General features: G+C 35.4%; 2 protein-coding genes across 2 annotated transcripts in view; both read right to left on the bottom strand.

Annotated features, from left to right (window-relative positions):
• The window catches only part of LOC123528316 (gamma-aminobutyric acid receptor-associated protein), a 13,011-nt gene extending 6,449 nt beyond the window's left edge, over nt 1–6,562 (bottom strand). Inside the window, exon 1 of the mRNA XM_045308051.2 lies at nt 6,364–6,562. Within this exon, the coding sequence (XP_045163986.1) occupies nt 6,364–6,453 (90 nt within the window). The 5' untranslated portion in view covers nt 6,454–6,562. The remainder of the gene's footprint in view (nt 1–6,363) is intronic.
• Nucleotides 6,563–29,019: 22,457 nt separating this feature from the next.
• Nucleotides 29,020–54,440, bottom strand: LOC123528319 (sialin-like). Its single transcript, XM_045308054.2, has 10 exons — nt 54,218–54,440; nt 39,785–40,001; nt 39,297–39,542; nt 36,526–36,613; nt 35,903–35,998; nt 34,855–34,991; nt 31,116–31,265; nt 30,837–30,969; nt 29,884–30,125; nt 29,020–29,679 (listed from the first exon to the last, which is right to left on the bottom strand). The coding sequence occupies exons 2-10, from the start codon at nt 39,917–39,919 to the stop codon at nt 29,479–29,481; spliced, it is 1,428 nt and encodes a 475-aa protein (XP_045163989.2). The 5' UTR covers nt 39,920–40,001; nt 54,218–54,440; the 3' UTR covers nt 29,020–29,478.
• Between the last annotated feature and the right edge of the window lie 17,649 nt (nt 54,441–72,089).

Here is a 72,089-nt window from a genome sequence, read left to right as displayed (position 1 = left end):
TTGTGCGTTTTAGCACACTGATTTTCAAAATCACCCTCAAAATAATTTTGGACGCGTCATTGGTGGCGCAACTCAACTACCGCTCCAAATTATGACGACGCAAATTTTCGTACCCAATATTGTAAGTAAGTATCGATTCGCGCGTAGGTACGAAGTAGTAAAGGTAGACTGTGTTCTAGGTTTAATTATCAGCTCCATATCAACGTCTCTTTATAGGGTAAACCATTCAACAACAAGAGTGCCAGAATGTAACAATATACGCCCGTCACAGCAAATTTCTTTACTGTAGCACCTGTATTTGCAAATGGAATTTTAATTTTGTGGTTGTTTAGTAATCATTGTAATTCTTTTGTTTTTCTAAGTCCACAAAAAAACTCCTTACCAGGTAGAGATACCTTAAAATACACCTAAAAAAAAAAAAAATTTTAAGTCCACACAAAAATCCTAACCAGGTAGAGACTGGTCAAAATACACCTCAAAATTAGATGTAACATGCATGTTGTACTACAGAAAAGTGGTCTCCATTTTTCCCTACGTCTAGTAATGAAAAAGTTACAATATAAGCTATTTATAGTAACAACAAAGGGAAGTAATTCAAAAGAAGGGACCAGTGCATGACACTCCGTCTCATGGTGGTGTACAATTGTGCCAAGTTACATCAAAATCCCTCCATGCATGAAGAAGAAATGCTCCGGACAAAGTCATTCTTGTATCTGACCTTTGGCCTCTAAGTGTGACCTTGACCTTAGACCTAGGGACCTGGTTCTTGCGCATGACACTCCGTCTCATGCTTGTGAACATTTGTGCCAAGTTATATCAAAATCCCTCTATGCATGAAGAAGAAATGCTCCGGACAAAGTTTTCATTCTTGTATCCTTTGACCTCTAAGTGTGACCTTGACCTTAGACATAGGGACCTGGCTCTTGCGCATGACACTCCGTCTTGTGGTGGTAAACACTTGTGCCAAGTTATATCAAAATCCCTCTATGCATGAAGAAGAAATGCTCCGGACAAAGTTTTCATTCTTGTATCCTTTGACCTCTAAGTGTGACCTTGACCTTAGACATAGGGACCTGGTTCTTGCGCATGACACTCCGTCTTGTGGTGGTGAACACTTGTGCCAAGTTATATCAAAATCCCTCTATGCATGAAGAAGAAATGCTCCGGACAAAGTTTTCATTCTTGTATCCTTTGACCTCTAAGTGTGACCTTGACCTTAGACCTAGGGACCTGGTTCTTGCGCATGACACTCCGTCTCATGATGATGAACAATTGTGCCAACTTTCATCAAGATCCCTCCATGCATGAAGAAGATATGCTCCGGACAAAGTCATTCTTGAATTTGACCTTTGACCTCTAAGTGTGACCTTGACCTTAGACCTAGGGACCTGGTTCTTGCGCATGACACTCCGTCTCATGATGGTGAACAGCTGTGCCAAGTTTCATCAAAATCCCTCTATGCATGTAGAAGATATGCTCCGGGCAAGGTCTGTGGACGCCGCCCGCCCGCCCATCCGCCGCCAGGGGCGTTCCCATAATACGTCCCGTTTTTCAAACGGGCGTATAAAAATGGTGCATCAACAAAAGATGATGTTTTTCTTGTCATCTGCAAGCGTGGAAATCCCTGTTGAAAAACTGTCTCGACCGAAAATACAAACATTAATATAACAGTCTGCACACCGAGAAGGCTCTGTAAAAAATAACTGGCTATTTGTTAAAAAATGGCAAAATAAAATGCTGGCTGCGTATACAAACAGTCCTTTTGTTTTGTATCGAACTGCGAAAATTCTTCACTTATCGTCAATTCCCTCAGTTACGCAGATGCATTCAAAAGGTTGATGTTTACCTTCAAGGGGCCTCAATTTCAGCGCATGCGCACTGTAACTCCCCTGCAGTTGACAATCTCTTGTGTCGAGGTAAGTAAAAACAACCGGGATATTCAAATAATTAAAATAAGTTCGTTAATGCTAGGTTTTCACTGCTATGTTCCGCCCTGTTGCCCCGCCAGGCACCCTGCCCGTTTTACAACCATTCACTTCTTTTTTTTAGCCAAACTTCCCTTTTTTGCCTCAGTGATTATAATACACTGCTTTATTGCCCCCTTTTTATTGAGTGATACACGCCGGGGGGCATTGATATAATTAGCAAACAATTACCTGCTGTAATTGTGCCCGAGGCAGACCATGATATTTTAGACTGCTCCACTAGCATTAAATCACTGAACCTTAGTGTTAAAATAGTTTGCAAACCAGTCTGAAATCATTATCATTTTCGCGCCACCTGCCAAAGTGTACTTTCGTTTTCAGTAAAATAGTCGTAATTATCCCTTTATACACAACTGAAACTAAAGTCCAGACAACAGACATTTAAATCTAATTAATAACAAGAGCTGTCTGATGACAGCGCGCTCGACTATTCGAAGAATGGGGTCAAAATATTAACATAGATATTCAGACAAAAGAAAAAAACAGATTAGACAATGTTCCAGTATTTGTGAATTTCGATAAGTCTTGCACTAAACGGCAATGTGTGAACCAATTTCAAAGTCCAAAAAGGGCCATAATTCAACCAAAATAGTTGTCAGAGTTATGTACTCTTGCCTACAGATGGAAATCATAATGATAAACAAGTGTTCAAAGTTTAAAAGATATATGTCAAATAGTTTTGACAAAACATGGACTTGTATGAAAACAGAACAGATTTCCAAGTCCAAAAAGGGCCTTATTTCAGCAAAAATAGATGATAGAGTTATGTACTCTTTCCTACAGATATAGACTATTATACTGAATAAGAGATAAAAGTTTCAAAGCCATATGTCAAACACTTTACACAAAATATGAACTGGTACGAAAAACTTAACCAAGATTTCTAAGTAGAAAGGGGCCATAATTCAGCCAAAATCCTTGATGGAGTTATGTACATTTGCCTATAACTAGTCATGGTGATGGTAAACAAGTGTTGAAAGTTTTAAAGCTTTATCTCAAAAGACTTTGCAAAAATATGAACTGGTACGAAAAACTTAACCAAGATTTCTAAGTCAAAAAGGGCCATAATTCAGCCAAAATCCTTGACGGAGTTTTGTGCTCTTGCCTATAACTGGACATGGTGATGGTAAACAAGTGTTGAAAGTTTCAAAGCTTTATCTCAAAAGATTTTGTCAAAATATGAACTGGTACGAAAAACTTAACCAAGATTTCAAAGTCAAAAGGGGCCATAATTCAGCCAAAATCCTTGATGGAGTTATGTACTCTTGCCTATAACTAGACACGGTGATGCTAAACAAGTGTTGAAAGTTTCAAAGCTTTATCTCAAAAGACTTTGCCAAAATATGAACTGGTACGAAAAACTTAACCATGATTTCTAAGTCAAAAGGGGCCATAATTCAGCCAAAATCCTTGATAGAGTTATGTGCTCTTGCCTATAACTGGCCATGGTGATGGTAAACAAGTGTTGAAAGTTTCGAAGCTTTATCTCAAAAGACTTTGTCAAAAAGTGGACTGGTACGAAAAACTTAACCAAAGTGTGACGCCGACACCGACGCCGTGGTGAGTAGGATAGCTCTACTTATTCTTCGAATAGTCGAGCTAAAAATCGACCACAATCAAATTTAAATAGGAAAATATTTTGATTTTATCGTTTTACAAGTTTTTGAAATCGAAAGTAGGTTGTCGTCTGCTTTGTGAAATTGCCGATTTTTCATGAAGATTTCTTTGAAATTAGTTTACTAAGATGTAATGACAGGGTACACTTTAATGTCAGATACTGTAAAATGCTGTTAAACTGTCTTTGCATCATAATTTTTTTTTTCAAAAATATTGTTTAAACTGGACATTAGACCACTTTTTAGAAAAAAGTGTAACCATACCCGGATATAAAATTTTGGATACCCGGAATACGTTCTATTACAAGTTGTAAGTTAAAAACTTTGCCTGATTTCATTTATTTAAGTGGAAGTTTAAACTTTATTTTCTGTATATATGTTGCACGTATAAATTTATAAATATCAAGTACATGGAGAAGATGTGTACTGAAATTGTAACAAGTAAAATAGGCCTAAACACATAGATTTGATTGTGGTCGATTTTTATTAATTAGATTTAAATGCCTGTTGTCTGGACTTTAGTTTCAGTTGTGTATAAAGGGATAATTACGACTATTTTACCGAAAACGAAAGTACACTTTGGCAGGTGGCGCGAAAATGATAATTGTTATACAGTATGCAATTACAAAGAAATGATACAAGTTGATAATCAATGCCAAGTAAAATACAAAGTGCAGAATTTTTAGTTAATAAATAGGTGTATTAGAGATGACAGACATAGCATATTAAAAGACAAAGTATGCCTTATAACACGCATAAAGTGAGCCAAAAAACATGCCTAAATTATGCCAAATTCCATTCCTAAAGTATGTTAAAATGCACTGAATGCATGGACCAGTTATATTTTTTTTTCCCAGGGGAGCACGGTCCCAGACTGACCCCCACCCCAGAAGTGCCCTTTTCAGTGCCAGCACCCTGCCCTTTTTTAATCCTAGCTGGAGCACTGTATGTAAAGGCAACAAAGATGATATAATATTGTTACCCAGATGCTTCATGACGGCGTAAAGTCTATAAAGCACAAAATTTAAAAGGTCGGGAAAACTACTGTTCTGTGATGTGCAGGCTAGTTATCATCATGACAGCAAATTGTCGAATTAAGTCAAGTTCAGTACTTGGACAGATGGAGTCCAGCACAACGTTTATCAAAATATTTAATGAGCATGTAATAAAGGTAACAATCTGCTTTTGAGGTTTATCATCTAATTTACCATGATTCATCATTCATATCTGATGCTTAGAATGTAGTGCTCAGTGTGCATATAATGTATATAAATATTATCGCATAGTGCGGCAATTTTCCTTTGATCTTTGCAGCATGTTATACATAGTAACACATATTATTACTACAAAACTGTGCTGATATCTTACAAAACTGTTGCGATATATATCAACACGGAAATCTCTATGGAGTTTCATAAGAAAAAAAGTGTTCCGATATATATCAGCACAGTAAAACTGTTCCGATATATAACGGAACACTTTTTCTCTATTGAGGTTCTATCAAGGGAGTATAATTTTTTCCTTTCAAAGAAAAGATGATTTTAGCTCCAATTTACAGTTCACAGAGAAAGAATTGTCACAAACACCTACATTTATAAAGTAAAATAATAAATAAACTAGAATATTTCAAAAACTTGATAGTTACTGCCAAATTCAGAAATACGTGAAATATATGAAATTCTGAGATTTCTCAAATGTTTCTTTTTCTTTGATTTTTTTTACAAACAAAACAACAAGTTTTACAATATGTCTGGCCAATGAAATGCAAAGATTTAAAACCAATGAAGAAATTTGTTGGGTACTTTTATCTGGGGAACACATTTTCTAAAACAGAAGTTTTAGTGTTTCAGTCAGCGAGGCGCAGAAAGGGAATCAAAATAGTAAAAATAATAATAAACAAATTTAAATGAAAATAATATATAAATTTTAATGATAAACTATGCGATAAAACAGTTATAATATGTAATGCTCGTGTGTTACCAGGATATATCAGAGCTAGGGGTACATCTCGTTATTTTTCTCTTCACATATCTGTCTCGGCCTACCGGCCTCGACGATATGTGCAGAGAAAAATACCCTCGATGTACCCCTAGCTCTGATATATCCTGGTAACACACTCTCACACATACTATAACTATTACTTATAATTAGTCTACGATATTGATAGTCCGATTAGCTCAGTTGGTAGAGCATCTGACTTGCAGGTCGCAGGTTTGAGACCTGTATCGGGCTGCACATAATAATTTTTTCCGCTCCTACTACAGAAGTCCAACTAATTGTATGTGAGCCATGATACTGTGATAATTTTTGTATAGGTCAATATCTTTCCTCCCTTCCAGAAAGGGATTATGACCTATCACAAAATCACACTTTTGACGTCAAATTTATTTGGACGACTACTACAGATGTTAAATTCCTGCACATCTATTCCTGAACTATGAATCATAATAAAGCAGGTGACAAACCGTTATATGTCCTGATTATTTGTTAATTACATAACATTGCAAGCATCAGGCCTTGTCCTTCGCTCTTTCTGTTTCGTATTTTTTTATCTCTTCCTAGTCCTAGATTATTTAGATTGGAACGCGTTTTCGTTAATTATCCATTATAACCTAAATCACTGTAGTCGCTAATGTTTCTCTTTTTTGTACGAAACTGTCATTAAAATCTAAGTTTTAAGAATAAAACATATAATTTCCTAAAATTGAAAACGAAAATATGGCTGCGCAAAAAAAAGCTGAAAATAAATTAACGATATTTACAGGCACTCTGTCTGGATACTTCTTACGGATCTTCTCACCCTCTGCCCTCCTCTTCTCAAAGGGATGTTCTTCTTTGTATTCCCACTTCATTTTGGAAGAAAACCCTTAATAAACTGTCAATTTTCTTTGTAATAAAGTACGATATCAAGATCTGTTGCAACTTTTGTTTACACCTTTACCTAATTATGCATTCGGATATTCGAACTATTTTATTGCGATAATAAATTTAGTCCCTCGAACTCGGACATTTAAAGTTGTTGTTGAAAAATAATAAAACAAATATTGATAATTGTTATTTCAAAGAATTTTGTCATTGCAATCGTCGAATCCATTACTCAAATACATTCCTTTTTCAAAAAGTTTAAAGATATAGCGGAGTAATTCTTTTGTCATGTGACGTGAAGTAATTCTAAAAATAGACAACAACAAACACACACGTGATAAATCCTGTCCCGTCACGGTCGTTAGGGCCGCAGAAAAGGCACTATATATATCCACAGATCTGACCTAAAGTCTCATTCCCACATAAAAGCCCTGAAAGCGTCCATTCAGAAAAAAATTCGCAACTCGTACTGGACATACTTAGAATCGGTCATCTTTGAAGTGGACTCTGAACCAGGCAAGAACAAAAAGTTTTATAGTTTTATTAAACATAATACATCAGAAAGTTGTGGAGTATCACCACTAAAGAGTAAGGGTATCATACATACTGACCCTGTAAAAAAGGCCAACATTTTAAATAAGCGGCTTGAATCGGTCTTCTCACGTCCCCAACCCCTAAGCCCCAAACAGATCTGTAGAAGTTTAGTGAATCCTCCAAGTGCCTCCATGCCTCCAGTCAGCATAACAGTTGAGGGTATAGACAAACTCTAGTAGTGGTCTCAGCCCAAACAAAGATTCTGAGGCCCAGATCAGATATCACCTCGTGTCCTCAAAGAACTTCACACTGAGGTAGCCCCAATACTGTTCGAAATCTTTACCCTCTCACTTCGCACAGGCATTGTCCCCCTAGATTGGAAAAGGGCAACTATTGCCCCTGTCTATAAGAAATTAAAGGCCCAAAGGCTAATCCTAGCAATTACCAACCAATATCTCTGACCTGCATTTCATCAAAGCTAATGGAGCACATTATAGTCTCAAACCTGATGACTTTCTTTGATAGAAATGAGGTACTTACCCTGTAAACATGAAGTCATCGGGCCAACGACGGAAAACCGTCAAAGGATAATCGTTGTTGGGCCACTGTTGGCCCAACAATGATTAATAAGTATTGTAATACAGCGGTTGGGCCAACGTTGAACCAACTTTAAATTTCAGTCAAAGATATCTCTGCATTGGCCCAATACTGATTTTCAGGGAAAGACTTACACAGAGAAAACACCGTTGGCCCAACGTTGGCCCATTAGAAGTAATAATATAATAATTATATATTTTACAGGTCACTGTTTTATCACAAGCACCTACAGGTAAACACATTGTGTAGGTGTAACATGCAGTATTTAATTAATAATCAAATATACTTTTCTGCACCAATTCGTAATCTGATAGTTTGGACTAATTAAACTTAATACTTATCTGCAGCCGTAATGATATTTTGAACTATTTCAAATCTTCTACCTGAAGAATCTAATTTGTGAAAAAAATATTGAAGAAAAAAACTTCTATAACAAATATCTAATTTGTACAATCATAAAATGTTTACAATAAATCTGTTGAATATTCCAGAACATGAACTCTCGTTAACCCGAGTTATGTAAGAAATCCCAGAAAATGTGGTTAATTTTACTCTCTAGGCGAGATTTCTAGCTGCATAGACATGTGAAGTAAAGGAAACTATTATACATGTTAACAAAAACCCGGTCTACTAGCTATAAACTGTAAGTAGAAGTTTTTGAATATTTTTTGATAAAGTTGTTGAATCTTATAGAGAATTTCTTTTTATAGCCTGTATGCATGTAGTATCTATGTGACTTGAACATATGTTGAATACTTTTATCTAAAACTGGCGGATGGCACTAGTGTTGATTATTTAATTCTGTAAATAAAATAACTCATATTCTCGTTAATTTTAACATATTTTTCTCGGTTAAATACAGACAAAAATAAATTTCAAGCAGTTTATGTCCAGAGGTTTATGTGCATCTGTACAGTTATTGTTATCAATATGACGTAGATGGTTTAATCAACATTATGATTTTCGTTTTTTACAGGATGCTGTTCAAGAGAGTAATAATTGAGCGCCTAGCACTGTGGGGCACAGGAAAAAAGAAAAGATAGAAAGCTGCAACTTCAGTGAGAAAAGAAAACAATCAGACAGAACTTGGATATATAATGAGTTAAAATACAGACAGTAATTCATTTTAATAGGATTTGATCAGTGACTGAAAAAAAGAAAATTAGATTTATAAATGGCTGGAATAAATATTTGACATGTTGTAGTGATGAAATATTCGGTTATATTTCTTCAGGAAACTTGCAAACAAACTTTAAATAAATGTTAGATTTCTTCTTGTTAAATGTTAAACAAAATCACAATTATTTGAAAATAAAATGTGTACTAAATAATTTTAGTTTCAGTCTATTTTTTCAAATTCGTTATCGTTGGGATAGCGTTGCTATCCTTCTTTTGGCCAACAAAGAGATAGAGTTGACCCAACGTAGGACCAACCATAATAGACGAAAAAATGTTGTTGGCCCAATGGAGGGCCAACGATAAGTGTAGGATACCAGTAGTTGGCCCAATGGAGGGCCAACGATAAGTGTATGATACCAGTCGTTGGGCCAACGGTGTACCAACCGTTGGGCCAACGTTGCGCCAATTAGCAAAATGGCGTTGGGCCAACGTTGGAAATCTTCGTTGGGCCAACGAAGAGTCTGCAGTTGGGCCAACGTTGGGCCAACGCATGTCTGCTATCTGGGTACCCCCTTTCAACATGGATTCAGGTCAAAACACAGCTGATTCGCTTCACGCAAGAGGTTTTTGACAATTTAGAAAAAGGGCAGCAGACAGACATGATAGTCATGGACTTCTTGAAAGCTTTTGATAAAGTTGATCATCATAAGCTTATATACAAACTTAGAAGTTTAGGTGTAGATCCGGACATTGCGACATGGATTAGGTCATTCTTACAGTACCGCACTCAAAGAGTAGCGGTCGATGGTCATCTTTCAGAGGAGCTCCCTGTTTAACCAGGCGTTCCACTGGGCTCTGTACTCGGGCCCTGTTTATTCCTCACTTACATAAACGATCTCCCCGATACTGTAAAAGGTTAAGCCCGCCTATTTGCCGATGACACAGTTGTCTACCTTACCACTGACTCACAGACAGACGCAGAACAGCTACAAAATGATCTCTCCTCTCTGGAATCTTGGGAAAAAGACTGGGCCGTGGAATTCAACCCAGATAAATGTGAGGTGCTGAGGATCACCAGAAAGAAAAATCTATTTATCCACCCTTACCCAGATAGCAGACATACGTTGGCCCAACGTTGGCCCAACGGCAGACTCTTCGTTGGCCCAACGAAGATTTCCAACGTTGGCCCAACGCCATTTTGCTAATTGGCGCAACGTTGGCCCAACGGTTGGTACACCGTTGGCCCAACGACTGGAATCCTACACTTATCGTTGGCCCTCCATTGGGCCAACAACTGGTATCCTGCACTTAACGTTGGCCCTCCATTGGGCCAACAGCATTTTTTCGTCAATCATGGTTGGTCCAGCGTTGGGCCAACGCTATCCCAACGATTTCGAAACTAAAACAAAGACTAAAACTAGCATTATTTAGTACGTATTTTATTTTAAAACAGTTGTGATTTTGTTAAAGTTTAACAAAAAGAAATCTAACATTTATTTAAAGTTTGTTTGCAATTTTCCTGAAGAAATATAACAGAACATTTCATCACTACAACATGTCAAATATTGATTCCAGCATTTTACAAATCTAGATATTTTTCTTTTTCAGTCACTGATTAAATTCTACTAAAGGGAATTACTGTCTGTATTATTATTAACTCATTATATATCCAAGTTCTGTTTGATTGTTTTCTTTTCTCACTGAAGTTGCTGCTTTTTTATTCTTGTTTTTTCTTGTGCACCACATGTGCTAGGCACTCCATTATTACTCTCTTGAACAGCACCCTGTAAAAAAACAAAAATCATAATGTTGATTAAACCATCTACGTCAAATTGATAACAATAACTAAAGAAATGCACATAAACCTCTGGACATAAACTTGCGTAAAATGTATGAAATTAAAGTTATTTTTGTCTGTATTTAACCGAGAAAAATATTTTAGAATTAACGAGAATATGAGGTATTCTATTTAAAGAATTTAATACTCAACACAAGTGCCATCCGCCAGCTTTAGATAAAAGTATTTAACATATGTTCAAGTCACATGGATATTACTTGCATACAGGATAAAATTAAGAAATTCTCTGTAAAATTCCACAACTTTATCAAAAAATATTCAAAACTTCTACTTACAGTTTATAGCTGGTAGACCGGGTTTTGGTTAACTCTAGATCTATCACATGTATAATAATTTCCTTTACTTCACATATATGCAGCTAGAAATCTGGCCTAGAGAGTAAAATTAACCACATTTTTTGGGATTTCTTGCATAACCCGGGTTAACGAGAGTTCATGCTCTGGAATACTCAACAGATTTATTGTAAACATTTTATGACTGTATAAAATTAGATATTTGTTATAATAGAGTTAGTAGTGTTTTTTTTCAATATTTTTTTTTTCACATTTTTTTTCAAGGTAGTAGATTTGAAATAGTTCAAAATGTCATTACGGCTGCAGATAAGTTTTAAGTTTAATTAGCCCAAACTTAACTGATTACGAATTGATGCAGAAAAGTATTTAATTATTAATTAAATATTGCATGTTACACATACACAACGTGTATACCTGTAGGAGCTTGTGATAAAACAGTCACCTGTAAAATATATAATTATTATATTATTACTTTTAATGGGTCAACGTTGGGCCAACGTTAGGCCAACGATGTTTTCTCTGTATAAGTCTTTCTCTGAAAATCAATATTGGGCCAATGCAGAGATATCTGTGACTGAAATTCAAAGTTGGTTCAACGTTGGCCCAACAGCTGTATTTACAATACTTATTAATCATTGTTGGGCCAACAGTGGCCCAACAACGATTATCCTTTGACGGTTTTCCGTCGTTGGCCCAATGACTTCATGTTTACAGGGTACATCCTCCACGGTACAGAACTAAAAACTGCCGACTCAGCTAAATATCTTGGAGTAACAATCGCAAAAGACCTAAACTGGACTCAACATATAAACAGTATAACAGCAAAGGCAAATAACTCATTAAGATTCATAAAATGAAATGTCAAAACGCACATTCTTACATAAAAACTACTTTTTTCACTGGATCCGCCCATGTATAAACGGGAGAAAAATCGTGTGCAAACAAGGCAATTCACGTGCTGTTAATACATGATTTTTACTTTTGAAATGCTTTGCCAGGGCCGTATGTATGTATTTCTGCGCAGATTGATATTTGGCATCTGCATCTTGTTTCTTCCATAATAACCTTTTCTTGTAGCATTATAGATACAATATAATCCATAGTATGTTTAGCTGTATCAGTTTCCAACCCCAAAGTCACTGCCCCCATCAATGTACGCACTAGCTTCTCTTAGAGTTTACTCCCTTTACAAAGCGTCTGTTCAGTTATTGTAAATAACTGTGAATAAATAAGTATCGTGTGTAACTTGTGCTATTGCCCGTTTTTAGGTATTATATTAATGATTTTTGTTAGTATCAGTCGGTTTGTTTTTACCTGATTGTTCGCAGAATTCATATAATAAACCTCGAAAGCTAGTCACTAGCTTCGTACTCATCCGTACTCTGTTTGTTCGTACTCAAAATAATTCGAATGTAAAGTTGTTATTCTTAAAATAATTGTGTTCCGGTTTGTCAAATTTTTTAGTTATATGCAAAATTATGTGTAATGTAACGTTTGTAATAACTAAAAATAAAAATAAGATGCTCAAAAACCTTCAAATCACGCTTTTAGTAGTGCTGTTGTTATGTGTGCCCCGGTTATGGATATTTAAAACATGTTTACCGTTTCCAAGAACAACAAGAATGGTAAATAAAAAATGTACCGGAATCGTCAAGTCATCACGTATGAAAACAATGCATTTAGTCGTCGTGTAATGTTTTTATGCAAGAATAGCGACAATACACGTTTGTTTTGTGTATTAACGCCTGCAGAAGCCCTTGGGATATGTTTGTGACCTCGACCTTCGGTCTCGGTCACAAACAATCCCGCGGGCTTCTGCAGACGTTAATACACAAAAAAACGTGTATTATCCCTACAATAAACATGTCAAACAAGCAGCTTATAACACCTATGTAAGACACCGGTTAGAATATTGCTACATCGTCTGACACCCCTTGAAAAAACACCTTACCAGTAAAATTGAGAGTGTCCAGAGAGCTGCTGCTAGATATGTCTGTAACAACTATGACTTTTCTGATAGCGTAACTAAAATGATTCAAGAACTCCAGTGGAAATCTCTAGAACATCGTAGAATTCAAAACTCTCTTACCTTTTTATATAAAATTCAGTATAATCTTGTCTTTGTTGGCCACAGCCACCTGATACCAACAAGAAACTTAAACTTTCTTATACCCCAGTCACGCACCCAGTATCACTCAAATTCTTTCTTCCCTAGAACCATCAGATACTGGAATGCTCTCCCCATATATATACAGTCACGCCCCAGCCTAAATGTCTTCTCTGACAGGCTGGCGGCAGTCACATACTAAGTCTCCCCTTGTTTTTATCCTTCTTTTAGCACACTTTATACTGTTCTGTCTTTTAAACCTGTTTTAACTTTGCACAATTGTAAACTAACACACTGTTTTTCCAGACTCGCACCTCCCAGTCATAATCGTGAACGATTGCTCGGGAGTAACATGTAGATGTAGATGCATTGTATTGTACAAAACTATTTGTTTGTTTTGTTGGTTTTAACGTCACACCGACAACAGCGACTTTTGAAGACCCAAGGAGTCGCCAGCATTTATTCAGGTACACGCGAGCAGCTAGGTCAAACTACCCACATTTCGCAAGTCATTAATACGGTTAATTAGCCCCAATCTGTGATTGCTGGAGGCTTCCTCACATTAAAGAGCTGAGGCGGTTTTTTATGTGCTTTATAATAAAGATAAGCCGAGTCATTCAAAATATGTGCCAGAAAAACTAAACTTTAATAATTTCTGCCACGAAGCCAAAAAATACTGAATAAACGGTTTTGTTGTTGGCTCTTGACGTGCAGCATATTCTTTTGCACTTTATTCTACAGCCATCAACAGAGAAATACTAATAATGTTTTTAAAATAAATTTCCTTTTATTTGTTGAATTGTTTTGTCCTGTTATCCCAATTAACAAAATAATTTTGCACCTATGGGAACTTTTAGAATTAACTCGCTTAAACACAGTTCTGTGACAGGAAAGGCCGTACCGGCGACAGTAACCATCAGAACAAATCAACACCCTTTACAATATTTACAAATTTATTTACAAAAGATGATTATTAACAATGAATAGATATGAAAAGAAAAAAAAACTGAATATAAGAAAGAAAAAAAAAGAAAGTTCAGTATCTCTAGATACAAAAGTTCTTAAATTCCATTCTAATCTGACGTGACACAGTTCTTTAATTTAATTGTGAACTTTAAGTAGCACAAAAAATATAAAAACATACTTCTAGTCCCTTTAAACCGTAATACTTTTATTCCGTATTGGCCCCCTATGGTGGTAGGTGATTGTCCCGAGCTGACTTCAGAGGATAACAAAAATATCGTCTTTGCGGGTTTACGGCAAACCATGGGACGAAAGCTCTGCGCTGGGAATATCACATCCAGGCGAGTGAAGAAAGTGCCCCGGGGCATTGTATTCCCGGGTTATGACACCCAGGTAAAATCGCGGGCGGAAGAAGCAAAAAATATAAACATATGGTAAAACCTAGCAAAAAAAATTAAGCAGGGCAAAAAAAACTCCCCCTTTTTTTTGGGTACCCCATCCCTCCGTAGGCCCCCCATAAAAATCGTGCTACTTTACAAATATATGTGCTTAAATTTCAACGTCAGGGTTTTTAAAAATACGTCACTTATTACTTCCATTATTACAAAGATTACTTATTTAAAAAAGACTAAAGTTAAAGTATGAAAAAGATTGAAAAGTTATGATGAAACTTTAGATAGGGACATGATAAACTGCAGTATTATTTAAAAACACAAATTAACAAAATTCAATATAAATCAAACGTTATTGATATTTTGGCACCTTTAATATCTCTGCCATACACTACAACGGACTTTTAATTAGATGTGCTAAGACTGGCACCAATTAAAAATTAAAATAAAATTTTAAAAAAACATGGACTGATTGCCTATAGTTTTTATACATAACCATACAATGCAGTAAGGCTTTTTCCATAATTAACAAAAATTTTGAATTAATTTTTTGAAAAAAAAGGTTTTTTAAAAATATCTTTTTAAAAAATTTTTCAGTACAAATTTACATCTTATTAAAGAAATTTTTTAGTTTCCCTTTCAAAAAATTTTACAAAACCCAAAAAATTTTAAAAAATTACCCTGACATCCAAAAAATAGCCAAAATCCATGCCGAAAGTAAATGTTACAGAATTTGTAGAATGAAAAAAAATTTATCAAAAAAAAATTTGAAATTTGAAAAAATCAACAAAATCTAAAATAAAATTTTCTTACCTCGATCGAGCATAATTTTAGCAAGAAAATAATTCAACATAGATTCGTCTATAAAGTCGAAAGGGGTGTGCGCAAGGCTATTTTCCCAGTCTATTTAAGGAAATGTCCCCCAAATACTAAATTTCATGGGTTTTTCACGGCTAACCCGTGGACTCCGACTATTTGTGTTTCACGGGATCACGATATACCCGGGGGAAATCGGACTACTTTGGCGCGAATTTAAAATTGAAAATTTTTGAGGCCCATTATGGGTTTTGGGGGGATAAAAAAAAAAAATTACTGAATTTTTAAAAAAATATAAAACTTTTTATTACTGAACAAAATTTTAATGAAATTACAGGGAAAATTTTAAAGTTTGAAATACAAAAAAATTGAGAGGTATTTCATGGTGAAATCTGACTTTCCCTAAATAACTCAAAAAATTTACAAAAAGATGATGCAATACCTGCATTTACATACAGATAAATAAGGCCCGTATGTCAATTTTGACACACGCCCCCCCTTAAAAAAAAAATTTATAATTTTCTTAAAATGAAAAAAAATTTGGGCAACTGCACTTAGAAAACACAACAACAAAAAAAAAAAAACACGCTGTCACTATCTGTACCCATATTAATATAGCCTTTGTTACCTCCCCAAATAATCTGCGCCTACATTTTCTCTCCCAGGAATTGCTCAAATTGACCTTAGGGTGAAATGCCAATCCCATTCTCCCTGGAGTTGCTAAGTTTCGCTTTTTTCAAATAAGGGAGCGGGATGATCTGCCCCTTAATAAAAAGTCTTTCCCGAAAAAATACCGGTGAAATTTAGTACTGCCCTTTTATACGCTAAACACCCCTTCTCTATCACTGAGTACTTTTGCCCCCTAGGAGAAATTTTCTACAGCATACCTACGGGGAATTTTTCCTCCATCACTTTCCTGAAGCAATACTGAGCCTAAACCTAAATCTGAGATCTACTCTCAATATAAAAGTCTGATCAAAAATCTCAACTTAAAAAAGGCGGACCCATTAAGCTAGCCTTCAAATCGGAAAAAGCCTTTTCTTACTTTCCCCCCCACCTACAGATTTGGCGACCCTTTTTCGTAAAATTTTTGTGAGGGGAAACTGCAATGCGGAAAAATTTGGGGGGAAAACTTTCTGAAATCCGACTACACCTAAGAATGAACGTATTGCCTTTTTGGGTTTTTTCGGTCTTTCGGCATCCTGTATAGCCTGTACTTTTTTTGGGAACTGGTTCAAGGTTGGACATCTCCTATCGTGCCCTAAACATTCTAACTTCTAAAAACCTATAAAACATTTAGTGGGTTTTTTTGCTGTTAACTTGCCTCCCCTTGTCTGGTTAACAACTCAAAGGCTATTACATGTTCGGCCCCATGTGATTGTATCACCGGATATATCTAGAAGCATCTACCCCTGGGCCCTTAAAAACCCTTTCCGCATCAGTCTAAAAACGTTGGGGGTGCTTCTAACCAAAGGGATCTTGGGAACGGGGAAAACCAAACCTTTGGGGGTTTTAAAAGCAGTCTTTGGTTTAGCCTTTTCAGACAAAGGAAACCTGCAGTAACCTTTGCTCAAGCTGTTTAGAAAAGTATCTATACTTAATAGCTTTGAAAAAATCTCCCCATTTTGGGCATAGGTTCCGCATAAAAAACCCGTCAGTTTGTTGACTGGCGAAATTATACAAAAACCCTTTTAACTGTTATTTTTTTTTCCTTTGAGGACAATAGGGGAGGAAAAGGGAGCTTTGATGGTTCGATTACCCCCCAACTCCAACTTTTATCTATTTCCTTTTTCCCTACGGGCTGCGAATGAAAAGGTAAAAAAAAACCCTTTTTACTCTTATCATCTTATTGACAACTAAAATTCTGTTCAACTAATTTAGTTTTTCCCGGGGAATATCTGTCGTACATCTGAGAAATTTTCTAAAAAATCTATATTTCCCGTTACTGCACTGGAAACTCGGGTTTTCCCCTTAACTTTGTACGTTTCTGTACCCTGCTTTTGGGACACAAAAACAAACCCTTTTCTACCTACTCGAAAATCATCACTACTTTCATTCGGATCTAATCTATCATATTCTTCTGATCCTCCTCTACAATAGCTGCCCAACCTTCTTAATATCCCCTTTCTGGTATAGACTTACATACCTTCCTTTCACAGTACTGTTTTAGCATGTTTGCTTTTGAAACGTTTTCAACTTTCCGTCTACATCTACCCTGTAATCTGTCTATTTACTCTCATATACGTAAGGCCCCTTCCCAATGTAACAAAAACTTATTAGTTTTGTGGGGAAACCCAATAAAAGTCCTTCTACCTCCCCTTAAACCTCCTACTCTAGCCTTCCTATTGAAATTTACTTTTGTATCTAGCATATTTTTTGCTAACTTTTGGGGGCATCTTCCGATCCCCAACTTTCTTGCAAATCCATAACTTACGGAAAGTGGTTTTTGACCTCATCATTCTCCGTTTTACCACCCCTAACTCTCTTAGCACGTTATCGGTCCAGGGTTTTGTTTACAAAAAGAACCAAAAGGGAGAAAATCCCAAATTTTTCTTGGGAACTTCACGGTAAGCAAACAACATAGCATTCAAATACCTACCCAATCTTGGTCTCCAAAAACATACGCTTAAACTTGCTTCAAACTCCCGTTAAACTTCCTACAAAACCCGTTCACATGGGTGATCGGTGTTGTAGTTATTGCCTTAATGACAAAAACCCTACAAATTTGCCATAATTTTGAGAAAACTGCGATCCACATCGGTAAGCATTTCCTCTGGCACCCCAAATCTACGTAATTTTCTACTAATCCCTCTGCTACCCTCAGTTTCAATATGGTAGTGCTATGGTTTCCCCGGATATTATGCATAACTCCCTAGTCAAAATGTACCTGTTTTTCCTATCAGCCTGGGGTTTCGATCGGCCCAAAACGATACGACAGAAAATCTCTTAAACGGAGTATCAATCAAAGGCATTTTTCCTAAGGGAACTTTACTTACCTACCCTTAGCATAGTACGTTGAAAAATCTACATGCTGACAGTTTCTAACCTCCCCATTACCCCTGGCCAGTAAAATTCGCCAATACCCTATATTTTTTTCCTTATACCTAAAGGCCCTGACAGAAACGAATCATTGCAATTTCATCACAGTTTCTCTAAGAATTTAGGTCAATCAAAACTGTTACTTTTGTCTAAATTCGGGGCGGTAACCCTATAAAAACATCTATTCCTTATCCAAACCTAATGAACCTTTACCTCACATGTTTAATCGTACCTTCCCAGCCTTCTTTCTACACAAATCTAACGTGCTATCTTTCGTTGCTTTCAAAGAATTCCTCTCTGTACATCTAAATCTGAAGGGAAATTTTAAAGCTTTTTGTTTTTAACTTTGGTTTGCGCCCTGTTTCTACGCTGCGCTAAGCTACAAAAAATGAGGTTCTAACCCCCCTCAAAACATTACCAATTAAAAACTCATTGGTAGGTTTCTACAACCAACGCCTCTACTGTTTCCCTTGAAAAAACGGGCAATTTTAATATTTTTCTAGCTACATCTAGCCCATGTTCACTCCCACTTGTACTTACACACGGGTTTTCTCTAAAAACTGACTTGCTTCTACTAAGTCCCGTTTTTTACTACACACATGACAAAACCCGTATCCCGCTAGCGATTTCTCCCTACCTTACAAGTACCGGGTTTTGTAGGCATGTACTTACATAAGCATTCCTAACTCCCCAAAATCACTTTTGTTCTAAATGATATTTCCACTCTCTGACCTCTTGACTTACCCTATCTCTATTTTATTTCTTCCTTCCTCTACTCCAGATCGGTCCGGCCTCTACCTCTTTTTCTATTTTCCTTACATTTCTATTTTCCCCCTTTCTACTTTTCCCGTTCCTGCTCTACTTCTAACTCTGCTGCTGCATTAGCACTTTCCCCCGTACTTTCCCTCCTACAGTATTGAGCTATGCCCATGACCACAATTAGTAATTTCAGTACACCAAAGGGTCGATAACCTCTACCTCTATTAGCAACATTGCTACTACCCCCTATTCTGTGCCTAATTACGAAAGGATACGTCTTGAGGTGTTTCATATGGTTTTTAGCTCCGTCCCCTTTTTGGTTCGATTCACGACTACTTGGGACCTCCCCGAGTCTTTTCAAAAAATCTGCATCTTCTGCACTCCCTACTTTAACAAATTCTTTTCTACTCAATTCGGTATGTTTCCCATTTCATAATTTAAAAATGGTCCCTAAGAATAAAAATTAAAAACCTTCGTACGTTTTTCTACCCTTTTCAATCTAAACCAACCCCCTTAAATATTACTTATTTGGTAGAAACTCACAAAAATCTCATTATCACGAGGCCCCTCAGTTCTAAACTTTTTCTTATAGCCATCGTCCGTGAGTTGAACTGAGTAGCAAAGCGGGTTTCATTTATCATAATCCTTCCTATCTTCCAAAAGGAAGCCACAAAAACCTTCCCTTTCCCTACCCTTTAGAAGGGGAAAGGGAGTTAAGTGACCATATCTTTTATCCCAATCCGGGGGCAACAGCGTACGTTTCGGGGCACATTCAAATCGATCCCTGGAATCTTTTCTCATCAAGGGAGACATCTTAAAACCTTTTCCTTTTTCTTACCCTCTTTTTAAATCTGTCTTAAAAATTTTGCCCGTTTTAATTTCCTACTTTTGTTCCTCCTTCTCTGTTTCTAACTTTCTAGCTAAAAATTAACTTATCCTTTTCCTTTCTAAAATTATCCGTTCTAACTTAGGTTTATATTCACTTTTTCCTTCTGCAACAGCCTTAACCTTTAAACCCTTTCTCTCTTCTTTAACTTTCCTTCTCTGCTTCTAAACTACTTTTTTTTTTTCAATTCTATCTTTTCCTTTTGTAACCAGTTTAATTTAATCTTTCCCTATCGCTTCTAATCTATTTTTTTGCTTCTCTCTTAATCCTTTTGCTTCTAAACTACTTTGTTTTTCTATTCTTTTTTTTTTTCTGCAATCTGCTTCTAACTCTAAACCTTTTCCTTCTCTGCTTTCTCTATCTTTCTCTGCCTTAATTACTATGTCTTTCCTCACGTTCCCTGGCTGCTTCCTTAAAAAAGTTAGTAACTCCTCTCCTTATAACCTAACTCCTTTCCTATTTTGTTTTTTAACACTAGTCATGTTTAAATGGTACACTACGTTAAAAAAATAACAACATAGCACTACAGCTACTATAACAACCTGAGCACTAAATAAACAATGTGGGGAAAACTGACTACACTGTTTACACTAAAGCTCTACAGTTACCCCTGGAGCCCAAAACAAAATACTATACTCTCTATATACTACACAAAAAGTCCTCACTAAAATAATAATACCTAAGTTTCGCAACAGTACTATGTGTCAATCAAGGTTGCTGGAACAATTAACAATGTCAGTGACTAGGGTGCAACATACCCTTCCTTTCAAATATCAACAAAAGTAATAGTGTTAACACTTTAGTGTAAAAAAAACAAAAATAAAACAAGTGTTTTATCCTAAGATAAAGTTAGGTAGACACAACTGTGGCACTAAAACACAAGAGAGGTTAAAAGTATATGCAAGTAAACAAACTTGCTAAAAAAAACACAAATTTAAAAAAAAACTGTATTGGGTTTTATACAGTACACAAAAAAAAAAATAGGTTTACTGGGAGAAGTGGGCGGCGCACAATTAAGAGTGAGTGGATAACCTCCTTTTCAAGGGGGTCACCTCAGCACAGATATAGGTGGCTTAATTAGAGTGACCAAAATAAACCCCCAAAAAAAAAATAAAAGGAACGAACTCACCCCGAATCCGTGTCGTAAACAACTGTCTATCATCTGGCCATAAAATGGTTGCTGAAGCATGGTCGTCTTGTCTTGTCGAGGAAAGCGTCATCTGAAAAATGAATAAAAAATTTTTAAATTTTACCAATAGAACAAAACAAGAGGAATCTTTAAAATTATTGCTGAGTTAAATGGGTGTAAAATTTGAATAGCTACTGTGTCTGGTCGACCCAAACCCCCCCGGGCACCATTTTGGGCAGGAAAGGCCGTACGGGCGACGTAACCTCAGAACAAATCAACACCCCTTTTCAATATTTACAAATTTATTTACAAAAGATGATATTAAAAATGAATAGATATGAAAAAAAAAAAAACTGAAAATTTAAGAAAGAAAAAAAAAGAAAAGTTCAATTTTCAGATACAAAAGTTTTTAAATTTTCCCTTCTTTACGTGACACAGTTCTTTAAATTTTAAATTTTGAACTTTAAGTAGCACAAACAATATATGACAACATATTTCTGTCCCTTTTAAAACCGGGGAAAACGTTGTTTGTTTGGCTCCCTATGGTGGTAGGGATTGATCCCTGAGTGACTTCAAGGTAACAAAAATCATCGTCTTGCGGGGTTTTCGGCACAACCATGGGCGAAAGCTCTGCGTGGGAAATCCATCCCGGCGAGTGAAGACAAGTGAAACCCCGGGGATTGTACTTCCGGGTTTTTGACATCACCAGGTAAAATCGTCTGGGGGAAGAAGCTAAAATATTAACTATGGAAGCCCCATAGCAAAAAAAATAAGTAGGGGATAAAAATGCTCCCTTTGGGGACAAACCTACCTCGTAGGCTCCCATAAATAACTGTACTTTACAAAATATATGTGCTACTAAATTCAGAGTCACGTGATTAAAAACGACTTTTCTTTCCTTTTCAAAGATTAAATTACTTAAAAAAATAAAGTTAAAATATGAAAAAGATATGAAAAGTTTGATAAAATTATAGATCGGACTGATAAACTGCAGCTATTATTTCAACTAAAATTAACAAAATTCAATATAAAAAACAAACGTTATATGAAGTTGGCACCATATAAAATCCATCCTTTTCCTAAAAAGGACATTTTTAGATGCTTAGACGGCCCCAATTACAAATTAAATAATATATTTCAAACGGCATAGACTTGCCATATAGATTTTTTACATAAAACCCTACAAAGCAGTAAGGCTTCCATAATTAACAAAAAGTTTTTCATAAGTTTTTTAAAAAAAAGTACTTTTTAATTATCATGTTAAAATTTCGTACAAAATTTTACATCTTATATAAATGAAACATTTTTGATTCCTCTTTCAAAAAATTTACAAAAGTCTGAAAAAAATTTTAATAAAAATTTTCCTGACATACCGAAACAGCCAAAAACACATGCCCAAAAAAAAAAATGTTCAGAATTCTGTAGAATGAAAAAAAAAATTTATCAAATAAAAACGAATCAAAAACCAAAAAACAAAAAAAAATAAATTTTTCCTCGATCGAGCAAAATTTCTAGCAAGAAAATAATTCAGACATAGATTCGTCTATAAAGTCGTAAGGTGGTGTGCGCAAGGCATATCTAGTCCAGTCTATTTAAAGGATAATGTCCCGCCAAATACTAAATTTCATGGGATTCACGGCTAAGCCGTGGACTCCGACTATTTGTGTTTCCACGGGATTCACGATATAGCCGGGAAATCTGACTACTTTGGCGCGAATTTAAATTGACAATTTGAGGCCCATTATAGTGGTTTTGGGGATAAAAACATAAATTACTGAAGTTTATAAAATATCAACTTTCTTATTACTGAACAGAATTTAATGAAATTTACATGGAAATTTAAGTTATGAAATACAGAAAAATATGAGAGGTATTTCATGCGTGAAATCTGACATTTACCTCAATAACTCAAAAATTTACAAAAAGATGATGCAATACCTGCATTTACACTACAGATAAAATAAGGCCCGTATGTCAATTTGTGACAAGTTCATACTTACAATTGTAACAGTAACAGGCAATGAATTATTTAAGTTAACAGAATTAATTAATGCCCTGTAATGGAAATTTCATGTAAGCAATATATTTAATGTGTTTAAACCAATGATTTAATTATGTGATAATAATAAACATATTCTTAGCTGTCATTATATCAAGTATTTTAAAGTTGTGGCTGAAACTTTGCGTCAATGTTTAGGCCACTGGGACGCATTCTCTTATTCTTAATAAATAATTGTTTCAGAGGCTGCAATATTTTATTGATCTGAGATTAAAGCAAATGGCTCATTTTTTATATACCGATATATGGAAAAGGAGAGTAGAATGAACCGTACCATGACATAGACGCGAACAAAATGTACTTCAGCGTCGATACCAGTTGGACATTTATAATATAAATACCGCTTAAACCAATTGGAGGCAAACCATGTTACGAGTAAGTTCCGAGTTTTGAAGGAAGTTCTGTCAAAGGTTTGTTTTTATTCATGCAAGTAGTCTGTGAAAGCAAGTAGTTTGTGAAACAAAATATATTGCAGAAATCATGCTGAACATAATTGACTTTATGCTGAATAAATTAATAAAGGGTACAGACAAAAGTTCTATTTTGTGCATATCTATAAGAATAAAATGTTTTCTGACCTTTTACTTAATTAAAATATAAAGAAAATCTTCCGACCATCCACTACAATTGTCACTTGTTGATTTTACAATTAAAAGGTGCCGAGAATATAACGATTTTGCCAAAGTAAAGCAAGAGAGTAACTACAGCTTTAACACGGTGACAAAATAATATATGTACGGTGTTCCGTTAGGGTCAACGCCTGCTCCTTATGGCCACGAAGCGCGAAGATATGATGATACGCCGTGACTCTAGTTACCTCCCCTGACGGTCCGTCCACAGACTGAAATGAAATGAAAGTGATAATTACGCCATGAGTTGGACTAGGTACGAAGGTGAAGCGCAACAGTACGATGGCGAAACGCAACGGTATAATGGTGACATTACGATGGCGACCATCATACTGTCGCGCTTCACCGTAGAGAGGTTATTTTTGAATATATGATATTTTGTTTAAGAAATGGTATAAAAAATCTATAGTCTATCCAAAACAGTGAGTTTTCGTGAGTGATATTATAATACGCATCTAAACAACAAACAATGATTTTATTCAAGAGCAAATCACTGTTTGTGATCTATTATTTCGATTCTAACATGTTATCAAGGATTATTGCGTATATACTTGACGACATCCATTAAATATCTGCCTGTCACGTATTCTGTTGGTTTCTTTTCCAGCGCGCCGCTATGCCGTTTGACGCTATGTCGATAAATTCTGACGTCAGAAAAATGAATTGTTGCACAATAAAACACACTTTTCAGCCTTCTTTGTTTAAAGTGGTAGGTTGCGCCTTCGTACTTTAATTGGCAGTTCGCATGCATAGGGAGCAGGCTATAAATGGGTTCTTAAAATTTTACGAAGTACTTGAGAACTGCCGAAAAGCGAAGTACTGTCTTTATCTCTCCCTGTCTACTTTTCTTTTTTTGTGCATATGTCTGGTATTGTGCTATCGTAGTATTCAAAAAATGATAATTGTTACTTCTTTGCTGAAAAAATAATGAAGTGTGTTTTCGTACTCTAACTCAGTGTTGTTATATTTTCTGGTCCTTCTTACAGAATGTATCATTTATCACACAGTTTGACTTTGCATGGACCCAGATCAATTTCATTTTATGCAACTTTAACGTCAACAATTCCACTTGGTTGTATTCGACTGCGCTTAATAATTTTCACCGGTATCAACGTTAGCTTTATAAAAACTACGGAAATTCTTTCGCGCCACAGCCTACGCTTATAAAATATGGTGCTATTTATTTTTCTTTGCCCCAAGTGTTTCTTAACATGATGCGCAAAGACTTCGACCTTGAAGGTTTGTTTAAAAAAGAACATAAATTACGTATCTAAGATTGAGGCACAAAACAGATACCCATTACCAATAATAATTAAACCAGGAAGTTAATACCAATATAAACCATTCAGAAAGCTGTTAGATGTAGATAATTGAGCCGTGCCATGAGAAAACCAACATAGTGGGTTTGCGTCCAGCATTGATCCAGACCAGCCTGCGCATCCGCGCTGTCTGGTCAGGATCCATGCTGTTCGCTTTCAAAGTCTATTGCAATTAGAGAAACTTTTAGCGAACAGCATGGAACGTGACCAGACTGCGCGGATGCGCCGGCTGGTCTGGATCCATGCTGGTCGCAAAGCCACTATGTTGGTTTTCTCATGGCACGGCTCTTATATGTAAAAAAATCTCTCCTTGTACGTACTACAGGTTTGTTAAGCGTGCATTCACGACGATAAGTAAAGTTTGGTTTGATAAGTCATAGGTATTTAAAGTATATCTGGCTTTTGCAGGTGGTCTGTTGTAGTGTATTACAATCAGATGACAACCAGTTTATTATGTGGATCAAACTTCAAGTATCACACTTCTTTGTTGTTAACAGATAATAAGGCAGACACCCGGCTCTTAGCCGAAGTTATTTGATTAGATAAAACAGTTTGATAACCGCAATGTTATGAGGGAGAAGTTAAGAACTCTGGTCTGGTGATTTCATGTCCGTCCATGACAATTCGAAAAGCTGAAAAAAAATGCCATATTAGTTGTGTCAGTGTGAGTCAAAACCAAACAAAACTAAAAATGACAAGAGCCATGTTACACATGGCTAATCCCCCCGCCGGGCATATTATAATTGAAGGCTGAAGTTCCTGGCAAGTTAGTGTCTGAAAGTATTAATTTTGGGGAAAGCTTTGAAGAACCGTTTAGTTGTGGTCCGCATCAGGGGTTTTAAAGATGTGGAAGAAAGAATAAGTCAGTAGTGTGGTGGTTTACTGCTAAATTTTATTAATTTTCATGAACAGTATAGCTATGATGTTTTTCTACATGGCTACTGTAAAAAGAAGGAATGGAAAGCTAACAGGGAACAAGAGTGCCAGAATGTCAGTCGCAGCAAATTTCTTTACTCTAGCAGCTGTATTTGCAAATGGAATGTTAATTTTGTGGTTGTTTAGTAATCATTGTAAATCTTTTGTTTTTTTAAGCCCACAAGAAAACTCCTTACCAGGTAGAGATACCTTATATATAATAAAATACACCTAAATTTGGAGAGTAACATCTATGTTGTACCACAGAAAAGTGGTCTTGTTTTTTCCCTACGGTCAATTATAAAAATGTTACAATATAAGTTATTTATAGTAACAACTAAGGGAAGCTAATCTTAAAAAAATAATAAAAAAAAATGCAAGTCCACACAAAAATCTATCAGGTAGAAATTGGTCAAAATACACCTCAGAATTGGATATAGCATGCATGTTGTACTACAGAAAAGTGGTCTCGATTTTTCCCTACGACTAGTAATGAAAAAGTTACAATAAAAGCTACTTAAAGTAACAACAAAGGGAAGTAATTCTAAAGAAGGGAACTGCGCATGACACTTCGTCTCATGATGGTGTATAATTGTGCCAAGTTACATCAAAATCCCTCCATGCATGAAGAAGAAATGCTTCGAACAAAGTCATTCTTGTATCTGACCTTTAGCCCCTAAGTGTGACCTTGACCTTAGACCTAGTGACCTGGATCTTGCGTATGACACTCCGTCTCGTGGTGGTGAACATTTGTGCCAAGTTCTATCAAAATCCCTCTATGCATGAAGAAGAAATGCTCCGGACAAGGTTTTCATTCTTGTATCATTTGACCTCTAAGTTTGACCTTGACCTTAGACTTAGGGACCTGGTTCTTGCGCATGACACTCCGCCTCGTGGTGGTAAATATTTTTGCCAAGTTATATCAAAATCCCTCCATGCATTAAGAAGATATGCTCCGGATAATTTTTTTTAAAGAAAATATGATAAAGAAGAATAACTCAAAAAATAGGCAAGGTAGAGTTATTGTTCTTCCACATTGCGCTTCCTCCCAATATGTTCTATCAGTGTATGAAGTTTAAAGAAAATCCCTCCAGTACTTTTGGGGTTATGCTCCGGACAAAATGTTTTAAGAAAATATGATAAAGGGGAATAACTCAAAAAATAGACAAGGTAGAGTTATTGTTCTTGCACATTGCACTTCCTCCCAATGTGTTCTATCAGTGTATGAAGTTTAAAGAAAATCCCTCCAGTACTTTTGGGGTTATGCTCCGGACAAAATGTTTTAAGAAAATATGATAAAGGTGAATAACTCAAAAATAGGCAAGGTAGAGTTATTGTTCTTGCACACTGCACTTCCTCCCAATGTGTTCTATCAGTGTATGAAGTTTGAAGAAAATCCCTCTAGTACTTTTGGAGTTATGCTCCGGACAAAGATCGTTGCGGACACACGGACGGACGGACGCACGCACGCACGGACGGACGGAGAGCATTTCTAATATCCCCTTCGCCTTTGGCGGGGGATAAAAAATATATATCTCAATCGCTAGAGTCTAGTTCGTTCAAATATTCCATATTCATTTTTCACAAAATCATTTCGCCCCAATGATTTTAAGGATTCGGCATGGCATTTACCTGTTGTTTTTTCTTCTTCTGGTTTCACCGAACCATGTACAATGGTTCCCAACAATCGAAGCATTAAAGATATCAGCTATCGATATCATAAATTTACTCATTATAAAAATTCGTTGAACTACTACTTGCAAATGGAACATATATCATCCAATTTGTTCAAAATGGTATTTTAGAATATTGTTCCATAACTAAATGCACTTAACGAAACTTTTAACGCTCCGCTCCCCACTCCCCCTCGATAACTTCATCAGTACCTTTCATATTTATAACAGTACAACTTGGAAATTTTCTTAACATATTTAGACAGATATGTGAAAATACAGGTATGGAAATTTCAACAAAATCCTAGATAAATGTATCATTGCAATTACGAAAGATCGCGCCAAACAGATCGCGGAAGCGTTGGAAATTTCAATAAATATAGTTCCCCTTTCTTCAATGAACGGTTTGGCCTGGCTTCACTTGTTTACTTACAAAATATTGTATGTTATCTCAGACGCCTCTCTTGTTGTCCAGTATATGTTTTCTATACTTGTGTCACCCGAGTATTACAAAGGAACTTTTCAGTTGGTAAAGTGATGAGTATACAATGTGTATTTGTATAAATAAGTCCAGTAAAACACGTGTGTGAGAACTCATTCTTTACCAATTTGTCCAGCTGTGGTATAGCTGTTACCACCGGTTTCCGCTCCTTAAAGACAAAACACGTTTATGTATTTTCTTCTCGCACGTATAGTGGTGAAACCAGCTATTTTTTTTATGGAAGATAGCATTGTGATATGCCATGCTAATTTTTAGGTCTCGATCCATATTTCTTCTACACATAAATATACTCAGCGTCACTGAAAAGTTACCACCAAATATATACCTTTTTACTATTTTATACAATATCGACGTCACTTTGTCATAGCCTGTGCGCGGTCTGTTACTCATAGACCCTGTCTGATCATGTCTCCTAACCCATTTCTTGACTGTCAGGGGAGAACAGCACATACGACGTGCAATTTCGCGACATGAAAGTTCGGCGTCAACCATGCCAATGTCCTGATGGCGGTGATCGTGCCTTAAACGTGGCATTCTTAGCAAGGATATTCTGTTTTTTTAACGTATTCCGTTTAGTCTGTCGGCTGACTTTCAAGTGCGATGAATGATTTGCGATAGAAAATTCGTACATGTCGACATTGCTGGAAAAAATCATTTTGCACGTGCAGCCCGTGCCTCAAGTGGAGTTAATCGAATTTGACAAATCCTTACACCAGTGACGTCTCAGATGTGTCAAAAATGTAGTCGTGTTATGCTTTTAACACAGTTCAATGCGGGTTTTAAAATATAAGGGCCATTAGGGTGGTAACTTTTCAGTGACGCTGAGTATATTATCACCACAATTTGTCAATAACTAAATTTATTAAAAGAAACATTTGTGTTTTAAGAATGAATACAATAGAGAATTGAATTTACAATATGTCTATAGATAAAAAGTATATGAATGAAAAGTGATTGTCGTATGTAACACCTGTCTTAAACTGTCTTTATTCCTTTAAAGTCCTAATGGAATATTTTCAGTCCAGTATAGTGTTGACATGTCAGGGAGTAGAGAATTGATTCTGACATACATTCCTTATCATATAAACAAATTATCCTTTTTATAGTTTGATAGTATATTCTACGTAAAGCACTTAGCTACCATATCACCAATAAGTATACCAGAATGCATAATACAAGTATCAACACCATTAATATAGTAATACCATTACAGCTGTTGTAATATTTCACTTGAATGCATCCGTTATACGTTACATACACATGTATATATTCATACGTTCTAAAATAGTCAGCTTTTGCAACAGTTGAAACAGCATAATGCATCAAAAGATTTGTACAGATTTTAAACTCGCGTCTGTTTCAAGAAAGTACTGGTCGTTCATTGACTTTCAGTCATATCATAGGATATTGTCCATACTGCAATCTACAAATGTGTTGTTTCCTCTTCAATATTTTTCACTTCAGACTTCGTCGTTTCATCCTGGATTTCAATCACGCGATTATCTGTCTCATCCCGAGCCCAAGACTGTAAGTCACCCGAAGCAAATATGGCATAAAATATTGCACCAAATGCGTAGACTGCGGCTGCAATATAGAATACTGTCTTCCACTGCTCTCGTGTTTTCTAAAATTAAAAAAGAGTTGACAGAAAAGCCCAAAAACAGCTGACACAGTTTTTTTTAACATTAAACAGTTCTATGAATTGCTAATGAAACGAGTCGTCTTACAATAAAGATGAGGGCACTATTAAGAACGGTGCTGATGTAAAACTGCGTTAATAATGTAATTACTGTGAATATATTTGAAAGATTCTAATTAAAATATTTACATCTACTGTTATAATTCCAATAGCAAGTGGTGCAAAGAAACCTCCGAGTGAACCGGTTGTGTTCGAAATTGCCAGAATTATCCCAGCGTATCTTGGTGCAATGTCCACTGGGTTTACTATAAAACCACTGCCGTACTGGCAACCGGACATAGCCACACCCAAAGTCAACATGGCAACTGCAATGCCTGGGTCGTCGGCAACATTTCCCATTATAACAATAAATATTGCTGGAATCATGTTTCCTGAAATAAAGGTAGCAATACTTATACACTTCGTTGAAATTATACTTTCAGATATTCAGCATTATAGGGTTGTTCTGCGGTAACATGAACAGCTTCCGAGGTGTTTTCGTGAAACTGTTTTACAATGATAAAACAAAATAAAACAGACAAAATATGCATTTTTTTGCCAGTCTGAAATACTTGTAAGTACAAAAAATATCTTTATGAAACCTGATGCATACACAGAATGCATTCAACGACCATATATATGTGTAGTGTACTTTACTTCTTGTTGTCAATTTACATGCCCGTTCGTTGCTCTGTCTTTCCTTCAGTCAAAATAGTTTGACCATGACCTTACGTTAGCGATACGACAAATTTTTACATAAGTTGTACATTGACTCAGGATAATTTTCCAATTTTATTGAATAGTAAAATAAATCGGCGATAAAACAAAACGCATTGTCATTTAAATTTAATTGTTTCGCTTCATCTAAAACTGTGAATGCTATAGCCATCATGAAGTGATAGAAAAAAGTAACAGACATTCTGCTTTTTTAATGGGAGGAATAATTTTCTAACGAGTAGTGCTTTAAGATTTGATGAATTAATAGTGTTATTATTCCAAGTCAGACATGAATATAAGAAAACAATGCAAATGCAGTAACAGTATAACCAATGCATGAATAGGAAACTTGATGCTTAAATGAAAAAAGTAGGTCTTTATTCTACCTATGCTGTTGAAAATTTTCCTTGCTGTAGTAGTTGAAATATAGCCTCGTTTTCGTAGACAGTCAGCAAGATGAGCCGAAATATTCGTAACTGCCCAGAATCCAAGGTACGGCAGAGAAGCAAGAAATCCCGCCTGAAACGATAGTACACAAAAAACTAAAGTTCAAGATGAACAAAATTATGCACTATAAGAACGAACAATTCGCCCTCGGTCGATATCGCTTTTATCAGGTCGATAAATCCACATATCGACCTCACAAGAAATAATGTAGGCTATACCTTTTTGATATCAAACTTTAAAACGTCTTCCATATAACTCGGGATGTTGGTCAAAAACGTGTATGCTCCCCACTCAGCACATGTATGAGTAACGATGATTGCCCACACAGGTAGTGATGTAAATATTTTTGACCATGGCGTACTGGAGGACTGAAATTATGTCAAAACAGCACACTGTTACTTTTTATTTTTTGTCCATTTCCGTCACAATAAGTTCAACTTGTTTTGATGATAATGATAATACAAGAAAATGTAAAATGTAACATTTGGTGAAATGGTATTAACTATGGTGCATTAACTCTTCTTTAACCTAGAAATAAATATTTGCAGAATTTTGAATATTACTAAATGCATTGAAAAGAGAACATTCATGTTACCGTTACCGGTACTTCATTGTGTTAACAGGAACAAAGTTTAAATGTATGTTAAAAGAACTAAATACTTGTCAACTATGGCAACAAAATATATAAGGATATGGTAACAAAACTAAGTAATCACCATTATGCTGTGTTGCAAATAGCTCACGAAGACCGTTAAGAGACATCTATAACAAATCTAACCCATGTGAAACTGAACTAAATCTACCTGTTTTGTTCGAGGATTTTCTATTTGCATAATATAATCTTTGCAGGTTAATTGCAGACAAACGTTTTGGTTTAGATATCAATTTTGACAGATTTCTAGATGACATGGCTATCTTCGTAAAGTTTTCAGTTATAAACAACCAAGTCCCAGAAGAATTTGAAATCTGCTATGGTTAAGTCACTGTTTAAAAAAAATATTGTATATCAAAATAAATAAAGGGATATATTGGTGAAGCGTCGGAGTTGTAAACGGTAGTACAACACTGGGAGGGGTGGGTAAGAGGGGTGGTTATATAGATGATTTTACACAACTTATTGGTTGCTACGCTGACCCGTGGATGTTTTGATTTTAACGCGCATGCGCGCTTTACGTGTGGCAAAAGAACACTCAACGATAAGAAAACCTACATAAAATTATCATTATATTACTAATTGTTTTGCCATTATAAAGATAATTTTAGTCAAGTAATTTATTATACAGTATATTTTGATTAAAGATATGTATGTTAATTAACCACACCTTACCTGAAACGACTGCTTTATTCTTATTTTCGTCAGAAAAGAACATGCAATTCCAGTCTATATTCCACACATCATACAAATATAAAACTTGTTCCTTACATTTAGAAATTTCATATTTTTCATTATATCAAAGAGCTATAAAATATACTTATTTGATTATATCTGTTTTTCCCACAACTTCATATAGTTGTAAAATATATATTTTTCTCCGCCTTAAATGACATCTACATACTTTGGGGTCGCGGCTCCATACCACTGAAATGCTGTTTAAAGTGATATGCCGGAAATCATTGCGTAACTATTATGCAATTGACATGATAAGACATTATGTCACCTGGGTAATCAAGACCGTAAGTTAATTTCGAGAGTGTCTCCTAATTAGAGCGGACCATAAAAGTTACTGAAGCAAATAAAATGGCTTTGATGCGATATACATTAATGCCTTCGGTCATCAATGCCATAAAGAACGCACTCAGATTAATACATCACGTGTTTTGTGAACCAAAAAATAAACATTTCACGTGATATCTAGTATTTCAAAATCTATATGAATATACATTGGAACTTTAATGGACATTTCCTTTTAAAAAGATGAATGTGTAGTTACAAAAAAAATTTAAATCCGTAAGATATTTATCAAATCAATGACTATAACTATACACACTGAAGGAAAGTACCTAATATAATTTTAAGATTATTATTATTGTTATTATTTTCTAAATACTGAATGAATTGATTACCGTTTGAGTATAATCGGATACAAACCAAAGGCTGAACTTTATTAACTGAACATTTTATTTTCAACTTCGACTTTTAATTATAATTCAAGTATCGTGTAAGCTAATTGCGACATGTGGTAAGTTATGGGAGACCACGTTAGAAAATAAAACAAAATCTTTTTTATTACTTCACAAATTCATGGAAAATATCATTTTATTTATTCATTTTTCTTAACCTTAATTTCTCGAGATCAAAATTGCCGAATGAATAGTCCATTAATCCATTTATTTTATAACACTTTGATTAATCCAAAATCATTAATAATAATGCTGTGGGTTTGCAAAGATCTACATATATTTTCCTTTGTCTTTCGGCGGATATTTACTGTAAAACAAATTCATTATTGATCGAATTGACCAGAATAGAATACATCTGTGCTGTCTCATCTACTGTGATACCTCTGTGTGGTATCACTCACCGCCGAATCTCTTTTCGGTACTTTTCGCTTCAATTTGGTTTTTACTTTTCTGCTGTTTCCGTGTTTTTTCCTCGTGGTATGATTTCATGGCGGCAGAAATATTTTCTCGCTACATTTCAATCCTTTTAAACCCTTTATGCCCCCACATGCTGTAAGTTATTGGGTATATCAGTTTATATACATGATTTGTATTGAGTATATGTACATTATATCGCTCTGCATTGCTCAGTATGCATATCTTGGTGTTTTTGAAATGGATTCGTTCTTAAATATATTCGAACCATGGGTGCATTTTGTATTGGTTAAATTATTACTAGTAGGTTTGCTATAATAATTGAATGCTGACATCTGCAGTTAAACATTGTTAAGGCTATATATAAAGTATAAATGGTTAAATGTAAGATTTAAGGTCAAATGTAACACGTATATACATGTATGGTCATTTGTTATAAAACAACTTATATGTCTATTTTCAGGTTTTTACTGTCTACTTGATACACCATCACGGTCTACGAGTAAATGGTTAAACTAGCTGTATGACTTGTTATTTTTTGTTTCAACGGTCTGACAGCATAATATCTCTAACGTAATTTATATTGTGCAGTCATGTCTTTTTGCCCTATGTAGAGTGCGCATGCGCGAAAATTGTTTCCCGTTGCTAAGCAAATAGGTCAGTGTAAAAAGGTCTATATGATCCAACTCTCAATCGCCACCAGCATGTTCCAATAAACGTTACCACTGCAAGCTGAATCCCTTACATACGTAATGCAAGCAGTATCACATGCACAAAATCATGCACTCAATATTGTAACAACAAAAAAACACCACTTTAGTCCCGAAGATACAGACCAGAAACCAAATACTATAACAAGATATTCCGAGCGGATTTTCATACCTCAGGCTATAAAGTCTATTTCACCAAGCTTTGTTTCGAGCACGTACAGGTGATAGGCAAGTAATTCGGAGGCAATTCTCTAAATGCCGCGGGTTACTAACATTGTGCTTCCAATATAAACGTACATCTTTAATACGTATAAGCATATGAGCCATGCCATGAGAAAATCAACATAGTGGCTTTACGACCAGCATGGATCCAGACCAGGCTGCGCATCCTCGCAGTCTGGTCAGTATCCATGCTGTTCGCTAACAGTTTCTCTAATTGCAATAGGCTTTGAAAGTGAACAGCATGAATTCTGATCAGACTGCGCGGATGCGCAGGCTGGTCTGGATTCATGCTGGTCGCAGAGCCACTATGTTGGTTTTCTTATGGCGCGGCTAATTTCACGGTAATATGTAGGCCCTATCCTGGAAGACCTGTATACTAGTACATTGTGTATTAGAAGATTTTTTATCCAACTCATTTCTATTGCTGTTTTGTAGTAATACAGTGATTACCTAAACGCTTCGTTCAAACGTGTTTGACACTATTTGATACCTTTTTACTTATATCTAACTCCGATTTAAGCGTGTCTACAATGTATTCTCTTTCGTTCTCAGAAATCCTGGGGTGTGACACTGGCGAGTCAGACACCACATACATCCAAGCTAGAAACCATACTATACCAAGACAACCTGAAAAAAAAGGTGTTTCAAACTTCAAAACTGTGTGAAGAGTATATTAAAAATCCTTTAAAATTTAATGCAATTTTCTGATGTCTTAAAATTGGCCAACATACAAATATACATACATACAGACAACAAAACATACTATTTTGCAGCTGTAGTTTTTATGAAATAAAGTTTTCGTATGTAAAATTATTGTAGCTTTTTAGACCCCAATGTAAAAAATACATATGTAGTAATATAAAATTTACCTGCATTTCTGAAAACTTTTCACCTGTAGGTTATTTACTCATGATTATTTACTCACAATTCAGATGTGGAATACTCCTACCTCGTATTGAGACAGGAAGGTATAAGGTGAAGCCATCAATGACAGACTTTGCAAAAGTGTTGAAAATGTGACGTATTTTTTATTACACTGTTCCAAATACAATGACTTACGAACTCAACTATTTCGTGATGTAATACATGATTCTGCTTTAGAGACTTATCAGACATTGAAAAGATGAATTTTCTGACGAAAGACAATGTGAGAAAGTTGGCAAAATATTTAGTTCAAGCATATTTGCATAGACGTAAATCTATTTATTTAAACATGTATAAATGATCTCGCAGGGTTTTAGTGTGTATATATATTATTACTATTATATTTCGATAGTGACTTATAGGCTTATAGGTCAGTGGGGCCGGATGATTCTTCTTTTGTTATTAATATGTTTTGCTACATTGTATATATCACATGTCATATTAAATTTTCTTCTTCATACGTTTTACAGCTGTAAAACAGGTCATATGCTCGTGTAGGAAATTTTCAAGCAATTCGTGAATAACAAAAGGCTTACACAGCTTATATATTTGTAAATTTTACTCATCATTATATCAGGATTGTAATGACATACCTTAGTATATAAAAGACTTACCTAATACATAGAATATACTAGGCCAGCCCCCATCGAAACCATCGACACATAAGACACCACAGAGGGGAAATGCTACCATTACGCCAACTTGAGTTCCTATTTTATTGAATAATATTTATAGGTTATTAGCTTTGTATCGGGAAATATGCACGAGTTCTTCAGCGGGAATATTGCGCGACTTTAGGAGCGCAATATTCTTCCGCTGAAGAACGAGTGCATATTTCCCGATGCAAAGATAATAACCTTTTTATTACATACGCATCTACACGTATAAATATTATGTAAATATCATAAATATGTTCAATAGCCCGAATAGGATTGACAATACTGAACTAAATAGAAAAAAAATAGTGCAACAACACACACTGAATTACGTCACACACCCGATATGAAATTCAGGCGTCAGTGTATGGAAAAATATTGACGTTTCCGGTACCAGTGTAACTTAACGGGGAATAGAAACGAGTATGTAATAAGAAATAATATAGATTTCTTTCAGGTATGAAGAACGTTATGGTCAAATAGTAGTTCGTTGTATAAAATATGTAAACAAAACTAAGTATTGCATATCTAAGTATTCTTCATACTAACATCAAAGATGAAAATCATTTATAATTTCTTACCAGCATAGACGAAACCAACGGATGTACTCCGTTGCAAAGGAGGAATCCAATAAGATAGCAACGTTTGCATACATGGAATGACCACACCCTTTAAACAGAGAATGGATAGATACTTTAACATGAAGCCCAGTGGGTCTAAAGAGGACCGTGACTTTTAGAACTTTCTATTACGCGATGTTTTAAAAGGTATTTAAAGGTTTTTCTATTTTGTTTCATTGTCACATCACCAAAAAGCAGTGAAGAGGAACCTGATTTGAACAGTAAATTATGCACAAGGATGTTACAGACTAATTTTGCTGAAGATCTATCATTTGGGCCATTTTATAAGTTTTAAGTTTCTTTTTCTTGTGTATAGAGACCAAGCGAAACCATTTGAATAATTACAAAAGCTGACCATACAAGTGTTAACAAGAGCATTTAATGCGTTGTTTTATTGTTAGCTCTGGTGGTCCTAAAAGGTGACCAAGCAGAACTATTTGTACAAATCTGGGAGAGTAATTCACATTGATGCTACAGACCAACTTTATTAACGATCCGTCAAGCGGTTCGTGAGAAAAAAAAAATCATTTGAAGATTTTTATATATTGAGCCCTGGTAGTCACTGAATGTGTCGAGCAAAATCATTCGAAAAAACTTTAAGAGAGAATCATATCAGGAAGCTATAGTCAACATTTCATGCAGCTCTATCATGTGAGCCATGTGAAAATTGTTTGATCTACTTTTACTTTAAGCTCTTGCAGCCCTTAAAAGTGGCTAGGCTGAAATATTTGAAAAAAAAAAAAAACAACTAAAAAAAACAACTAAATCATGACAGTATCATAACAGGATGCTTAAGACCATGTTGGTACATCAGAAGATCTTATTAAAAGTCTTTTGTTTCTTTTATAGCTCTGATGGCCGCTAAATGAGGTCAAGCGTAACCATTTGAAAAATAAAGAGAAGAATATGTAAGGATGCTGCAGACCACGTTTTATGTGATACACCAATTTGTCCATTAAAAGCAGTCGCGTAAAAGATTTCTAGCTCTGGCGGTCCTAAATGTGGTCAAGCAGAGCCATTCGTTGAACTTACACTAATGCTACAGACAAAATTTGTTATTGATCCATCACCTCGTTCACGAGAGGTTATGCTCTAACAGTCCAAAAAATGGACATATTATTTGAAAAAGCTCAAGGAAGGTTTATGTCTGGATGCTATAGACCAAGTATGATGTAATTCTTGCCATTAGTTTAAGACGTACATTACCATATAAAACAAGAGCTGTCCATAAGACAGCCAAGCTCGACTATTTGAAATATTGTCCCAGAAGCAGGAAAATATTACCAAAAAAGGTTAAATATCAAAAGAGTTTTAAGTTCAAAAGGGGACATAATTTGACTAAAATGCACTTCAGAGTTATGGGACTTACTGCTATCAACTAGTTTTATAACCCCGAAGGCACATGTGAAGTTTCAATTCAATATCTGCATTAGTTTTGGAGATAGTAACTTGCATGTAAAACTTTAACCAGAATTTTCCAAGTCCAAAAGGGGGCATAATATGCCCAAAATACATGTCAGAGGTCTGGGACTTGACCCAGTGAGGTTGGTAATTGATCTAGAAATAGAAAAAATAATTTTCAAATCTATATGCCTTTTAGTAATAGCTGTATGTACTTGCACGCGAAACTTTAACCAGGATTTTCCAAGTCCAAAAGCGGGAATAATTTGCTCATAATACATGTCAGAGTTATGGGACTTGACCCAGTGAGGTTGGTAATTGATCTAGAAAAAGAAAAAATAAGTTTCAAATCTATATGCCTGTTAGTAATAGCTGTTTGTACTTGCACGCACAACTTTAACCAGAATTTTCTAAGTCCAAAAGGGGGCATAATTGGGCCAAAATGAAGGTCAGAGTTATGGGACTTGGTGCTATCAACTAGTTTTATAACCCCGAAGACACATGTGAAGTTTCAATTCAATATCTGCATTAGCTTTGGAGATAGTAACCTGCATGTAAAACTTTAACCAGAATTTTCTAAGTCCAAAAGGGGACATAATTTGCTCAAAGTACATGTCAGAGTTATGGGACTTGACCCAGTGAGGTTGGTAATTGACCTAGAAAAAGAAAAAATAAGTTTCAAAGCTATATGTCTTTAATTGATGGCTGTATGTACTTGCATGCAAAAACTTAACCAAGGTGTGACGCCGACGCCAGGGTGAGTAGAATAGCTAGAGTATTCTTCGAGCTAATAACGTAAAACGTAATAGTCGAGCTAATAACGTAAAAGTTGTATTTAAAGCCCCGCTATACGGCTATTCAAATTCTTTTGTGTGCGTGCAACCGATGATGATAATAGGTAACAGTTAACGGCCACGCGCCACACTTTAGCACGCACAACTATAGGTATTTTATATAGAATTTTATATAAAACAGACTCTATTTTGTCACTGTTCATAGTCAGGATTTTCATGCTTTTTCAGCGACAATTAAGGTTAAAAGGTAGGACTGGAGCAGGTCTTTAACAAATTACTGTTATTCATGAATGTATTGGTCTCTATACACACCGTCAGTTTATATATTTAGTCAAAATTAATTCATCTGAGGAAGATTTTCTACGTTTAAAAGCTTCTTTAGTTTTTTCAAAGAGGACGTGCGTTGTCGAGATATGCCAAACCTATAAGTGGTCTTCTATGACTTTGAACTCTCCATTTGCATATATGCTATAAACATTTATACAAGTACTTGGGTGTATCATCAGCAGTAGCAGTAATAACTAAATGATACAATACCTGACATATTCCAGCAACGGCACGCATAACTATAAGCAGAGCAACATTTGTCCGTGCCGCTAATGGCGTGAGTAATGTTGCAACAGCGCATACAAACATGCTCCATCCGTACAAGTGTTTCCCGCCATACCTTCCCGCCAACCAACCGCCTGGCAATTGTGTTAGTACATACCCAAGAAAGAAGGAACCGAGTATAAATCCTTGAGTTTCTTTGTCCCAGTCAAATCTGTCATCTAGTTTTGATATCTGTTTCGTACATAATATTTGACACAAAATACAAAACAACACCAAAACACTTTTTCACATTTTAATTTGAAAAATATTAATTAATCTCATGCATACACTTTCATACTTACTTTGGTTTTATTTAGACCAATGATGTTACTTTGATGGGTTGTATATTACTATAACTATTAATAAAAACGGTATAATTTATTGGTTCAAAGTATTACTTAAATAAATGGATTTCTTTCCATCTTAGAACAAACCTCTGGTATATCACATTCCGATGTCAGATTTGATTGTGAAACATTCCAATCAGCAAAACTACATGATTTGCTTGTGTTGGGTGTCAAAGCAGTTTGTCCCTCAGGTCTTGTCATACACACGATTGCCACACTCATGTCTACGCGCAAAGCGTAAAGGTTAGGAACCCAAAGAAGCCCATTATGATTAGGGCAAAACGGCTTGAGCACCAGAACGACCCTTCAAAGTAAATTGTAAAATCCATTAAACAACCGCTTGAGAATGTTGTTATATTTCTCATAAAGAGTACACTTTAAAGATATTATGCGTTACAATGTATGTTTAAATGCATTGTCTAGTCTAAATTTTGTTTCCACAAAAGAAGTTAGTATGATCTATGTTATTCTGTTTAAAAGGAAGGAAGAAGTGCCATGAAGGAAACGACACCATTTTCAAAAATACCTTTGAAGAGGATAGACTTTTTGACATTTGAACTGTTTATGATCAATATATGCGGTATTGAAACTGTACATTGCCTCAGACTCCTCTGTATCTGGCTAGTCGAGTTTGCTCTTTTCTTCTCTCTTTTTTTTTTTAAATTTGATGAACGTACTATCAAAAGAATGTTCTAATGTTTGTAGTGAAAAAAAGCAATGATATGTCATGATGTAACGTCCACTATAGTGTCGTGTGGTTGGTATAAAAAGTCGCCGCGTATATTTCCTGTTACTGTTAGTGTGGAACGCCAAAACTACCTTTATGTGATAATTATGCCATTTCCAATACATTCTGTACAAGTCATAATTTGTTGTGTAGATAAAGCAGTTTGTTAAGTACATTTGCTAGTTTGTCCTGCACATATTTTAGTTTGTGCTGTACAATTAATAGTTAATCAAGTGCATTTTCCAATATATTCGGTACAAATAATATTTTGTTATGTAGATAAAGATGTTTGTTATGTATTTAGAATAGTTTATCCTGTTCATATCTTAGGCTGTGCTGTGCATTCACTAGTTTGTGCTGTACAATTAATAGTTCGTCATGTGCATTCTCCAATATATTCGGTACAAATCATAATTTGTTATGTAGATACAAGTGTACCAGACAAACTCGTAATGATGTACATAGCAAACTGCTTTATCTACACAACAAATTATGATTTGTACCGAATATAAATATTATATATGGGATATTAATTGTACAGCACAAACCCAGTGGGCACAACAACGTTGAAACAACGTCAGACTTCAACGTTGAAACAACGTTGAAATATAGTTGGATTTGAAAGGTGAAATGACGTTGAAATTTCAACGTTGAAACAACGTCAGGATTTCAACCATATTTCAACGTTGAAATATGGTTGAAATCCTGACGGTTGGTGGTTGAAATATGGTTGAAATCCCGACGGTTTTTCAAATTTGAAATATGACGTATCTTAAAAGACATTTTTGTGATGCATTATAATGATGTCTTTAGACAAGAAAAAATAAGGCATTAATGTCTGTTTAAAATGTGAATTCCAACCATAATCCAGCGAATATAAAAGAACTGGTGTTTTAGGCATTGTTTTTTATTTATCTAGCACTTGTAATCAGCATGTATATTTTCTGATCTTTATTTCATAGATCTGTGATCTTCTTTTATCTAAATAACATAGTAAGTCCATTAATAGCTTAGTTCTCAAAATCGTCATCACGGCAAAACAACTGGTATCACCTGAAATGTATTAAAGGATTTGAGTGTTTTACAATTATCATTTAAAATGTTCATGTAAATTAAATAAAAATGCAAAAACAGTGATGATGAATAAAGTGCTGATAAAACAATTAATGGATGCGTTTAAAATATTATCAACATTTTCTGATTAAGCTATATCCCCTCCAAGTTTTTAAGTATGAGTCGATTTTAAAGAAAAATGCAGATTAAAAAAACTAATGATATTAAAGTACATACACGTCAGTCTTTTAAATATAATATTATTGATGAATATAATTACTAAGTTATAATAATGTTTAAAGTATTGTACTCACTTCCTCTGCACCATTCTTTTATACATGATGTATAAACAGCTTAAACCTCTATCAGACTAACTGAATTAATGTGTAACCTAATACCAGGATACAGGCGTGACTAATAGATAACATGTGTAGAGAGAGATGGACCTTTGGTTACCATGGTTACAACCGTGTTATAAATTTTTCCAACAAATCCCAGTATAATCATCCCGAATATTTTAAAATGTATGAATATTATTATTAAAAGTAATTAAACCATTTCGAAGAGAGCTAGACAACACCCAAATTACAATAACAATGAGGAACATTTTTCGGGAAGTGCAAAAATATCATCTACAGGTTTTAGTCCATTTTCATGAATTTTGGAACACTAATAAATACATTGTATTTTGAAAATACAATAAAATTTTTTTTACCTGTTCTATAATGAAATTATCAAACTTTTGAACCAACATGTCTATCTAATTTCATATTTTTCACCAACAGTTTAGATACATGTTCATTATTTCGTGGAAAATTGAGGTAGATTTCTTATACTACATAGGTATTTGTAGATGCTATTTGAATTATGTTTTGTTTCAAACTAAAAGAATCGGCAAGACAATGCATATATATATAGTTTATATCTCTGACATCGGTCAGATATCAACAATTTTTCAACGTTGAAACAACGTCGTAATTTCGACCATATTTCGACGTTGAAAGATCAACCTTATTTCAACGTTGAAACAACGTTGATTTTCGACAACATCTCTTCGTTGAGAGTTCGACGTTGAATCAACGTTGGATCAACGTTGTCTTATGACCTGACCATATTTCAACCATATTTCAACGTTGAAATGACGTTGTGTGCCCGTTGGGAAACTAGTGAATGCACACTCACTGCTGCACAACCTAAGATATGTACTGGACAAACTAGCAAATGTTCAAAACAAACTGCTTTATCTACATAACAAATTATTATTTGTACCGAATATATTAGTAATGGCACATGGCGATCTAATAATTATCACACAAAGGCAGTTAATGCGTTCCATTTGTTAGAATAATTGAACTATTTTCTTGTTGGGATCGATATGCCGTGTAATTAGCTTTTCTTGCTTCTTGTATGACGCTGGTTGCGCCTGTTATGTTTAATTCTTCCAGGCTTCCTATTTCGACACAGACAGGCCTTGTCAAAAATCTAGCCAGATTATATACTAATTCAGTCTGTAGTCGTTGAGTTGGTTTATTATTTACTACAACATATATAACTTTTGATATTAGTCAATCGCATATAATATGTCGTGTAGAGGATAAAGATATTGTGATAACAAAGGAATGTATGATCGTACAAACTTTGACTTTAAAGTACTGATCAACAATTAAGGATAGGTACTTATATAATACACAGACACGCAGTGTTTTGATGTCACGTAAGATAGGATTGTTTTTCTGGGTATTATACATGTATGGAATTTGCAAAGTCATGTGCAATTGAACAAAATGCGCTTCGACTAACATTTGATGTAGACATCTGCTTGATTTATACATGAATACCCGCGATTTATAAGTTATAATGGTTTCTAAATATGTAGTTAGTCTTACAATAACTCAAAAGCAAGTATAATCGTAACGTTTATTGTGATAATAAAAATGAACATTAAAGTGAAATTATGCACATCTTTCAAGTAAAAATCCAACTCAAATAGATGTGTGTGTGTGTGTGTGTGTGTGTGTGTGCGTGTGCGTGTGCGTGTGTGTGTGTGTGTGTGTAAAGGGTGAAGGAAATTATAGATTTTAACCCAATATAGCAAAGTCTTCCCGTTACCAGCACGAAAAAATAACTTTCAAAATATGACTCTTCTTATTTTAAGAAAAGTCAAAATGCAGGAGTCGCTTCCCAGTAAACACCTGACGTCGTACCGACGTTGGTTAGACGTTGGATTTTGGTCGCAACGTCGGCGACCTGAATCCAACGTCTAACCAACGTCATAACCACGACGTCTAATAGACGTCAGACTTAGACGTCTAGGAGACGTTGGAATTAGGTTGGTTAGAAAGTCTGTGTAAATGTTTTCATTTATGAAATTAACTGGTGTAATTTTGCTAGTATAGTTTAAAGACAGTTATGCCTGAATATGCGCTTATAAATAATAGGTCATTCGCACATCAAACATTATCATTAATTATGTTACAAAATCGCATGAGATTGTCTATTTTCGGAAACGGATTTCTTTTTTACCAATTTAAAACTGTTCAGGAAAAAATTGCATTCTGTACACATGTATAAATTATTCTAAATTCACCTAAGGATCTTCTTCTACACATGTTGTTTATTAGTCATGCGTTTGCGAGATAAGCCTGCATCGGTTTACACAAGTCTTCCGGTAATTTGATATTTTGTGGGATAAGATAGAGCAAGTTTATAAATACTTTATACAAAGGAATCCGCAACGTGAGTAGCAGAATTTTGAAAATTGTACTTAGTTTAATAGTTATTCTTTTTAGTGTGATGCATTATGTTTATTACATGTACTTTAAAAATCAATTGCGTTTAACATAAAACTTCATTACATTTTATGAGGTTATAGAGATTTCTTTTAGAATTTAAAATAAAACATGTTTGTTTTGCACGTAGCAATTATGTTCTTTAGTAATAGCTCTAGCATACTTGTATAAGTTTTCAAATTTTATGAAATGATGAAACTGTCAAATTTTATACATTTCAGCTGGGAATTTTAGCGGAGTTGAAGAATCATGCAGACATGACTAAACTTGAAAGTTTCTATTACTGGATTACCTTTTTTGAATTTATGATATTAGACTTATGTCGCTATCATGTGAAATAAAGATAATAAAATACATGTGTTGATAACTTGTTTGATTGCAAATTCTGTTGAAAATTTGGTCAGATTTTGGTTGGAAAGTGGTTAGAGTTTGGTTGGAAAATGGTCAGATTGCGACGTCTAGCCAACGTCGGAATCCGACGTCTAAACGGTTTGCAAATCCAACCAAAATCCAACGTTAATCCGACGTCGGGGCCCGACGTCTATACGACGTCTAACCGACGTCAAATGCCTACTGGGTTCCTTTCAACTTCAGAAATCTCTACCGATAGGTAAGGGAGATCACTGCGTAGAAGGTTGAAGAAAAGAACCATCATTTTATTGGTCCAATTTCTTTATTTTAAAGCATCAACTTCAAATACTTTTGTGGCATTATCGGTAATTTGACACATTTAAAAGCACAGCAACCGAAAATTGCTTTTATAAAACATTCATCAAAAACACACTAGGTGCAGTAAGACGCTCATAATGTCACTTTAAACTAACTTGTTTTGTTTCATATTATATAGGTATTATGTTGTACTCATTTGTGTATAATACTATTTAGTAGGCTAGGTTTAAAACATTCTTCATAATATGTTATGTAAGTAAAAGTATCAATTGATTATATATTAAAGTACCCGCTGAAATTCGAGAACGAATTTCAAAAAATGGTAGGGACAATAATTTTCAGTACGACAGTTAATGTTAAACATATTGATAATTAACTTTGAAAGGACTTCTTGTAGAAATTTTGGAGATTTATTTTATTTGAGAAAGAAGAATTTATCTTATACGGTTATTGTAAAGGACTTAAAAACTATACAAAATGTTTGAGTAATTAACTAATCCGTAACAAATGCTTTCACTATTTAAAACTGCACTTTATTTTTTTCTAAACCATAAAATAACCATGTTGTGGTATTTACTCATACTTGTCAAGTACATTTATCTTGGGACAGATATCCCATTAGATAACGAGTTCATGAGAAACTCAAGCAGTGTACTTTTTTGAATTTTATGCAGGGGTTGGCATATATACTGAACAACAACAACAACAACAAAAAAAAAACAACTATCCAGATGTATAACTGGTATATTTTGAAATAAAAATACGATTTTTCAAATTTGAATTGTTTCTTCTTACCAAAATTACACTTGTAGATCTTCACGTGATGAATTTTTAAAAATCAATCGTGAAGTCTGTAGTCCCACAATAGCCGTTTGAAAGGCTATATCTTCTGCGCGTCAGTTGCTTTGTAACATCCCAATTGGGGCGTTCGCGCTAAACTTGATTCAGTCGTTCGGTGCAACCAACAATATTTTTAACGTGGCTCGCTACTTTCCTCACGAATTTTGGCACCATCACAGATTGTAATGATTTTTGGCATAACTGAACGGTAATGCATCCCCTTTCAAATGATGCATTTTTAAAATAAAAGTCTGATATAGTTTTGACGTCGAAGCGCCCCCTAGCGGCAACAGTAAATTTGCGTCGATCTTTTTAGCATTGACCGCTAATGATTTTGACAATTTTTATCCAGTTTCACCGGTAAAACGTTCATTGCACTCTACAGACATTCTTTTTTATCACTGAATTTATTTTTCAATGAATTTTAATAAATTAAAACGATTATTCGGTGCAGCCGACCACAAAAACCTTTTCTGACGTCCGAAAATTTTGCCTCGTCCGTAAGATAAATAGCGAAAAAAGCATGTTTTTAAACGGTATATATGTTTCATATTTCCACATTTTGTGCAACATTTAAGAACAAAATGATTCATGGAAAAAAAATATGGGGGTCATCGCGTAAGATTTTTCGCTATTCCGTTATCGAACAAAACGTACCGTTGTAAATTAACGCCGAGAATCAAACGTTTAAACTGGACCAGTTGATTTACGTTGTTTATGTAGGGATAATACACGTTTTTTGTGTATTAACGTCTGCAGAAGCCCGCGGGATTGTTTGTGACCGAGACCGAAGGTCGAGGTCACAAACATATCCCAAGGGCTTCTGCAGGCGTTAATACACAAAACAAACGTGTATTGTCGCTATTCTTGCATAAAAAAAACATTACACGACGACTAAATGCATTGTTTTCATATGTGATGACTTGACGATTCCGGTACATTTTTTATTTACCATTCTTGTTGTTCTTGGAAACGGTAAACATGTTTTAAATATCCATAACCGGGGCACACATAACAACAACACCACTAAAAGCGTGATTTGAAGGTTTTTGAGCATCTTATTTTTATTTTTAGTTATTACAAACGTTACATTACACATAATTTTGCATATAACTAAAAAATTTGATAAACAGGAACACAATTATTTTAAGAATAACAACTTTACATTCGAATTATTTTGAGTACGAACAAACAGAGTACGGATGAGTACAAAGCTAGTGACTAGCTTTCGAGGTTTATTATATGAATTCTGCGAACAATCAGGTAAAAACAAACCGACTGATACTAACAAAAATCATTAATATAATACCTAAAATCGGGCAATAGCACAAGTTACACGCGATACTTATTTATTCACAGTTATTTACAATAACTGAACAGACGCTTTGTAAAGGGAGTAAACTCTAAGAGAAGCTAGTGCGTACATTAATGGGGGCAGTACGTTTGGGGTTGGAAACTGATACAGTTAAACATACTATGGATTACATTGTATCTATAATGCTACAAGAAGAGGTTATTATGGAAGAAACAAGATGCAGATACCAAATATCAGTCTGCGCAGAAATACATACATACGTCCCTGGCAAAGCATTTCAAAAATAAAAATCATGTATACCCTTACCAAAATACCAGGCTTCCGGCGAACGTTGCGGCAAATTTGCCGCAAACGTTTTGGTGAATTTGCCGCAAACTTTCTTTTGGCAAACTTTTACCATGCAAATGAGTTTGCGGTAAATTTGCCGCAAACAATTTATGCAAATGAAGTTTGCAGCAAATTTGCGACAAACCTAGTTTGCATGGTAAAAGTTTGCCGCAAATTCGCCAAAACCATTCTGGCGAACTTCTCGCAATGTTCTGGCGAGCTTTTGGCAAACTATTTATGCAAATTAGTTTGCGGCGACTTTGCAGCAAACAATTATGCAAATTTGTTTGCGGCAAATTTGCTGCAAACTTTTGGCGCTAAAGTAACAGACTTTTTGTTTTTGAGGAACAAAGGATATATTTTAAAGAAAAGTAAGAAAGGTCTATTAAATTAGCAAAATATCATCTGTTAATAATGATTTATCTTTTCTAAATAATTATAAAGAAAAAATACAAATGCACGAGATTAGTATAATAAAGTATGTCGTTAGTAAATATATTTTATGCTTACATTGGTTTGGAACTCTTTAAATATTTAAGGAACCGTTGTGAAAGCTGATAACTGATTTGCAAAAATTTCCTCTGTGTGCAAATGTCTTAATAAATTTGCAGATTTACTAAATTATTTATTGCAATCTATTGTATCTTATGGTCTTCAGGTGACACATGTCTGAAATAAACAAAGGCTAACCGTATAAAAATCATTCTATTTTTGCATGCGTAATAATGTGAAAACTAACCTTAAATCGCAACATTTATCCACGGAATTAAACACAGTATACTTCGGTTATTTATCCATCTTTTTGTGGAAGTTTTTGTTTAGTAAAGAAACATAAATAATTCATGTTGTTTGGCAGTTTGAAAATGGAGCCAAACTCTATGCAGCCAATAAAAACAAAGAAGTCATGTGATATTGTTCTGGCAATCCCCTGGCGAACAGATAATTAAAAGATCATATGGCGAATGTTTTGGAGAAGAAAATATAGATAAAAGATTCTGGTGACGTTTTGGTGAACAAAATCATGTGATAAAGTTTCTGGCGATGTTATGGCAAACTCTTAATTCAGTAAAGTCTGTGGTGAGTTTGCAGCAAAGTCACCGAAACGTTTGCCGAAAGATCGCCGCTACCGGCGAACTCCTGCAAACATTTATTACTCTGTTCTGGTGAACTAAGATGTTTGCGGCAAATTTGCCGCAAAATTTTCATTTTGGTAAGGGTTAACAGCACGTGAGTTGCCTTGTTTGCACACGATTTTTCTCCCGTTTATACATGGGCGGATCCAGTGAAAAAAGTAGTTTTTATGCAAGAATGTTGAATCATTTATTGATATCCATTTATTTTAAATGTAAACAAGCAGCTTTAGTAAAACATAAATGATACTCACTAATTGTGTTTTATTGCATTTTTTTTCCCACAAAAACTGAGAACAGAACAGAGCATTTTATTTAGGATTTAAACTTTCGTTTCTTATCCATTAACATAATAATTAACACAAATACTAGGTATTTTAATATATAGTAAATGATAATAAAGGATGATGATAGATATACAATATATTAAACTGCATCTAGACTTTTATACGGAAATTCTCACTTACTACATTTGTATATTTCTTAAACAATATTCACGCATATTAACGCTTTTTCAATATATGTTCACACATTGTAAAAAGTTATTCTCTTATTAAGAAATTTAAACATACTAGGTATTCTTATATAATATTGCGGTAAAAGAGTCTTTCTTATATCTTTATACTTATAATCATATAATACAGTATCCTATTGACTCGCCCGGGCCTCTTCAAACTACTTAACAACATTTTTGCTGCTTTCTCGGGAGCAGACACTAACTGTCGAAAAAAAACTTTTAGGCCTTCACAACCCGACCTGCCATGAATGGTTTTTAAGTGTTCAATACAAATACCTGCGCCTGACATTATTTTTAACTTTTGTTCTTGTCATAATGTTTTTTTTTCTTCAAAATTTTCCACCGTTTTCAATGGGGCATTTAAAGCGTATACATCAGTGTCTGTGCTGTGTGCATTGTATTCAGCACCTAAAATATCTTTAACAAGATTTACGTGTTCGTATCCCGTGCCTTACATTTTTATGTCGGGATATTCTTTTTGAAATTAAGTAAGTGTATCCCCAAATCCTTCGACAGTTGGAAGTTCTATTCCGTAGATTTTACAAGAATCCATAAGGATTTTTAAATCAAATACTGTGAAATCATTAATTTTCGTGGGGGACTAACTTTTCGTGGATTTCGTTGTTGAGTCAACCCACGAAATTTAATCCCAAAGAACAAATATAATTTCCATTCATTTTATGTTCAAAAGTTGAAATCCACGAATTCATTTTCCCACGAAATTGCCGTTTTGACCAAAACCACGAAATTTCATGCCCACGAAATTAAATGATTTTACAGTAATACATTGTGTGCAACTAAAATTGATTTTCCGAATGATTTTTTAAAACCCTGAAAGTTTATTAAAGCTAATATGGTATCCGTTGATAATACACATTCAGAGTTATGGAACATATTTTTTCCGCGGATTTTAATATTTGTAATATTTCTAACTGCCTTTGATATGAGACCATTTGACGGATAGTTGTAAGTAAAAGTCATCCCGGATCTGGTGTCATAGAGGCTCGCTGAATCATATTTGCACCGTCTACTGAAAACACTATTATACAGTTACTGACCTATGCTGAGGTCAATATGTGTTTTACGGCCCTGTAAAAGTTATATATACAGGTCTGTAAAAACACATTTTGACCGAAAGTAGTTGTTTGGTTCTTGGCGGCGAACTTTGGAAGACTTTGGAAATAACAGTTCAAATATAAACGTTTTTTAAAAAAGTGTAACCGGGCCGACCAGGGTTAGGAATCAAGAAGATTGCCACGGTTTATTTACATTTATTCGATTGTATCGACGAACATCTCAAAGCATGAAAGCCTGTATGGTACAGAAAAACATACATAAGACTAAATACAAACATTATATTCTATTAATATTAGTGATTCTTTAACAAAATAAAAGAAGATATAAACAATTCTTATTACTTTACCATAATGCCATGTATGCTTGAGTTCATCAAACATTGCTCCTAGTTTTTTTGTTTTTTTTTGTTTTTTTTTAAATATGACATTCAATAAAGGGAGGTAACAATTAAAATAAAATTTAACATTCGTTTTTAATGTGCGATAGAAAAAAATACTTTAACAAAGCGTAAAAAATATATAAGTATATATGACAACTAGAAATGTGTCCATGGGACACAGATGCCCCCACTACATGACATTAAAATGACAATTTTTTCCCAGATCAGGGGCCACAACTCCTACAATACTGAATGAATCCGGATGCGAAACCCCAGGTGCACAACTGCACATGCTGACCAACATTCCTGTAAACATTGGTGACTCTAGGTCAAATACTGTTGGAGCTACGCACGACACAACATTAAAATGACCCATTTTTAACTAAGTCAGTGGCTATAACTCCTACACGACTGAGTGAATCCGGACGCGAAACCCCAGGTGCACAACTGCATATGCTGACCAACATTCCTGTAAACTTTGGTGACTCTAGGTCAAATACTTTTGGAGCTATGCGCGACACAACATTAAAATGACCAATATTTTACTAAGTCAGGGGCCATAACTCCTACATGACTGGATGAATCCGGACGCGAAACCCCAGGTGCACAACTACACATGCTGACCAACATGCCTGTAAAGTTTTGTGACTCTATGTCATATACTTTTGGAGCTAGGCGCGACACAACACTAAAATGACCAATTTTTACAAAGTCAGGGGCCATAACTTCTACATGACTGAATGAATCCGGACGCGAAACCCCAGGTGCACAACTACACATGCTGACCAACATTCCTGTAAAGTTTTGTGACTCTACGTCAAATACTTTTGGAGCTATGCGCGACACAACATTATCGGAAGGACGGACGGACGGACGGAAGGACGCACGGACGGACGGACGGACAAGGGCAAATCTATATGCCCCCCCCCCCCCAAAGTAGGGTCATAAAAATAGAGAATATAATAGTTTGAAGAATATACAAAAACCTTAGGTATTTTTACAAAATACTCAATATATATAAATTCGTGGGTAATTCCTGCATTAGTCAAGTGCAAAATGCCACAATCTTGATGTTAGTTTTCCGGTACGTAATAACGAAATGACTAACTTACAGATTTATCACAAATCTTTAGACATGGATTATCACTGGACAACTATATTGGACAGAATCAGCAGACGGTCAACTCTACCATACGTATCTCGTTGATACATACTAAATCAAGTCGACTCTACTTCGAGTAGGATTGTTGAATTTCCATGAAACTGACGATTTTCTTGGTTCAAAAGCAGCGGTTTCGAGATGTTTTCTGTCTCAGTTTCACTCACTTCCGTTGTGGCAACGGCGCTGGTTTGATAAGAAACGCCTTCCAAGTTTTTACGGAACACTTGCTGTATTTTTTGTCATCTTTTAACTCCAGTCTGCGCCGTTTGAAATCACTCGCTTTTTGTCAAGATTACCGAATCGGACGGCAGTAACTTTTCCCAGCGTTAATTTGTGTTCCTCATTCGCCTATATTGTGAGGAAACATAATGCAAATGCAAATCTATCGACAATAAATGAGCCGCACCTTGAGAAAACCAACACAGTGCGTTTGCGACCAGCATGGCTCCAAACCAGTCTGGTCAGGATCCACGATGTTCGCTAACGGTTTCTGTAATTGCAATAGGCTTTGAAAGCGAACAAAATGGATCCTGACCAGTCCGCTCAGTCTGGTCTTGACCCATGCTGCTGGTCGCAAACGCACTATGTTGGTTTTGTCATGGCGCGGCTCAAATATTGACTTGATTTGACTTGAATTTACTTGATTCTTGTGGATGACGACCTTTCTTGATATTACATAATTTATGAATATCATATGAAGTCTTACTGTGGTCGTTATACAAAACAGAGTCGCTACAATTATATGATAGACACCTTGTTCGTTATGTTTTCATTTTCTGTAGGTCGGTGTCAAATCAAATACATTCTAACTTCCAAATTTCACCTACAGTCAAACCTGTGTTAAAGATTCCATCCGAACAAAGACAACCATGTGAATACAAACCAACAGAGATAAAACAGTGCAATTTTCCTTTAATTTAAAAGAAGCAACATCTGCGAATAACGACTACGGAACTATAATGTCAACAAAGCCTTTTCAGCTTCTTCCGGAAAGTGGTCTTTGTTTACAGGTTTGTCTGTATTTGCAAAATGAAAAAGACGAAACGGAATGTTAGTGGTGTCGGTCGTATGCCAGGGATCTGTATTACTGTTTATATAGAGGATATTACACGAGTGTCTTTTCATATTGAATTTATTAAACGAGTTGAATAAAATGGAAAATACGAGGCTCAATTTTATCCAACGATGGAAAGTCACAAATGTAATATTCTTTTTATCACATGTTAGCCTTTCTTGTCAAAACATCAAAAAAATCGACTTGCTTTTACTATATAAACAAGACAATTTGACCGACGTCGCCTAAACTGTAAATGACGTTGACGTCAAAGCTTTATTACACTAGTGTATTATCATTTTTATTTAATGGCTTTATTACACTCCCGCGACGTCAAACATGTGATAAACATATTTATATATGAAATAAGGATATGAGACAACTTAAGTAATCATAATATCTCAATTTAAGTGATCATGTACGTACCTTGCATATATTATAAATATTTCCTTCATTCTATTACGGAAGCCAAAACTGATAATAATGGGTTTACTCGTAATGAAATATTTGATTTATTAATTGTCTATTTTCGGACAAGTTATATCGATTAAAACCTTAAGAAAAAACTTAAGTGTATTTTTTCCTGTATTTCGATTGACTTCAGAAATAAGTTGGCCGAGACATTTATGCGCTGACTGCAATATTTAAAAAAAAAACGGTCTGATGACGTAACACCGAGTTTAAATCTAATGACAAATTTAATTTGAAACAAGTGTAGCGAAAAATCTTACGCGATGACCCCCATACTTTTTTCCATGAATCATTTTGTTTATAAATGTTGCACAAAATGTGGAAATATGAAAAAAATTCACCGTTTAAAAACATGCTTTTTTCGCTATTTTATCTTACGGACGAGGCAAAATTTTCGGACGTCAGAAAAGGTTTTTGTGGTCGGCTGCACCGAATAATCGTTTTAATTTATTAAAATTCATTGAAAAATGAATTCAGTGATAAAAAAGAATGTCTGTAGAGTGCAATGAACGTTTTACCGGTGAAATCGGATAAACATTGTCAAAATCATTAGCGTTCAACGCTAAAAAGACGTAGATTTACTGTTGCCGTTGCTTCGACGTCAAAACTATATCAGACTTTTATTTTAAAAATGCATCCTTTGAAAGGGGATGCATTATCGTTCAGTTATGCCAAAAATCATCACAATCTGTGATGGTGCCAAAATTCGTGAGGAAAGTTGCGAGCTATGTTAAAACGTTTTTTTCTGTTTTTTCCGGTTTGTCAATTAGCAATATTTCCAATAACAATAAAATTTCACAAAGAACGTTGTTAATAACAGCCGCACGTGAATTTTGTGCAAAACGGCTATTGTGGGACTACTGACTTCACGGTCTATTGATTTCTTAATGTGATATGAAAAACACAAATGATTTATAAATTAAAAGTTTTTTAATAAAAAATACCCCAGTTATAAAACTGGATAGTTTCTTTTGCTGTTTAGTATATGTGAGGAAGAAATTGAAATTTACCTGCAAGCTCTCCTATGCTTTTCTTAACTGTGTTATCCATATTCATTGTTTGTATTTTTCAGAAAAGTAGGAAATGTACACGACTTCTCACTTAACCTAAAGAAAATACAAATAAATGATGCAGAGTCTTTAATCTTAAACAAACGGAAATATACGAACTCGGATTAAAATATTATCAGCGCTAAACAGTACAAATGCTAATTTTACTGCAACTTTGGTATAATTTAAATTACTATTTTACAAAAAAAAAAAAAAAAAAATAGATAATATAAATAAATAAATAAATAAATAAATAAATAAAAACACTAACATATTCAGTTCTACTTTAACTTAGGTAAAATATAAATCACTGTTGAATATATTCAGATTTAACGTACATTTTTCACTTACTTTAATGATAATAAACGACTCATTTAAACGAAACAAACCACTGTTCTTATTTATAGGATATTAAATAGTGTCTTGTTCAACTTTGAGCCCTGATTATTCACATTCCAGGAATAAGATGATTAGAGTGCTATATATAGTATGTTGTCAATTGTCTACGTCATTTTCCTGTATTCATATTTTAAACAAACGAACTGAAAGAATTTCAAAGATGAAAAAATATAACGTAATATTTGGTTGGAAACAGTATTTGGTATTTACAACGAATTTTAAAGTATCGGGCAGAATGCCGCCAAGGCTTTCCGGAAATGACGGAATGTGGCATCAGCTGAGTCGAAATCCTTCTTGATCAGAATGTCCTTAGATTACTTAACCTATCTGGCTAACTGTAAGTTTGCATCATGCAATAAATGATTTTTTTTCTGAGTTTCCTATTATAGGGCATGGAGTGACACCTCGGGTCTTTCTTCATTATTCGAAAAACGACCACTTGACCGTAATTAGTTAATACCGTAATTATTTAATTGTTAAGCGCAATTCCAAAAATCAAGAAAAAAGCAATAGGATGAATATTTCAACCAAGTTGTTATGTCAAAATCAAATTATTTGATAGGCTAGGTTTGAACCAATTAGACATCTAGATTGTTAACAAGCTTAACATCTGCTTTGACCTGGTTACCTAGTTTCTGACCCCACATGACCCAGATTCAAACCTCACCTAGAGGTCATCAAGACAAACATTCTGATCAATTCCCATGAGTTTCAAACTTAAAATTAGGTATCTAGAGTGTTAACCTTTACCTTTGATTTGACCTGGGGACCTAGTTTATGACCCCATATGACCCAGATTCCAACTTGGCCTAAAGATCCTAAAGAATAATTTTACACTGTTATGGTGTGTTACTCAGGTGATCGACCTAGGGCCATCTTGGTCCTCTTGTTTAACGAAACTTCTTTCACTGGTAGTGTTAATAGCCTTTCTACAAAACTGAAAATTATGTTCGACATAATTGCCCTACACTCTCCACCAAAATGGCGACAGTATTCAGAAATGCTGGCCGTCCATTTTTAGCTCACCTGAGCACGAAGTGCCCAAGGTGAGATTTTGTGATCGCCCTGTGTCCGTCGTCAACAATTTGACTGTTAACACTCTAGAGGTCACAATTTTGGCCCAATCTTAATGAAACTGGTCAGAATGTTATCCTCAATAAAATCTTAGAAGAGTTCGATATTAGATCATCTGGGGTCAAAAACTAGGTCACCAGGTCAAATCAAAGGAAAAGCTTGTTAACACTCTACATGCCACATTTTTGACAGTATCTTCATGAAACTTTGCCTGAATGATGATCTTTTGGTCAAGTTCGAATCTGAGTCATGTGGGGTCAAAAACAGGGGCACCAGGTCAACGCAAAGGAAAAGCTTGTTAACCCTGTAGAGGCCACATTTATGACTATATCTTAATGAAACTTGGTCAAAATATTATGTTTACCTAGTGATTTTATGGAGACAAATAAAATTGGTAAAACAAACGCGGCCTTTTGCAAGGGAAACAAGCAGTTTCTTTGATTTAACCTAGTGAGCTAGTTTTACCCCATATGACCCAGATTTAAACTTGTCCAAAATTTTATGAAAATATTCTGATAACGTTTCGGGAAGATTGGAGCGAAAAATCAAAGGCCTGAAGGGCCTGAGTCGGCTAATGATTGATGTACTGACAGTATAGTCTACCAGTTTCAGTTTGTTTTTAGTTTTTTTCTTAAAATTTCATAACACAGCTCGATATTTACCCAAAATATTATATCCGGATACGATTACACTTTTCTCCAGTTTTAACAATATATCTTACAAATTGTGATGATACGGAGACATTTAGCAGCAATTGGCAGTATCTGACATTGAAGTTTACGGTTAAATTACCTCTTATTTAAATCTTTTCATAAAAAAGTTGTTTCGTTTCGTGAAAGCAGCCAAACATAGACGATCTACTTTCGATTTCAAAAACTACAAGAAAATACAATTTAATGTTTCACCGATTTGCTTATTTCTCGAAAAATAAGAATTAAAATCATTTTTAATATCAGTAGTAACTAAACAAACCAGTAAGAGCTTCTTCTTCCGATAATTTATCCGTTTACTGACTGCAAAATTCAACCCACGCAAAGTTTATAGAAATCATACGATGCGTGTATACGTTCAATGTGGGAGAATTAAGGCTGATCGGCTATGTTACCTAACGCATCCAGACGATTCAGATTTTGTTTTTAAAAAAGCATTGTGTGCGTTTCTGTAATTTTATATACGTTTTTATACGCTTAGAAATTATTAGACATGCGTATTTGCATTATTTCTATACGTAATTTACGCTAATACGCATCTTATCTGGAGCCCTGTCCAGGAACTATTTTTTGTCTTTCGCTGGATGTTACGCAAGCTTTGTAAGCCTGCGCAATTCTTAAAATGCACATTTATGCTTAATGAGTTACATTCGAGTATTGCACAATTACAAGTTATAAATATGACAGATTACATCGTATATTGGTCATAGCAAAGGGAATTGACACAACTTAACTTCATTCATGCAGTGAACTGTTTGAAATTTGAGAAATCTAATGGAACAACATCCCTTCACGTGTTATTCGGTCCATTTAGAGAATCGCTGAACAGCCTTTAGCCGACTCAAAAATGGCCTCCAGCGTGTATACAAGCTTTTCCTTTGATTTGACCTATTTAGTTTTTGTCTCCACGTGACCCATTTTTGAAATCATCTAAGACTTCATGATAAACATTCTGAGCAAGTTTTATCAAGATAGAATCAAAAATGCGCTCCATAGTGTGTAAACAAGCTTATTCTTTGATTTGACCTGGTGATCTAGTTTTTGACCCTACAAGACTAAGAAAAAAAAATCTTCCGAGATTTCATGCAGAAAAATATTCTGACCAAGTTTCATGCACATCAAATAAAAAATGCAGCCTCTATTGCATGCATAAGGTATTCTTTGATTTTAACAAGTGACCTAGTTTTTGACACCAGATGATCCAGATTCGACCTTTTGACCAAGTTTCATGAAGATAGGGTCATAAACATGGCCTCTGGAGTGTTCACAAGCTGTTTCTTTTACTTGACAGGATGATTAAGTTTTTGACCCTATATGAGTATGACCCAATTTAAAGGTCTAGAGCTCATCAACACAAACATTCTGACCAATTCTCGAGTTTCAAACTTAATTTGTGGTTTCTAGAAGGTTAAGATTTTCCTTGGATCTGGACTACTGACCTAGTTTTTGACCACACATAATCCAGTTTCAAACTTGACCTAGAGATCATCAAGACAAAAATTCTGACCAATTTTCATAGACTGAGTCACAACTGTGGCTTCCAGTGTGTTCACAAGCTTTTCCTTTGATTTAACAGTGTGATCAACATGACCCAGATTAAAACTTGACCAAAGATCATGAAGACATACATTCTGACCATGTTTCATACAACTTGAGTAACAACTATGGCCTCTAGAGTGTTCACAAGCTTTTCCTTTGATCTGGCCTGGTAACCTAGTTTTTTATCCCACATGAATCAGTTTCAAATTTGACCTAGAAATCATCAAGACAACCAGTCTGACCAGGTTTCATAAAGACTGAGTCACAACTGTCGCCTCTAGAGTGTTCACAAACTGTTCCTATGATTTGGCCTACTGACCTAGAGTTTGATCCCACTTGACCCAGTTTAAATCTTGACCTAGAGATCATCAAGACAACCATTCTCATCAAGTTTTATAAAGACTGAGTTACAACTGTGGCCTCTAGAGTGTTCACAAGTTTTTCCTTTGATTTGACCAAGTGACCTAGTATTTGAGCCCACATAACCCAGATTCGAACTTGACCTAGAAATCATGAAGAAATTCTGAACAAGTTTTGTAAAGATTGGTTCACAACTGTGGCCTCTAGTGTTCACAAGGCAAATGTCGACAGACGATGCACACTAACGGTCACCAGACAATGACCGGACACAATACCTCATCTTGAGCACTTTGTGCTCAGGTGAGCTAAAAAGCCGCCATTTAGACTTTTTCGCAACTGCCTTATGAAGTTCTTTAATTATATCTTTACTACATTTTTTGTACTTACATATTATAATACTTAGTGTTACCTAAATATCCACTACCGGCCTGTAACAAGTGCCGTATTCAGAGGAGCAGGGAAACCATCTTTTCTCTTCTGGTAGTCAGTTGGTTTGTTGTGTCTCCACATCATGGTTTTTATCATAATTTTGGTAGAAAATATCACAAACAGAGAGAAAATCGGAAAGGAGAGAGGGAGACAGACAGAGAGACAAGATGACTTAGTTAAAGGTATAGTCTGGAGAACAAACAGATACAGTCCAGAAAACATAGTTAAAGGTTTAGTCTAGAAAACATGAATAAAGGTGTAGTTAAGGTATTAGGCCCATAATAGAGTACCTCCTTTTTGAAGGGTATTCAATTCCTACCACAAGCCTACTTTGACTGCAATTTTCAGGGGGGCGTAGGTTCAAGCCCCACTGGGACCAAATTTGTTTTCCCTTATTTTCCTTTTTTTCTAGTAAGTTTTTACTTCTTTCAAGACTTGTTGTTGATTTATTGTACACAAATGGAAAAAAAAGGGATTTTTAAGCGATTTCTTGCTGTTCAAAGTGAATTTACCTCTGAAACAGAAGGGGTAGAGTTAGACATCTCTAAAAATACTGAGTTACATACGGTAAAAGTTCTCAATTTTGCCTTCATTCTTTAGATTACATATTGTGGAAGAAATGTAGGTAGGTTTTACTTCTGCCCCAAGGTTATTTTTGAATGAAGTGAGCAAAATTCAAAACAGACCCGTATGATTCGACCTTAATTTTTCAATGTTGGAGTTACAATTTTGTCTCCTTAAATCCGTTTACTCGAGGCACCCTACCAAAAATGATTTTGACAGTTTTTTATTTTAAGTTTTATAATTGTTTACCAATAGTTTGATGTTTCTTTCATAAAAAATAATTTTATAATGAATTCTCTGCAAACGTTTTGGATAAAGGCCACCACTTTTAAATTTATCTCTACTTGAGCTTGAGGAAATACCATAAATTACACAAAATTTATAAAAAAAAACGGCACGGTAAAAGTTTTTAAAAATTTGCAACTAAGTGCGAAGCACGGTCAACTGTAAGAATATACCCAGCAAATGCCATTTTTTAAACATTACTATTAGGGGCCTAATACCTTAAGAGAAAATAACAGTAAAGTCTACAGAACATACATAAAAGTGTGTACTCTACAGAACATAAAATAAAGTTTAGAGAACTTCAGGTTACAGTCAGAACACATAGGAACAGTCAAGAGAACATTAAGGTACATTCAAGAAAACATTCATAAAGATATAGACAAGAGAACATAATGGAACAGTGTTGAGAGCATACGGGAATAATTTAAAGAATTTTCGTAAAGGTGAAGTCAAGAGGATATAAATCAATAGTTTAGAGAATTTAAAGGTATCATTTAGTAAACATACATAAATTGAACAAAAAAGTAAAGTCTACAGAACTGAAGGGTATAGTCTACAGAACTTAAAGGTAAAGTCTACAGAACTGAAAGGTATAGTCTAGAGAACTTAAAGGTAGTCTACAGAACTGAAAGGTAAAGTCTAGAGAACTGAAAGGTATAGTCTTGAGAACTTAAAGGTAAAGTCTACAGAACTGAAAGGTATAGTCTAGAGAACTTAAAGGTAAAGTCTACAGAACTGAAAGGTATAGTCTAGAGAACTTAAAGGTATAGTCTACAGAACTTAAAGGTAAAGTCTACAGAACTGAAAGGTATAGTCTAGAGAACTTAAAGGTAAAGTCTACAGAACTGAAAGGTAAAGTCTAGAGAACTGAAAGGTATAGTCTTGAGAACTGAAAGGTAAAGTCTAGAGAACTGAAAGGTAAAGTCTACAGAACTGAAAGGTAAAGTCTACAGAACTGAAAGGTATAATCTACAGAACTGAAAGGTAAAGTCTACAGAACTGAATAGTAAAGTCTACAGAACTGAAAGGTATAGTCTAGAGAATATACATGAAAGTACAATTTAGGTTCTTATATTCTGTACATTGTCTCACCGCCACCTACCAACATGCCCAGTCTGGAGTCAATACCTTGACTAATTATTAAATTATGCTCCAATACAATACATGATGCACAGTCTTAACCTTTTACATCGTTTATGTCTTTGTGATCTTGAACTTTAATCTATTGACCTAGTAAATATGCTGTGAAGATTGTAACACTCCAAGCTGTATGAGAAGTTTGAAGTCAACACCTTAAATATTATTATTATCATTATACCATACTTATATAGCACTCTTTTTCATACAAAATATGCATGTTCAAAAGTGCTTTACAAAAACATAAAGAACACATACATACATATACATGCATGTAAATATATTGGCAAAAGATTAAAAGGAACAGTAATTAAAACAAGATCATCCATAAAATATGTTCAACCTTAAATTACATTATGACAGCAATGATCCCTTTCTCAACACGAAACAAACCTGTCATGTTTTGGATTTAATGCCATTTTCAACAGTATTTCAAATTTTGTTATTTTATATTCCATGTGTGAAAGAGATGCGTTTTTAAATGCAGACAGTGAGCTTGAATCTCTGATGCTTGCTGGGAGGGCATTCCAAAGCTTTGGAGCTGCGTGCTTGAAACTTCTGCCACCATACTTTACTGTTCGACTACTCGGTACAACCAAAGACACAGGGCCATTTGCTGACCATAAGTCTCTACGAGGCTTGTACATGTCCAGCATAATGTACTTTGGAGGTTAATTGTGCATGGCTTTATATGCGAGTATCAAGATTTTGAACTCAATGCAGTGCTGAACCGGAAGCCAATGCAACTCCTTCAATACCGGCGTGATTTGATCGTATTGTGGACTCTAAATAGTTATGAAGTAATGCTACATTCACAATAATTAACAGATTGAAGCATATGCCATCACAGTATACCTCTATTTTTCTAAAAAAGTGTATATAAATTAAACATACTGTGAATACAACCAGTGGTACAAATTTACATGTCTTTGAAAGGCATTCTAATAAACTAGAGCTGCTTTTGAGAACAGCGCATGTTTCCCACAACTGTCTAATCATCTGAATAGTAGTATATGAGTCAACCATGCACCAAGACCTAAACTGCCTTATCAAACTTTGAGTGCTTTGATTATATAACAAGAGGGTCATGATGACCCTGGATCGCTCACCTGAGTAATATGAGCTACATGTTTCAAATGTCAAACTGATGATAAAATATTAAGAAAGTCAGTTGGTCACATTCATGGTCAATGAAATTCAGTTTTATGATTTGTGTGCAAAACTGTGTATGTCATCAAAATTTCAAGGCTGTATCTTAAAAAACAAGAAAGTAGGTCAGTAGGTCAAGGTCACAGTCAAGTGACATCATATTACTTGGGGTCATCAGGTAGTTATAATTCAACAGTCTTGGAAATAGGATCAGATGATTTTTTAAGTATTTTCCTATATAACTCACATAATAACTAAGTGACCCTAGGGCGGGACCTCTTTTAATCCCAGGGGCATAATTTGAACAATTTTGGTAGAGGACTACGAGACAATGCATCATACCAAATATCAAAAGCCTAGGTCGTATGGTTTCAGACAAGAAGATTTTTAAAGCTTTTTCATATATAAGTCTATATAAAACTTGGGACCCCCAGGGCAGGACCTCTTTTCACCCAAGGGGTACAATTTGAACAATTTTAGTTGAGGTCCATAAGACAATACTACAAACCAAATATCAAAGGTCTAAGTGTTGTGGTTTCAGACAAGAAGATTTTTAAACTTGTTTTCCTATATAAGTCTATGTAAAACCTAGGACCCCGGGGGCCACATTTGACCCTAGGAGAATAATTTGAACAGTCTTGGTAGAGGACCACTAGATGATGCTACATATCAAATATCAAAGCCCTAGGCCATGTGGTTTTGTATAAGAAGATTTTCAAAGTTTTCCCTTTATAAGTCTATATAAACCATGTGTCCCCTGGGGCGAGGCCATATTTGACCCTAGGGGGATAATTTAAATATTCTTGGTAGAGGACCACTAGATGATGCTACACACCATATATCAAAGCCCTAGGTCCTGTGGTTTTGTACAAGAAGATTTTTAAAGTTTTTCTTTTCGGTTGCCATGGCAACCAGAGTTCTGCATGGAGTTCAATTCTTGAACAATTTTGAAAGGGGGCCACTCAAGGATCATTTGGTTTGGTGTAATTCTGCCCAGTGGTTTTCAAGAAGATTTTTTTAGAAATTGTTGACGCACGACGGACAACGCACGATGGAAGACGCATGACGAACATCAATCGGTCACAACAGCTCACCTTGTCACTTTGTGACAGGTGAGCTAAAAACAAGCTTGAAGGGCTATAATTCCTAAGTGCCTGGACCAATCTGGCTAGTTATCGAACCTAGCCGAAGACTTACTGGCAAACAAATTTTGTTCAAGTTTGGTGAAGATCGCGTGACAAATGTTCAACCTAGATTGTGGACAAGATTTTTGACAGACAGACCAACACACAGACAGGAGTAAATCAATATGTCTCCCACACCACTTTGTGGTGGGAGACATAATTACCAAAGATATTGTGCAGAATGGAGTGAATGATATTTGTAACACTAACAAGAGCATTGATGCATTCAGCAATTGCACAAGGAACAGAAATTATTTGGTCACTGTGCACTGGACTTTTGACATACTGACCTCATATCAATAATTATGGGTCATTTACCAGTCATGAGTAAACTCTGTATCAAATGTGATCTTAAACCGAAGCATTCTCTAGTTATTTGACAAAAAGTTCTACTGTTCCGGGTCAATGTGACCTTGACCTTTGACCTACTGACCTCAAAATCAATAGTAGTCATCTCCTGGTCATGATCAAACTCCCTATTAAGTTTTAGTGATCTTAAGCCAAATCTTTCTCAAGTTATCATCCGGAAACAGTTTAACTGTTCCCCGTCACTATGACCTTAACCTTTGAATTCAAAATCATTAGGGGTCATCTGCAGCTTATGATCAACATCCCTATAAAGTTTAGTGATCCTATGCCCATGTGTTCTCAAGTTATCGTCCAGAAAAGGTTTATTTGTTGGGGGTCACTGTGACCTTTGACCTACTGACCTAAAAACCAATAGGGATCATCTGCTGGTCATAATCAACCTCCCAGTGTCAACAGGGGTCATCTGCTGATCATTATCAACTTTAATAATCATTAGGCACAAGTGTTTTCAAGTTATCGTCCAGAAACAGTTTACCTGTTCCAGGTCACTGTGACCTTGACCTTTGACCTATTGACCTCAAAATCAATAGGGGTCATCTGCTGGTCATGACCAACCTACCATTCAACTTCATGATCCTAGACCATAGTGTTCTTGAGTTATCATCTGGAAACAGATTGGTCCACGGACAGACCAGCATCTGCAAAACAATATATCCCATCTTCTTTGAAGGGTGGCATAATGACAAGGATGAAAATCAACACAGACTGTTCTTCCTTTTTTCTATTGCTTTTTTTTTGCTCTCTTCATCAGTTTTTTTCCTGTTGAACGTTTTTCAGGTCAATTATAAAAATATATCAACAAACATATGTCGGGGAACATTATGTGTTTCGATTTGAAATAAACGAACGATATAACAAGAAATGCCAAACGTTCTGTTGTCCCGTGTGCTAATGAGAGAAATTAATGACTAATGAAGTGACGGGTCTCTTTTATAATAAACAGGTCTATAGAAACTAAATTTGAAAACCAACCTCAGTGTCATCACTATGTTTATATATATATATATATATACATACAGACGGATGGAAACAAATACTCCAAATCCCAGAGTATAAATTGACTATAAATTATCGGAAAACAAATGGATGCAGTTAGTCACCTTAAACTACTTTCTAAAAATAACGTCCTTGTTATGTTTCAATTTCATTTTCTGTAACTTAATTTAGTAAACAATACGTAGGAATGCAGTGTTTTTGTATTGACTACATATATTCATGACGTTGTTTATTTCATATCATATTTGTTGACTTTCTGATGAAGACTTAATAAATAGTCGAAACGTTGAATGAAAATGGAGTTAGCCTTGTAATTCTCCTGTTCTCTGTATTGACTACATGGCATACATGATAAAATATTTTAACTCTACTTGTAGAGATGATGAAGTGCAATCTATTTAGTTTATACTAATCTATGTTATTAGGATGATTGTGATTAAAGCTTCAAACTTATCTGAACCACTCTCGAGTCTGCTTCCTGGAAAACCCAATACAGGTGTCATATGAGAAGGTGTTTTCCTGACCCCAGTAGGGCTCGAACCCACGACCCCCGGAGCATAATGTATTCGAAGTCTAAGTGATTTGTTTTAGATACTCCTAAAATATATATAGCTGTGGCCAACAAATCTAAAATCTATATAGCTGTGGTCAAACTATACAGTTGTGATCAAATCTATATAGCTGTGGCCAAATCTAAATAGCTGTGGTCAAACTATACAGCTGTGATCAAATCTATATAGCTGTGGCCAAATCTAAATAGCTGTGGTCAAACTATACAGCTGTTGCCAAATCTATATAGCTGTGGCCAAATCTATAAATCTGTGGTCAAATCTATATAGCTTTGGTCAAATATATACAGCTGTTGCCAAACCTATACAGCTACGGTTAAATCTATATAAAACCTTAAAAAAATTACTTATGTTAGTTTGCATCATGCAATAATAAATAATTTTCTCTAAGTTTCCTATTATAGAGCATGGAGTGACACCTCGGGTCTTTTTTCATTATTCGAAAAAACTGGGAAATGACCACGTGACCGTAATTAGTTAATACCGTAATTATTTAATTGTTAAGTGCAATCCAAAAAATCTAGAAAAAAGCAATAGGATGAATATTTCAACCAAGTTGTTATGCCAAAATCAAACTATTTGATAACAAGATAGCAAGGAGAGGGGACAAACAAAACAATGGACGGTCAGCATTTCTGAATACTTTCGCTATTTTGGTAGGGTGGGGGGGGGGGGGGGGGGGGGCGCAATTATGTCTAACATAATTTTCCGTTTTGCAGAAAGGCTATTAACACTAGTGACAACTGTGGCCTCTAGATTGTTCACAAACTTTTTCTTTGATTTGACCTTGTTACCTAGGTTTTGACCCACATGACCCATATTAGAACTTGAACTAGAGATCATGAAGACAAATATTTTGACCAAGTTTCATAAAGACTGGGTCACAACTGTGGCCTCTTGAGTGTTCACAAGTGTTTCCTTTGATTTGACCAAGTGACCTAGTATTTGTGCCCACATAACCCAGATTCAAACTTGCTCTAGAGATCATCAAGAAATTCTGACCAAATTTCATTAAGATTGGTTCAGAAACTGTGGCCTCTAGTGTTCACAAGGCAAATCTCGACGGACGATGCATGCCAACGGACACCAGACAATGACCGGTCACAATACCTGATCTTGTGCACTTTGTGCTCAGGTGAGCTAAAAAAAAACGTTAGCCGCCATGTAGGCTATTTCGCAATTGCCTTATGAAGTTCTAATCATATTTTACTACATTTTATTTTTTTGTATTTACATATGATAATACTTAAATAGTGTTACCTAAATATCCACTCCCAGCCTGTAACAAGTGCTATAATCAGAGGAGCAGGAAAACCATCTTTTCTCTTCTGGCAGTCAGTTGGTTTGTTGTGACTCCACATCATGGTTTTTATCATAATTTTGGTAGGGAATATCACAAACAGAGAGAAAACCGGAGAAGAGAGAGGGAGACAGACAGAGAGACAAGACGACTTAATCAAAGGTATAGGAAGAACAAAGAGATACAGTCCACAAAACATATTTAAAGGTTTAGTCTAGAAAACATGAATAAAGGAGTAGTTTAGAGAACAGAATAGTAAAGTCTACAGAACATACATATAGTCTAGTGAACAAAATGGTGTAGTCTACAGAACATAAAATAAAGTTTAGAGAACTTCAGGTTACAGTCAGAATAACACGTAGGAACAGTCAAGAGAACATTAAGATACATTCAAGAGAACATTCATAAAGATATAGACGAGAGAACATAATGGAAGTGTTGAGAGCATAAGGGAATAATTTAAAGAATTTTCGTAAAGGTGAAGTCAAGAGGATATAAAGCAATAGTCTAGAGAATTTAAAGGTATCATTTAGTAAACATACATAAATTGAACAAAAAGGTATAGTCTACAGAACTGAAAGGTAAAGTCTACAGAACTGAAAGGTATAGTCTAGAGAATATACATGAAAGTATGGTTTATGTTCTTGTATTCTGTACATCGTCTCATCGCCACCTACCAACAACCCCAGTCTGGAGTCAATACCTTGCCTAATTATTAAATTATGCTCCAATACAATATATGATGGACAAGCTTAACCTTTTACATCGTTTGTGACCATGAACTTCAATCTACTGACCTAGTAAATATGCTGGGCAAATTGTAACACTACAAGCTACCTATATGAGAAAACTGAAGTCAATACCTTAAATATTATTATTATTATACCACACTTATATAGCACTCTTTTCATACAAAATAAATACGTTCAAAAGTGCTTTACAAAAACATAAAGAACACATACATACATACACACACATGTAAATATGTTGGTAAAAGATTAAAAGGAACAGTAATTAAAACAAGATCATCCATAAAATATGTTCAACGTTAAATTACATTATGAGAGCAATCCCTTTCTCAACACGAAACAAACATGGCATGGTTTGTTTTGGGTTTAACGCAATTTTCAACAGTATTTCAAATTTTGTTATTTTATATAACTTGTGAAAGAGAGGCGTTTTCAAAGAATTTTTTAAATGCGGACAGTGAGCTTGAATCTCTGATGCTTGCTAGGAGGGCATTCTAAAGCTTTGGAGCTGCGTGCTTGAAACTTCTGTCACCAAACTTTACTGTTCGACTCCTCGGTACAACCAAAGGGCCACTTGCCGACCTTAAGTCTCTACGAGACTTGTACATGTCCAGCATATCGACAATGTACTTGGGAGATTCATTGTGCATGGCTTTGTATGCGAGTGTCAAGATTTTGAACTCAATGCGGTGCTGAACCGGAATCTAATGCAACTCTTTCAATACCGGCGTGATGTGATCGAATCGTGGTGTCTAAATCGTTATGAAGTTATGCTACATTCACAATAATCAACAGATTGAAGCATTTGCCATCACAGTATATCTCTATTTTTCTAAAAAAGTGTATATAAATTAAACATACTATGATTTACATGTCTTTGAAAGGCAATCTAATAGCTTTTGAGAACAGTGCATGTCTCCCACAACTGTCTAATCATCTGAATAGTAGTATATGGGTCAACCATGCACCAAGACCTCAACTGCCTCATCAGACTTTGAGTGCTTTGATTATAAAAAACAAGAGTACCATGATGGTCCTGAATCGCTCACCTGTTCCCACATGATCCAGTTTTGAGTATGACGTCGTTTTTCTATTATTTGACATAGTGACCTAGTTTTTGAGCTCATGTGACCCAGTTTTGAGCTTGACCTAGATATTATCAAGATAAAATTCTGACCAATTTTCATGAAGATCCATTGAAAAATATGGTCTCTAGAGAAGTCACAAGGTTTTTCTATTATTTGACCTATTGATCTAGTTTTTTAAGGCACGTGACCCAGTTTCAAACTTGACCTAGATATCATCAAGGTGATTATTCTGACCAATTTTCATGAAGATCCATTCAAGGGTATGGCCTCTAGAGAGGTCACAAGGTTTTTCTATTTCAAGACCTACTGACCTAGTTTTTGATCGCAGTTGACCCAGTTTCAAACTTGATCTAGATATCATCAAGATAAATATTCAGACCAACTTTCATACAGATCCCATGAAAAATATAGCCTCTAGAGAAGTCACAACGTTTTTTCATTATTTGACCTACTGACCTATTTTTTGAAGGCACGTGACCCACTTTCGAACTTGACCTAGATATCATCAAGATGAACATTCTGACCAATTTTTATGGAGATCCATTCACAAGTATGGCCTCTAGAGAGGTCACAAGGTTTTTCTATTTTTAGACCTACTGACCTAGTTTTTGACCGCACATGACCCTGTTTCGAACTTGACCTAGATATCATCAAGATAAACATTCAGACCAACTTTCATGAAGATCCATTGAAAAATATGGCCTTTAGAGAGGTCACAAGGTTTTTCTATTATTTGACCTACTGACCTAGTTTTTGACCGCATGTGACCCACTTTCGAACTTGACCTAGATATAATCAAGATGAAAATTCAGGCCAACTTTCATACAGATCCCATCGAAAATATGGCCTCTAGAGAGGTCACAAGGTTTTTCTATTCTTTGACCTACTGACCTAGTTTTTAAAGGCACGTGACCCACTTTCGAACTTGACTTAGATATCATCAAGGTGAACATTCTGACCAATTTTCATGAAGATTTCATGAAATATATGGCCTCTAGAGAGGTCACAATGTTTTTCTATTTTTAGACCTACTGACCTAGTTTTTGACAGCACGTGACCCAGTTTCGAAACTGACCTAGATATCATCAAGGTGAACGTTCTTACCAATTTTCATGAAGATCTTGTGAAATATATGGCCTCTAGAAAGGTCACAAGGTTTTTCTATTTTTAGACCTACTGACCTAGTTTTTGAAGGCAAGTAACCCAGTTTCGAACTTAACCTAGATATCATTAAGGTGAACATTCTGACCAATTTTCATGAAGATCCATTGAAAATTATGGCCTCTAAAGAGGTCACAAGGTTTTTCTATTTTTAGACCTACTGACCTAGTTTTTGACCGCACGTGACCCGGTTTCGAATTTGACCTAGATATCATCAAGATGAACATTCAGACCAACTTTCATACAGATCCCATGAAAAATATGGCCTTTAGAGAGGTCACAAGGTTTTTCTATTATTTGACCTACTGACCTAATTTTTGAAGGCACATGACCCAGTTTCAAACTTGACCTAGATATCATCAAGGTGAACATTCTGACCAATTTTCATGAAGATCTTGTGAAATATATGGCCTCTAGAGAGGTCACAAGGTTTTTCTATTTTTAGACCTACTGACCTAGTTTTTGAAGGCACGTGACCCAGTTTCGAACTTGACCTAGATATCATCAAGGTGAATGTTCTGACCAATTTTCATGAAGATCTTGTGAAATATATGGCCTCTAGAGAGGTCACAAGGTTTTTCTATTTTTAGACCTACTGACCTAGTTTTTGAAGGCACGTGACCCAGTTTGGAACTTAACCTAGATATCATCAAGGTGAACATTCTGACCAATGTTCATGAAGATCCATTGAAAATTATGGCCTCTAGAGAGGTCACAAGGTTTTTCTATTTTTAGACCTACTGACCTAGTTTTTGATGGCACGTGACCCAGTTTCGAACTTGACCTAGATATCATCAAGGTGAACATTCTGACCAAATTTCATAAAGATCCCATGAAAAATGTAACCTCTAGAGTGGTCACAAGGAAAAGTTTACGGACGCACGGACGGACGACGGACACCGCGCGATCACAAAAGCTCACCTTGTCACTTTGTGACAGGTGAGCTAAAAACAAGTTTTAAGGGCTATAATTCCTAAGTGCCTGGACCGATTTGGCTAGTTATCAAACTTGGCCGAAGACTTACTGGCAAACAAATTTTGTTCAAGTTTGGTGAAGATCACATGTCAAACGTTCAACCTAGTTTGTGGACAAAATTTTTGCCAGAAAGACCACCACACAGACAGGAGTAAATCAAATGGGTCTCCCATACCACTTTGTGGTTGGAGACATAATTACCAAAGATATTGTGCAGAATGGATTGAATGATATTTATAACACTAACAAGAGCATTGATGCATTCAGTAATTGCACAAGGAACAGAAATTATTTGGTCACTGTGCACTGGACGTTTGACATATTGACCTCAATTCAATAATTATGGGTCATTTACCAGTCATGAGTAAACTCTGTATCAAATGTGATCTTAGACCAAAGCATTCTTTAGTTATTTGACAAAATCGTTCTACTGTTCTGGGTCAATGTGACCTTGACCTTTGACATACTGACCTAAAAATCAATAGTAGTAATTTCCTGGTCATGATCAACCTCCTTATTAAGTTTAGTGATCTTAAGCCAAATCCTTCTTAAGGTGGCAGGGGAGCGGTTTCGTAGTTTGGCCCCGGTCGATTTTCTGTATAAACAGGACAGGGTAGATATAAAGGCATATCTATCTTACTGGTTATTTATCATTATTAATTCTTTAATATATCTGGGGAATGAGGAACGGTTAATGATTCTACACGGCGGGTGTTTTAAAATTCCTAGCTCCGTACTTCCGGTTGTGGCTAAAACATAAACATCAGAACAAAAAGTCGGCCAGACGCTCGGCTGTCATCCATCCACCTTTTTTCCAAGTGAAAATTAGGGAAATAAAGTGGTGGTTGGGAGACACATTCCACACCACCTGGGTATGCATCTATGTTCGCACTATACATATATGCTACGAAATTGGATTTAAAAATACAAAATGGATGAATGGCAGAGTTCAAAGTGAGGCCCGGTTAGGCTAATTTTGGTCTATAAAATTTGGGTGATTTGGCCAATTTTCACTACATCTGGCATGGAAAGCGACAGTTGCATAGGACCGGAGAGTCGTCTTTATGTAGTCTATAGTATCTGCAATAGTCCATAGTAGTTTCAAAGAAAAATAAGCAAAAACGAGATTTCTATGGATATTTCAACACTGGTATCCACACGTCAATGTAGAATTCGCGAATCTGCACTCCCCTGCCACCTTAAGTTATCATCCGGAAACAGTTTAACTGTTCCTCGTCACTATGAACTTAACCTTTGAATTCAAAATCATTTGGGGATATCTGCTGGTCATGATCAACATCCCTATAAAGTTTAGTGATCCTATGCCCATGTGTTCTCAAGTTACTGTCCAGAAAAGGTTTATTTGTTGGGGGTCACTGTGACCTTTGACCTACTGACCTAAAAACCAAATGGGATCATCTGCTGGTCATAATCAACCTCCCTGTCAACAGGGATCATCTGATGGTCATGATCAACCTGCTTATCAACTTTAATGATCATTAGGCACAAGTGTTCTCAAGTTATCGTCCAGAAACAGTTCACCTGTTCAAGGTCACTGTGACCTTGACCTTTGACCTACTGACCTCAAAATTCATAGGGGTCATCTGCTGGTCATGATCAACCCACCTATCAACTTTGATGATCCTAGACCGAAGCGTTCTTGAGTTATCTTCTGGAAACTGATTGGTCCACGGACAGATAGACAAACATCTGCAAAACAATATACCCCACCTTCTCAAAGGGTGGCATAATGACAATGATGAAAATCAACACAGACTGTTCTTCCTTTTTTCTAT

Source organism: Mercenaria mercenaria, chromosome 14 (assembly GCF_021730395.1).
Source record: "Mercenaria mercenaria strain notata chromosome 14, MADL_Memer_1, whole genome shotgun sequence".
Classification (NCBI taxonomy): domain Eukaryota; kingdom Metazoa; phylum Mollusca; class Bivalvia; order Venerida; family Veneridae; genus Mercenaria; species Mercenaria mercenaria.
Note: the sequence above shows the minus strand (reverse complement) of the source record. Positions and strands in the feature narration are given on the sequence as shown.

Excerpts from the sequence above, each read along its gene's own strand:
- LOC123528319 (XM_045308054.2), bottom strand. The coding sequence starts at position 39,919 with ATGAGTGTGGCAATCGTGTGTATGACAAGACCTGAGGGACAAACTGCT. Across the intron at positions 39,543-39,784 it reads CGGAATGTGATATACCAGAG|ATATCAAAACTAGATGACAG; the intron begins GTTTGTTCTAAG and ends TGTACGAAACAG. Across the intron at positions 31,266-34,854 it reads AGTTAGATATAAGTAAAAAG|TCCTCCAGTACGCCATGGTC; the intron begins GTATCAAATAGT and ends ACATAATTTCAG.